The sequence below is a fragment of the Tachypleus tridentatus genome, chromosome 8, assembly GCF_004210375.1.
Source record: "Tachypleus tridentatus isolate NWPU-2018 chromosome 8, ASM421037v1, whole genome shotgun sequence".
NCBI lineage: Eukaryota > Metazoa > Arthropoda > Merostomata > Xiphosura > Limulidae > Tachypleus > Tachypleus tridentatus.
Genome location: NC_134832.1, coordinates 91,389,519 through 91,461,607, shown reverse-complemented (window position 1 = coordinate 91,461,607; position 72,089 = coordinate 91,389,519). Strand labels below are relative to the sequence as shown.

Below are 72,089 nucleotides of genomic sequence, written 5' to 3'. Positions count from 1 at the left end.
TCTCTCGCGTTGATCTGATACAATAAATCGTCTAAAGCAGAGGTTCCCAAACTTTTTAGAACTGCGGAACTTCACATCAGAAAAAAAAAGAAACCATTCCGGAGCCTTAATAAATATAAAATACAGTAAAAATAGAAGCAATCGGTCACTAGCACCGGATAAAGTTCAATTCAAGCTTTTAGAATATAAATTTATTAAAGAAAAAATTACTTTTACTTACTTGTTCAAACATTTCTGCTTGCAAAATTTATATCAGTAAAAGTACAGTGTATTTATTTATTAGTGGCTCGGACGGGCTTGCTTTTGTTTTCAAGGTAGTTCAATATTTGGAGTTATGGTTATTACCTGTAACCCAAATCATCTTCCATATTTAGCCTGTTTCTAAATTTGGTCTTTGTAGCTCTATACAGTTAAAATGTTTGTTACAAAGATGTGTTGTTGGCAAACGCATAAAAAAATTTTAAAGCTCTGTTACTTATTTCAAGGTGATCCATGGCCATTTGATTCCAAAATTGTGTAATTTGTTCCTGCTGAAATTTTGTTCTTAGGGTGTAATCGGTTGAAATTTCTATAAGCTGTTCTTTCTCTTTCAAAGGAAAATCGTTGGTATTTGCAGAGTCAACAAAGTGATTTTGAATCCACAGTAATTTTTCTAAATGAGAAGGGAAGTACATCCCAATAGTTGTAAACATCTCAGATATCTGCTACAAGACTGAAACATTTGCATCTTCACTTAAGGAAATTTTGTTCATAAATACAAAAAAAACACTGAGATTTTCAAAGCAATCAAGTTCTTCCATATGTATACATTCACCCCAAAGCGCTTCCATTTTCCTCAGAGTTTTAAAGTACGTTTCCTTGGTACCCTGCACTGTATCATTCACTTCGTTTAAATAGGCAAATGCATCCGAAAGGTAAGCTACTTTCTGTATCCAGAATTTGTGCTTTACTTTGTATGGAAGTTCAAAATAGCATTCAGGTAAAAAGAAACCTATCTCCTCACGCAGTTAGCAAAACCGAGCAAGCACTTTTCCCCGATAAAATCATCGGACTTCATTATGAAGTAGCAAATGTTTGTGCAAATTTCCCCTATCCTCACAGAGTAAACTGAAAATCTTCACATTGAGTGGTCTTGATTTTATAAAATTAAGTTTTATAAAATTTTATAACTTTTATAATTTTTATAAAATTAATCACCCAGTGCCTCTTTTAAGCCTTCTGGCATTCGTTTCATTGCAAGTGCATGACAATGAAGGCAACAGTGGATGCTTTGGATGTCCGTTTTTTTTCTTTATGCATGTCACTGCACCTGAACATTTTCAATATCATAGCTGCAGTCCCATCAATGCACATATTTAGCAAAGCTGCCATTGGATCTCATGTTCTTTCATAAATAAATTGATCGTTTTAAATATTTCTTCTCCTGTTGTTTAAGTAGGCAAAGGCTTGCAAGTTAGCATGTTTTCTTCAAAACTAGCTTCGTGAACACAGTGAACAAAAACAAGTAACATCGCATAACCTGTGACATCTGTTGATTCATCCATCTGAAGAGCAAAACTTGGACTCCCTTTTACTCGCCTCATTACCTCCGTTAAGCAATTTGCTGACATATCCTTGATTCTTCGAGAAACCAAGTTGTCAGAAAGGGGCACAGAGTTGATGTTTTTAAGAAATACTTCATCAATCGTGCACTCTACCAAATCTTTTGTGCGTGGTTTTATCAAATCTTTTGCTATTGTATGAGCTTCACCTGCTTTTGTAATACGGTAACTAACACAATATGAAGCAATAAGAGCACATTTGTTGTCCTGAAAAACAAATGAACGAAATATAGCTTTTCTTGCATTTAATTGCAAACACTTTCTTTTGAAATACTCGGAAGTTGGATTTCTTAATTGGGAGTGTTTGGTTTCTAGACGCCGGTTTAACTTTGCTGGATGCAAATTACTCTTACTCAACAGTGTTCCACATTCAGCACACAACCCACTAAGTCCATCTTCATTATCTGCCCATGTAAAACTATATTCAATAAAATTTTCATCATACTTTCTTTTCTTTCTTGTTTCAGTACTTCTTGCATCATCCTGCGTTGAAGTGCTTGCACACAACGATAACGCCGATGAATTCGTCTTAGGCCTAGGAAGATTTTTACTCGTATCAGATTTATTACTCATATTCAGCCACTTAACCATTATAAGGGTGACTTATTATTAATTTGTCTAAAAACATATTCTTATATCTTTGGCACTTGAAAAGTATTTTCACGAACACAAAATAGTTTCTCAATGAAAACTCGTTCAAGTACTTGAGTTTATCATCATACAATGACATGCCTACCTGAGATCAATGTTGCCATAACGAAGTCAGAAATAAAGTTTTGTGGAAAAAAGGCTAGGCTGCTAGAATAATATGTTTTTCTAAAGCAAAAGGGTAACTTATTATTTTTTACATCTTTTTCTGTTTTTCAACAGAAACTTGTAAACCAAATAACAAAATATTAAGCCAGATCTGACGTGCGTCTAATTCTCAAAAGAAATGAAACGAAATGAAGCATGATGTAACAGAGCTCATTGGTACCAAGTTTGTCAAATTAAACTACAACAAATCTAACCTAACCTAACAATTACCAATTATAATTGTCATAAATATAATTATACTTCATATAAATATACTTTGAAAATGAAACAATTGATACTGCATCTAACTGCATCACAATGTTTCAAATTTGGACAAGTTTCAACTATGACGTCATGTTTAATTTTGTTTCATTTCATTCGAGATTTAGCCGCTAATCCAGATCTGCCTATTAAAAGACAGCTGACATCACTACCCAGAACTGACCGAAGTTTCATACGAAAAGTACTAGGCTTTCTTGAATCTCCAATGACGCATGCAATTTTAAGATGGTACCATATCTACTAGCAGCCAGTAGTGCCACGGTCGAAGTTAATTGAGATAGTACTAACACTTTTACCACGAGAACTTTCCCTGCGCTAAATAAAATCGTCTGGCGTTAGGCAGAATACAATATTGAAAGGCCTAATACGTGATAAACGTGTCATATTAAAGATATATTTTACTTTTTACTTTTTGTACAGCGTATTCTGATTCAATGTTATAGGTTTTAGGGAGAAATATTAACAATCTAAATTTCCTTACGGAACGTGAAACTAACATAAATAATTTTATCATTCTTTTATACATAAAACGTATTTATGACGTACATATAATAATGTGTCTGACGTATAAAGAAAACATGTAACAAAGGTGGTGAAGTTCTACCTATAAGAATACATTAGCGTGACATTTACAATTTTGTTCACATTAATAATACTTAGAGTAATTATGCGTTTGGTACTTTTCACTAACAATATAAAAATGTCACTTTTCCTACGAACTGTTCCCCAAATGACGAAAGTATTCTGTATTATGACCTTAAAAAAACAGCAACACTTCTAAACTTTTTTATTGCCTTACAGGTTATACCTTACTCACTTTCTACTTATGAAGTTACTTCATTAAATGTTGCCATATCGTTTATCATAAGTCAAAGATGTGTTCTGTTCTGTGTTTTCAGCATAAAACCAGCTTTGTATTTTATTCCCACAAGCTGCTTCATGTAGATTTTATGTCGTTGTTTTTTTAATCCGCATGGTCATTACTGCAGTACTAATAGAGGTTGTTTCGAAGTGTTATTTCAATATGTTTGTTATATATGCAAATAAAGTTAGAAATAAATGATGACACAAAGGCCAGCTATGTCCGACGTCTGAGTTAACAACAGAAAATATTTTTAAAATCTTTCAAACTTACATTCTTTCAGTGGCAAAGTTGGAGTACCCAACATGGTTAAATGTAGCAAAGTCACACAAAACCACACACAGGCCAAAACTCACTTATCGCTAAAGCATACAAAGTTCCGAGAACCACAAGCACAAAACAGTGCAAACATCCCTACGTTATCAAAAAGATTTTTAAACGGATCAATTCTAGATATATTAAGACAATAGTTTTGATAAAATTTGAATAAAAATATTTATTAAGCACTCTAGAATAATTTATGATACATGATGAATATAGTTAAGCATCAGTCACAGTTAAATATAATTAACTCAATGTATATAGTACGTCCACCTAACACTAGGCAAATCAACAACCACAACAGCATACAGCTATATATACTAATAATTTTATTTAAACAATGGATTATTATGTGTTGATTTAAAATTATAAGTACACTTACAAAAAATAAAAACGTGTCACCTCATATTTCGCCATTACATGTGAAATATGCTTCACAGATAAATACAAACAAATACATTAATTGTTTGTTTAAAACATTCTTCAAACCTTAATTCAGCAACAAAAGATTTTGAATCATCTCCATTTATCACAACTGCCTAAATAATTTCATCATCATTATGTGTCTTCTTCTTCAGGAAGTGTTGCTGTCACAGTTCTCCACTTGTACCTGTTCTGTGATTATTCTCACTAGGTGTTCATGTTTTTCTATCTCAGTCCACTCTTTAATATTTGTTATCCACTTTGTTCTTGGTTTACCCCTATAACTTTTCCCTTTTATTTGGCCTTTTAGTAGAACTTGCTGGATGCTGTCTTGTCTCATAACATGACCAAAATATGCTACTTTCGTCGTTTCCACATTTAGTACAACATAACTTTTCACACTGGCTAATTGTAGCTGGTAAATATCTTGTAAATATTACAGAATTTTGCAAAAAACGTTTTTAAATTTAGAGTTGTCCCATCAGACGAATTGTATGAAACATAGGTAGATTCACTTGTAAATTTTAAGAATATTTGAATAGTCAACACAAAAATATTAGATTTACAGTCAAGAACTGACAGATAACAGTTCTCTTTTTTTAGACACTAAGACTGTCAATTTAGGTAAACGTTTTGACACTAATTGCTGTCATAAGCCAACCTTCACATGTCAGTATTTTCGTTTTAACAGATTTTTTTTTTACATTTAGATTTTAAAAAGAATATAATTTATAATATAATTCTTTTAGCCTATAACGTAGTCATTTATTTTTCTCTTTTCGCAAAGAAATACAAAATAAAACGGTTGTTAGCTTTCCTATGCAATTAACTGATAGTGTTATTAAGAATTATTTAAAATGTTTGTACGTTCCTAAAACTAGTAAAGAAGCTGAAAAATAAGGAAATAGTTTATTGTATTTTACCATTTACTGGTAACCATTCACTAGAATTAAAGAAAAAGATTAAATCCATTTTGAAGAATAACATTTACCCACATATTAAGTTTAGAATTCTGTTTAAACCATTGTTCATTTAAGTCTTTATTTTGAATATGAAGAAAAGATTCTAGTTACGCATCTATCACGCTATATGTGAATTTACATATCCAAAGTATAACATTGGCTACATGGGCATAACAATATATTATTTGCGCTTGCGCATTAAACACATTAGCAGAATGCTGTAAGGACTAAGCCGTCCATTTTTCGCCATTGTTTACAGGACTGCAACATGAATATCGTATCTGAACGAAATGCATAAGTTACATATTATAATTTATTTTAAACAAGCCTCCAATTTATTATGTCACATATTTTTCGTATTACAATTTCAAATAACTACAAATCTTCACTTGAATTTAGAATTTTATGATATTTGCCAACAACATTAATACACACAATTTTCTTTCTTAACACAAATATATTTTAAAATACAAACAACAATACAGTTTATGATAATGGTTATTACAAATAATTATCACAAATAATGATTTATATACAGAGGTTTTACAAAGTTATAAACAATACTTAGTCTTCTATCTGGTCTGGAAATTAATATTTTGTCGACGGTTCACGAATTAATTCTATGTTGAATCGATACGGTTCACTTAATGGGTAAGCTATTTCTTGCTGCTTACAAGTGAGTTTTCACAGACAAAGATATTTTATGTTCTCGTAGAAATTTTAAGGTCCTAAGTTAATTCACTGAAAAAGCAATTTGTATTGTTAGAAATCTATAAGCGTTCCTGGTCAAGTATCTGCACTTTCCCAATTAATAAGCGTTAATCATAATTATAGCTTCCGAGGCTTGCAGTATACCAGCTGCAGCCAACCAATAATATTCTCCTGTCTCTCAGCGCATCGATTTATAAATTTTTAGGGTGATGTTCTCGAAAATTCATTTGGTAACAATGCAAAACATATGTTGTTGATTCTTACACTCGAGAATCTTCTACAAATTTAAAGAGTAGTCAGAATTTTTAAAACGCATATTTAACACTATAAGTTACGTGCATTTTTAAATATATATTTAAATGTGACAGACATCGATAGCAATATATATATATATATATATTAGTAAATCTGTTAAGCATAAAAAACTATGTGGATTCACAAAATATGTCCTGAATTAAACGTTCATCAGAATTCCCATACTACTAATGTGTGTTCTCCTCCTGAGTAAATTAATACATGTTCACTATGTTGTATCTTACCACGCTCTATTCACTTTATTTCACTAAGATCTATTATATTTTCATTCATTGTTTCATTTCTTATATCACACTGTCAATTTTTCCAATTTGATACATAGTTCATGCATTCCATGTAGCTAGCTATTAATGAGATTTGGCCTCTGGTTATCCACCTTATACCATCAAATGACTGCATTTGATTTGGGCAACCATGATCTTTATGAGATGTACTTTCCGTAATACTAGACTCTTCTTCCCTGTCTCGCTTAATAAGATGTTTGATCGGAGAGGGCCCAACTTATCTTCTATTTCCACCACTACTTTTACGTCAGGATCATATTTGGTGAGGCCCAATCCCTTCCAAGGTAATTAATCACTTGTTATTTTCTTTCAGGAGTGTACCCTGTATGTGTTATCCATCCTGCTGTCGCGCCATATGAACCATTGTTTATTTAACGTTTAATTTCCTAAGACTTGTATCATTTGATTTTGTGGTATTTTGTCCATTTTCCACTCAGTGATGCTTTGGATTGCTGTTGTGTATGGACAGTGCGGACACTGACGCAAATGCCTACTCAGTAAATCCAAGACATTTTCTGCTGGGTTCAAATCCGGGATCATTTTGACCCGAAAGGAAGATCAACCTCACTTTTCTTCAGAAAATGAGCCACATGTGGTCAAGAACTGTCTTGCTCAAAAACATAATGAGGCCCAACTTCGATTCAGAAAAGTGTAATTCCAATGTATCTGAGAACTGAAATTCCCTTCAATAAGTTGAGGCATTGTTCGATGACTAACAGAGATACTGGCCTATACCACCTATCCATTGCTATACACATAAATTAGTGTGCCCCTCCTTTAACCTCCTTTACATCCTTTGTCTTCTGTTGTTTCAGAAACATTGGAATCATTCATCTTCAGTAAGAACGACCATCGACTACCATTGCAACGTCCATCGAAGTTAGGTATGGCACCACTGGACGCTGTTTTCTCGGTGATAGGCAGTAAGGATCACATCTGTGTAAGGATGGTAGAATTAGGTGCCAACATCTTGTAAACGACAGTGGAGGGTTCTGGCAGTTACGAATTTCTTGTATATCTCAATGGTGACAATAACTGCCTGGGTATAAGTCTGTAATCAGTAATACAGATGATCTGCTTTAATCCATCGGTCTTGATGATGGTAAATAAAGTGATATATTTATTATCTTGAGCGTTATGCTAAGCTTCCAGTATCGTCATAAAGCTGGAATGAACACCCAGTTATCGAATGACTGATATTCAGTACTTTGGCTATGGTTCTGATACTCTGATCAGCTTGAAACATAACATCAGTCTCACCTCTTTGTGACTGATTCACTCATCTATGAATTACGTTTGTTTTTTGATACGTTTTTAACGACACAGGTCTTGTTTGTTTGTTATGGAATTTCGCACAAAGCTACTCGAGGGCTATCTGTGCTAGCCGTCCCTAATTTAGCAGTGTAAGACTAGAGGGAAGGCAGCTAGTCATCACCACCCACCACCAACTCTTGGCCTACTCTTTTACCAACGAATAGTGGGATTGACCGTCACATTATAACGCCCCCACGAATGAAAGGCGAGCATGTTTAACGCGACCGGGATGCAAACCCGCGACCCTCAGATTACGAGTCGCACGCCTTAACACGCTTGGCCATGCCGAGCCACGACACAGGTCATACCTTGAAACGTGATCATTGGGATGGTTGTGTTGGCTTATTTGTGAACAATAGACAAAAAGAAGATTGGTATACTTCATTTACCTCACCAAAACCAATGAAGCAAAACCGTGAACACTGCTTGTTTAATTTCATTGTCTCGTGAGTGATGAAAACTAGAAACACTTATATTATGCAAGTAGTGATTACACGAAAGAACAGTATTTTAGTAACTAATATATACAACACTATGAACACAGCTCTATACTAACATGTAACATCTGCAAACAACTATAGTTATTCCAAACTCGAACAACGTGACTTATCTCCCACTTGTCATGCTACATTCCAGCCTGCTATGTTAAAAAAAACAACTGAAAATCCTCTTAGTCAAAATCCGAGTTAAGAATCTGGCACCAAGTTTTATAAAAAAGCTAAAAGATTAAACTCGCTCATCATACAATTCTCTAAAATCGCAGCGACACCTGCCTCCTGGTAGAAATACGTTTCTCCATACAATATGTTACAGTATATGATACACAATCACTTGCATTTTAAACACACAACTACTATACGCTATCGAAGGTCTTCCTATAGTTCTAATCTATTTTTCCTATCTTAACATTGTTCCAAGTACAATTGCAAACTACAACCACTCTGTATCATTTGTGGCACTGTCCAAGTATGAGACTTGGTGTCTAAAAGTGAAAGTAGGTTTTCTTGGGTAATCCCGTTTTTCCTTACAACTAAAACAATGACATTCGACTTATAGATACCTGTCATATTGTACAAGGGCCGTGTGCAGTCATTACCTAATTTGTTAACCATGCCTAGTCTGGTTTTGTTTTTCTTTTCCTCTTAACAACGTGGAATTTTTTCCACTAGTTACTTAAATAATTCAATTCCAATCGAGAGCATGAGAAGGAGGATTGTCAATTCTCGAATACACCGAGTAAGTAATTAAACACCTGAACACCTAGCAGAAAAGAATATCCAAACGTTATAGTAGATATTAACGAATTCAAATGTCTAATAGAAAGTGTGTTTGTTTTTCTTATAGCAAAGCCACCTCGGGCTATCTGCTCAGCCCACCGAGGGTAATCGAACCCCTGATTTTAGCGTTGTAAATCCGGAGACATACCGCTGTACTAGCGGGAGGCCTAATAGAAAGAAGTGATAATTTAATAATTAAACTTTGGTTTCTATAGGCTGACGAGAAACTTTACAGTTGTGAAAGTGATACTTTTAGCCTTAGAAGTTAAATATAAAATTAAACTTATCGTTGTGCTCTTTTATTCTATACATCTGTGGGCTTATAACGCTAAAGATCTCATGTCGATATCCGTTTTGGGTGGAGCAGAAATAGTTCATTGTATAATTTTGTACTTAACAGCAAAAGGAAACCTAAGATATGCATGCATATAATATATGACTAAGAAGTCAATTGGCAAGCAAATAATCAGAAATATAGACATAGAGTTACTCGAGGGTCACATGTACTAGAAACCTTTGATTTGAAAATGATAGACCAGAGAGAAGACAACTAGTCAACACCACCTACTGCCAACTTTTGAAGTACTCTGATCGAATAGTGGGTTCTGATCATCACTCTTATAGCTTACACAGAATCTCAATAAGTAGAGTGTTTTTTTTTTCTTTAGTGGCAATGGGTTCAAGCCGTGAAACATTAAATACACAATGCAATATATTAACATTTATGCTTATCTCGCTCTATTAGTTTGAAATTAGATTTCGTAGGCCTATTCTGTGATATATTTGACGTCATTCAAGGTCATTTCTTTGAAACTTTATTTGTATGCATAATGTACCCGAAATGTCAATTTGACAAAGGTATGGAGGAAATATTTTGGACATGAGATTATCAAAATCGTTTCTCAAAAGCAACAGTATTATGTATAAATGCATCCCTTCTATGACATAAAAGAATAAACATCGGAACATTTGTTGTGCAAACGCATGTTTAAAATGCAAAGTCAGGATTTTGAATAAGCATATTTTAAACTCTTGAAGTCCTAAAAATCCCTCAATAAGTAGTTAACAAAACAGACCTTAAGATAGCACACAAACAATAATGTGTTTTATGTTTTTTTGTGAATTTTGCACAAAGCTAATCGATGGCTATCTGTGCTAGCCGTCCCTAATTTAGCAGTGTAAGACTAGAGGGAAGACATCTAGTCATCCCACCCACCGCCAACTCTTGGGCTATTCTTTTACCAACAAATAGTGGGATTGACCGTCACATTATAACGCTCCCACGGCTGAAAGGGTGAGCATGTTTAATGCAACCGGGATTCGAACCCGCGATCCTCGGATTACGAGTCGAACGCCTTAACCCACTTGGCCATGCCGGGCCCCACAAACAATAATAATTCAGTTCAATAAACGTTTATCGTAATACTATTGCCAGGTTATGTGCCACAGGAATCCCAGATGAACGTCATCCTTCAGACAAGATGATAGGAAATATGTGTTCGTGGCTGCGCCCTACACGCTCATGTAAGTATAGATGCCATGTGCTCAGTCTAAAAGAGCAACAAGCATTGAGAATGAAGTCACCTTATTGGTACCTGCTACATTCTGATAACACTTTAAACCCAGTTATTGGTTGCCAATCCCCATTTCGTTATACTTTGTGGTTTTTACCTCATCTGCATTTATGCCTATACTGCTGGAGTCTCTTAGAAACTACCTGCATATGAATAATGAATTAAAGAATAGTGCTTTATATAAGTACAATACAATGATATAAAAACAAAATATTACACGATTGAGCAGGGTGAAGAATGAAACAGTCATGTAATAACCCAATAACATACAGTAGTAATTAGCCTCCATTTTACTGTCTATAGGATACCATCTCACGCTGATTGGCTGCCTCAGTGGAGTTGGAAGAGTGGTGAGGTCATATTCAAGGAAGCGTTGCTTGGCCGACATATAATATATATATATATATATGCAAGTTTGTTTGTATTTTTACATTCAGACAAAATCTTTCAATAGTGTCACGATCACCATTTCTACGTTATAATGTTATTGAAAGGTTTTATTGGTTATTATTGTTCAGAATGTAATAAATCATTTGAGAATTCAAATAAACATCGTTTTTCAGAGTACTGAAACATTTGTTATAGTAATGAAAGTCTGAAAGGTCAGTCTATTGCCTGTTCTGATTGTAACATGCTTTACAAATCTGTAGAATGTTACAATCGATACAAATAAAAAAAAATGGTAAACAAACAAAATATTCATACAATAAATTTTACTAGTACAAGAATTGTGTTATAATTATTGACAGAAAGAAACGTAATCCTGAATCACAGCTTTGTGGTGAATACATTTGTGCAGAATGGAATTCCTTACAATCAAGAACCATACGTGTTTGACGCATATTACGATTACCAAGTGAGAAGTAGCTTATCTTATTATATTGGTAGTCAATGGTAACGGAGACACAGATTAGGAGACATTTTAAGCAACCTATTTCGTTCTGCTATACACTTTCTGAAAAAAGAAGGAGCATTAGCCTTGGAAAAACAGGAAGTTAAATAAGGTATAATCTGAAGTCACGCAAGGAAAACCTTTTGTCAATACTGAAAAGGACGAACGCTACAAGAAGCTCAGAACCTGACTAGAGAAGTTCTACATAATAACAAGAAGAAATATGAAGGTCCAGTGTTCAGAATATTTAATGGTAAGTGAGGAAGAAGATCAACACCAGACTTTTTTGACAAACAGTCATGACTCTCCTATCACAAGAGAAGTCTTATCACTGTAGAAAGTCTGAGTTAGGCTTATTTTCTCTTTCTTCCACAGAAAAAGTGATCAGTGATTTGAATATTATTTTTTGTCTTCAGTGACCGACACAGGCCCTGTCGAATATTCTGTATTTGGAAGAAGAGATTAATATTTAGATCCAGCCCAATCATAAGTCTACGTAAAGGTAAAGATTGTCAAGCCTGATGGTACTGACATAAAAAAGGATGAAGATTTCTCTGTTACTTCATACTCTGTTTCCTTAAATAAATGCCCACTTGAATGATAAACTATTTTTTTTTTGCCTCACAACCTTTACGCATATAAGACCTACACAGATACATTACAAAGTTATAATGATGAAGCTAAGAAAAGTCATTCGACATCACTTATGTGAATAAAACAACATAGCAAACAATTTTGACAATTTCAATTTTAATGATGGCTAGAATGACAAAATCAGAGACCGGTGGTAGTCAAACAGTCAACATGGTTGGTTGTTTACATTTGGGTATCTTTTTACAGAATACGTTCTTGCCTAATGATGTAAGTTTAAACTCAGACTCATACAAAGTAAAGATTTGTTTTGTATTATGTCAATCTACGTCAGAAAAGTAAAAACCAGCCTGTCGGTCGTTCTGTCACATGCTAAAGCATTTTGAAATCCGGGCTTTAACATTGTAAGTCCGCAGACGTACCGCTATGCCACGAAGGGGCAAATAGAATTTTGAATTGAATTTGAATTTCGCACAAAGCTATTCGAAAGCTATCTGCGCTAGCCGTGCATAACTTAGCAGTGTAAGACTAGAGGGAAGGCAGCTAGTCATCACCACCCACCGCCACCTCTTAGGCTACTCTTTTAACAACGAATATTGGAGTGGGGCGTCACATTATAACACCTCCACGGCTGAAAGGGCAAGCATGTTTGGTGCGACAGGAATTCGAACCCGCGACCCTCGGATTACAAATCGAACGCCTTAACACGCTTGGCCATGCTGGGCCTGGGGCAAAGAGAATTGTCAAACGGGGATTTACAATAAAAAAGCATAACAATGGCCATATACATCTGTGTGTGGACAATATTGCGCATATTATGGTTATTATTAGTGTTGACATGTTTTAGAATGAAAACTCCGATCTAAATTTGGATCGCATAACGATAGTAATGATATGTTTGTTCATAATTTTACTGTAAAACATTTTCACGTAAATACATCCTTAATATATGTGTCTGTTTATGCAGATCAGATTGCAAAATCTTTATTGTGAGAAAAATAAATTAAAAAGAATCATTATCTTCAGACTTTTTATTCTAATAATATTAGTAAATTAATAAAACTTTGTTAAGATTTGTTTTGAACTCGAGGTACTATTACGTAATTGCTCAATATGGCAGTAACAATATTCTCCTGGTGACAACGTTTAAAACTTTGTAATATAATCATCTTTCATGGCTTCATAGCAACGCATCCCTGACGAAACACCCTATAGTGGCAAAACTTGATACTATGATCTCGTAATCTTTGATGACGTCACACACATGGTATCTTCTGGCGGCAAGAATTGAAACTGTTAACTTTGATGACGTCACATCTTCTCCACTTTTCCTGAGGCAAACAAGCAGCGTAAATCTGCATCCTTTGCAGAGTAAAATGAGTTGCTGAATACTCACAATGGAGCAGGACTCGGAAAGAGGTACTAATGTGATAAAGTAGTCACATAAATCTCAGATGGACACAGAACAAGGCAGTATTGTGAGAAATTAATAATGCACAGTCAAGTTGGAAGAACGATACAGTAATATAAGCAACTTATAATACACAATCGACTAAGAAGCTCATGTAGGCAGTAATGTGACAAATTAGTAATACTCTATTGAGTAGCGATAGAACAATACAGTAACGTGTAAAATAATCAATACACAATTGAGTAAGACGAAGTATGAATCAGTGGTATTAAAAACAATAATACACAAATAAACATGAAAAAGTATGTGGCATGAAAATGAGAAATAATAACACACATATGAAGCCGAACAAAGCAGTAACGCAAAAAACCAGTAACACACAATTGACCAGGATAATGAACAAAAGAATAAAACGAAAAACAATAACACACAGTTGAGTGGGAAAAAATTGGAACAATAATGTGAAAAATCATTCATACGCAGTGAAATAGGACTTTGGACATTAAGGTGTCGAATGCTATGAAAACGAGTATCGCTACACAATTAAATGAAACTGTTTTATAAGTTGTTGTTTTTTAAAACTTTTGAGGAGTTAAGTACATTATCCTACTTGGATTATTACCTAGTGCAAGCACAAATACTACAAAATTAAGAATATAATTCAATAATGATCCTGGCTGAAGCACAATGTTCATTTAAACACAACTTGGTCAATAGTACAATACTTTTTTGCGCTTTGTTTAAATATAATCTATGCAGTAGTGAAATGATTCAACTTAATCGATTTAAGATATAATCTATGCATTAAAAGTTGCTAATAGAAATATGAATATCAGGGCTGAACTGGGACCAGTAAATATGTGTCGCAACATTTCATCACTGTGCAACCAATGACGTACCTCACTAGAGTGTTACTGTGTTACCAGCATTGAGCCTTTTTCTGTAGTATGTTTTCCTAAGAGGTTTCCTCTCTGCAATGGTAAGGGTTGTATCAGGATATCTGGTAATTTAAAAATCATAAATAAATTAGACTATGGTAGTACTTCTGATAATGTGTGTGTGTGTGAGAGAGAGAGAGTGAATAAAAAGTGATATACAGTTTGAATTACAATTATTTATTATTGCAAAACAATGACACTGTGTAATAATAAATGCTCGTGATTTCAAAGGTATATCATTTTTATTAATTAAGTGCCAAAGTATGCATGAGTAAACCAATTAATGCATATATATGTACACACACACATACATATATAGCTGTTGTTGGGTTTTTTTTATCACTGGAATCTTAGAATCATTCCATACTTTTTTTTTTTAATCTGAGATTAAATATTAACTTACTATGTTCATAACCCTTGGGACTATTAATACTTGAAACTGCTTTAAAGGCTATGCAACTAAGCACGAAATCTGGGCTTCTATGGCTCCCGGCTGTATTGAACGAATTTTACTATTTAAAGTACGCTTATAAATGTAACCTCCAGTTCGTTCCTCATAAATATAAAATGAAGAGTGGGATCGATACCTGCCTGGAGCTTTTCTATATACACGTAATAAGTATAGCAAGTTATGTAACTCAAATATTTTAAACTATTTAATAAATTAAGATATTATAAGTTTACAAACTACACATTACACTAAATGCAAACCTATATAGGTTATATGTTTATGTCTGACGTTTATCTGGTAATGCTTGTTCATTTGGCAGTAGTATAGTTATTTTCAAGCATTATTTTTCAGTTACACCAAATGACGAATGTGATATAGTTTTAGATCAAATAATTTGTGAAATAACTTGATAGGCCTACCAGTCAAATTTAGCACAATTATTTCAATAAAAATAAAATATAGCTCTTTGGTTATTACTATATTCTTTACTTCATCATGATGCTAAATTATTGTTGATTTCATGTTACAGTTTTTAACATTAATAATTTGATTTATTAATGTTATTTATTTTCTAATCTACTGTGTTAACTTGCAAAAAATTGCATTTAAGGCCATATATAAAAACTAGTGTGTGTCACGTTAGTCTTGATTTCTTGAAATATGAGTCTTAAAAGCCAAAGTGTGCTTATCCAGATAAAATAGTTCGATTACTATATACCAATTACGATTTTAGTAACGGGGGTCTAAGGGGACCATAAAAGAATATACTGATACCTTATAAGTGTAGTGAGTGTTGATATAATAAGCCTAAAGTAAATAGGTGGTGTGGGATAACCTAGTCTTGAGCCAAATGTATAAAATTTCATCATGAGGTAAAAATATCGACTCTAATTTAAACTTAAATAGTTTTAAGCTATTTTCCCTTTTATCACGAATGTTTTTAAATAAAAGAACAAACCTCTTTAATCAATACAGACTCTAAATAAAGAAAACAAAAAATAATTTTTTCGAGTTTTCTTGTCAAAATGCTTTATTTTATATTTTCAGTACCTAGACTAACAATATCAAGTTACAATTTTGTTGCTAAGCAACATGACGTAAAAGCATTTGTTGGAGCGTGGTGTCACTAAAATACATCGGCTCTTTTATATATTATAAGTTGTTAATCTAACTGATGTTTACAAATAATTATCCTATGAATACAAACTCATTTCATAAATGATCTTAATTTTCATTTACTCACAAAGGAAGTTAGCAGCGTTTGACTGTCTTGACTGCACTTTTCTATCTTTTTTGTTGAAACTTGATTTCGGAAAAATTGATTTATTTCAGTTATCTACGAAATGTAAATTTAGGGTGTACCGTGTGGAAGAGATTGTAATACTTGCCCTGTTATTTTTGAGGTTTTATATGCTAATAATGATAATTTTCAGCAGGATAGTAAATTACTAATTTCATTAACTCGTTAAAACAGTGGTTCTCAAACTGAGCACAGCAGGATTTTTCAAAATTTTCGAAGGAAACACAGCAATATCGACATCTGTCGGACGCCCGCGTGAACTACTAGCTCGAGTTAGTTCACAGTTTTAACATTAGGTCGCGCTACAATCCTATCGGTGACGTTCTGGAATGTTTGAGATGTTTTTGTTTACTTGTACTTTAAGCTAAGCCAGTAACTTCTTGAGCTTTCTCTTGTTTTAGAGTTTTTGTCTTTTTTTGTTTTTTCTTCGAGTCCGTCAGTATTCGAAATAAGTGAAGGGTGTTGTGATCATGTGTCTGCATGGTCTAGCGAAGTTCAGTGAATTTATTTATTTTATTTAGCTTGTGCATAAAAATTGAAAGATTTTTGAACATTAATAAGAAGTGTGGGAGAGAAAAAAAAGATAGAAAACCACAGACTAGTGGCAAAGTTGTGAAGAAACAAAAATATCGGAAATATGAAGATAGTTATCTAGATTTTGGTTTTACTTCGGTAGATTTCAGTCACGAAGAGTGTCTGCAGTGTGTATTATGTTTAAAAGTTTTGACTCCAGAGTACATGCTTCCAAATAGACTAAAACACCACTTAGAGACTAATCATCTTAACATGGCTAATAAATCCCGTGATTATTTTACCAGGAAGATAAAATAATTGAAGGAACAAAAAGATACATTTTTGAAATAAGCATCAATACCAACCAATACTTTGCTAGCATCGTAAAAGGTGACATATAGAGTAGTGAAATGTTAAAAGCCTCACACCATCGCGGAAGAACTGACTTTACCGGCTGCAGTAGATATGGTAGACATTATGGTTCGTGAATCTGTAAGAAGACTGGTTTCAAAAGTACCTTTATCGAACAATACAATCAGTCGTTTGTTTGTTTGCTTTGTTTGCATTGAATTTCGCGCAAAGCTACTCGAGGGCTATCTGCGATAACCGTCCCTAATTTAGCAGTGTAAGGCTAGAGAGAAGGCAGCTAGTCATCACCACCCACCACCAACTGTTGGGTCAATCTTTTACCAACGAATAGTGGGATTGACCGTCACATTATAACACTCCCATGGCTGAAAAAGTAAGCATGTTTGATGCGACCGGAATTCGATCCCGCGACCCTTGGATTACGAGTCGAACGCCTTAACACGCTTGGCCATGCCGGGCCCTCAATCAGTCGTAGAATCCAACACATCGCCGAAGACCTCAACGATCAGCTAATTGAAAAAATGAAAAAGAAAAAATTCAGGTTACAGCTAGATGAGGCGACGGATAGTAACAAGGATGCTCATTTGATTTGCTACACACGGTTCGTGGATGGTGACAAAATTGTGGAAGACCTTCTCTTTTGTAAAAGTATCATTGCAGGTATCAAGTATCAAGATTTGTTTGAGATCCTTGACACTATTATGTGTGAAAACAACTTGGACTGAACTAAATGTGTTGGCGTCTATACCAATAGTGGTCGCTCTGTGTCTGGTTGTTATGGAAGATTGCAGGTACTTAGAGAGAGCCAAGCTCTTATTGCACTTTAAACCCACTGCACAATCCACAAGGAAATCCTTGCGTCAAAGCACCCCAGTCCTCCACTGAACCTAGTCCTGGAAAGTATGTTGATAACGGTGAACTTTGTAAAAGCTTGGCCGCAGAAAGCGGCGAGGTTTTTAAAAACTGTGTGAGGATATGGGATATGAGCACACATTTTTGTTGTACTACTATAGCTCGCGATGGCTCTTCCGTGGAAAGTCACTGTCCCGTGTGTTCGAATTACGACAGGAACTCTATTCTTATCTCATAGAAGAACACGAATGCGCTAAAAACTTCTTGGATTTTTTTACTTTAGGTCAAAATTAGCATACCTGTGTGATCTCTTCGAAAAATTGGATGCGTTGAATCTCTCTTTGCAGGGAAGCAACGTGCATTTTCCGAAACTCGCAGAGAAGGTTTCATCCTTCAGAAAAAGTTATCACTATGGAGAAGAAAAATGAATGAAGATGGTGGCAAAGACTGTTTTCCCCTGTTGCAATAGTTGTTGTTTTTTTACATCCAATGGAGTTGATTTGACCCACGAAATAAAATCTGTTTATGAGGAGCACCTAATACAGCTCAGTGACTGGTTTGAAATTACTTTATTAGAAGATATGGAAGTTTGCATGGATCCAAGACCCATTCAAGGCTAAGACCCCATCTGAAGTTACCTTTGCAGAAGAAGAAAATTATATTGAGGGGTCTCGCGACAAGACTATAAAAACAGAATTTGGCAGCATGGTACTAACTGAGTTTTGGATATCAGTAAAATATGAATACCTGCTCTTAAGTGCTAAAGCTTAGCGAATCCTAATTCCATTTCTGACGTCATGAATCTGCGAAGCTGGGTTTTCAGCGGTTGCTGTGATAAAAAGTAAGTACTACTCGAAAATCAATGTGAAACAGGAAATAAGGATGGCCGTGTCCAATTTGATTCAAGGTTTGAGAAGGTGTGCAGTGCCCAACGGGCGCATACATCCAGTTAGTAATTGGGGTTATTCACAAATGAAATAAAAGTTTGTTTTTTTACTTTCAATTTACGTGTATTATTATTTCAAATGGCTGCTAAGTTCTTTGGACCAAACTATTTAATAAACGGAACTGTTAGGTTTTTCTTTTTGCCCAGGGGCGCCGTGAAAAAAAATACTAATACACTAAGGGCGCCGTGATCTGAGAAAGTTTGGAATACACTGTTGTATGATGAAGAGAACATAATGTGACATAAAACTTAATATTTTCACTGTAGTGAACTTTTAATAAGTTCAAGGTTGATAAATATTTCACGAAAGATAAGTGTCTTCAACAGAAAGCGTTAAATAAACTCATGATTAGTGGATTATAGGGTAAAATAAACCAAATACTTTAAATATGAGAGTTTTGGGTCAGGCAAATTGGTTAAGTTAATACTTGATAAGAAATATGATGGTTATTTTCTATAAATATCATCTGTGGCAGTTTCTATTGATAGCTCATATAATTATATTTAAACAGATGTTTTTGGAGAAAGAATTATATTACCAAAATAAAATATTTATTCAGCACGATAAGTCTTAGAAAGGAAAATAAGAAAATATTCTCAGCTCATTTACAGAGGTTTCGCTGAATGATTATCTTATAGTAACTCTTCTTTGTTTAAAGCGTTTAAGACCAAGTATATTTTACTTCAACTAGAGATAGCCTGCCTGTGGAAATATGTAATCAGTATGAAGTTGAATATAAAATATAATAAATATAGGTATTATTCAAGTGTAAAGTAGTTGAGATCATTTTTAGAATGTGTGTGTTTTCTTATAGCAAACACATCGGACTATCTGCCTTGTCCACCAAAGAGAATCGACTCTCTAATTTTAGCGTTGTAAATCCGAAGACCTACCACTGTCCCACCGGAGGGCCCATTTTTAGAAAGCTAGAATAACTGAATGTTTCTGATAAACATCAGTTTGATATGAGTAAACCTGTTAATTCATATATGTATTGTATATATGTATTCTTGTTTTTCCAATGGAATCTTAAAACAATTCCATACTTTTTTTAAGTATGAGATTTAATATTAATATGCCCCATTCGTAACCCTAGACACCATTAATATTTGAAACTGCTTTCAAGACTATGCGACTATAGAGAAAACCTGTCGAGACCATTTCTAGAGATCCCCCGCTCGTACAGTGGTAAGTCTACGAATTTACAACGCTAAAATCAGGGGTTCGATTCCCCTCGGTGGTCTAAGCAGATAGCCCGATGTGGCTTTCACATAAGAAAACACACACACACCATTTTTAGAAAGATACATTGAGGTGAATATTTCTGATGAGCATTAATTAATTTCATAAGAGTAAGTACATAAATTAATATTTAACTTAACGTGATCACGAAAATACAAACAAACAGGGAAAATAGTTCTGTATGGTACACAGGTTAAAAATAGAAAATAATGAAGCGTATTATAAGTAAAGTTGTTAGTGCTTTTTGTGCTTAAGAAGTTGCTCAACAATCAAACTGTGTTTATTCTGTTAAATTGCAAGAAGTTTTGTTTGCTTATTTTCTTAATTAGGCGAAAAGATACATTAAACGTATCTGTGCTAATTAGCCAATGTGGGCTACCCTTTTACCAATGAATAGTCTGATTGATCATTACATATAATGCCCCAAGGCTGAAAGGAAAAGCATGTTCGATAGACGGAAATTCGAACCACCAGCTTGTTAGTCGACCGCCCTAACCTCCCGTAGAAAGATTACAACGGAAAAGACTAGTTACTACTGTTTGTTAACTCCTGTCGAGAGAATGATGAATTATAAATACCATATTAACTTTTGTCAGGAGGATAATTAACTTAGTCCAAAGAAACCAGATGGTGTTGATTATAGGAAATAAATTAGGTCTAGTCAGCAGAATTTGAGAGAACATTTTACTTGTCTGTGTAGGATCATAAATCCTTTTATATAAAAAGCTTAAGTTAATTTATTGTTATCTGTAATTCTGATTAAATTTCGTACAAGAGACTGCTATGTTAGATATTTAGGGTGAGAAAACTAATTGCCATTGCAACAAAAAATAGTTACAGACAAAAATTGATTGAAGTCTGATAAAATGAGTAAGTTCATGGAATATAAAAAAATATTGTAAAACACTAGAAGTACGAATTAATTTTTAGATACACTTTGTTTTCGGTATTGAGTACTCATTTGATAAAAGAGGCCCAGCATGGCCAGGTGGGTTAGAGCGTTCGACTCGTAATCCAAGGGTCACGGGTTCGAATCTCCGTCGCACCAAACATGCCCGCTCTAACAGCCCTTTCAAGTTGTTTTAATGTTACGGTCAATCCCACTATTCGTTGGTAAAAGAATAGTCCAAGAGTTGGCGGTGGGTGGTGATGACTAGTTGCCTTCCCTCTAGTCTTACAGTGCTAAATTAGGGACGGCTAGCGCAGATAGCCCCCGTGTAGATTTGCGTGAAATTCAAAATAAACCAAACCAGCACCAGCCATTAGTATCTTAGCACGCTTCCAATACAGAAGATTCATCACGTAGTATAATACGCGATATAGGATAACATTAAACATTTATCTCACTACCTATAGTATGCAGAAAAGCTGTTCTTTGTATACGTGTAATTTTATAAAGATTTAAATTTACTCTACACAAGAAGCACAGGTAATGGTTTCATCCAAAAAGATTAGCCGTCATAGGCAATGGTTTCATCCGAGAGAAACCAGTAATCACAGCAAGTGGTTTCATACAAGAGTAATTAGCAGTCACAAGTGTTTCTTTTTTCAAAAAAGTAAAAACTCGTTACTACCATATTGGTTATAAGTATTTTTTATGGTCGTTATGTTGTATTAGTTCGTAATTCTAGTTTCGACTTTCTTGTGATTTGGATTGATCACTGAAGTTATTTGTAATAATTCATTTTCACTGATTATAAAGAAAAACAATATTCTTGTAGCGCATTCTTTCCTTGGAGAATTTATTTTTAATTGTTTAGAATGCAACAATAACGACTTATCATATATCATCCTTAATATTTATTACAGGCTGTATTCACTTGTACACAGGTTACAGTTCTGAATCCGTAAATAACCTGGGGCTTTTATTGTAAATTCCAAATGTAAAGATAGGTCAAACTTACGCGAAAACATAGAACCTTAGCTTTGATCAGTAAACATACATGGGATTTAACGAGTACCTGAACAATATTTTTCTTTGCTGAATGACTATTTAAGTTAATAAACTACAAACATTGAATATATACGATTATTCGCAAACTTCTCTTGCTTATTAGTAAAATATATACTGCACTCACTAACTGGCACCCTGCCTTTAAATAATTGCTTACCCGTACTTATAATTAATGTTTATCGAATTTACTAGATCTTACCCTCGTTCACTAATATTAAAATGAAAAGATTGAAAAGTTAGCTTACAATGATAAAGATTACTGAAAATTACCAACTATACGATGTTGTTTTATTTGTTCAAAGCCACACAATGGGTTATACGTACTTTTCTCACCACATGGAATCGAACCACAGATTTTAACATTGCAATTGTAAACTTAATGCTAACTTAATCGGGGTCCTTTTAAGAAAGAGAATAAAAAATAAATTCACACATAATAGTACTTAAAATTAATTTCTGATCACAGCAAGCTATTTAGTCACCTTAAAATAGTATGTTTTAGTCCAGTATCGAATACAGCTAATATAATATACTATCCTTAGTCTTTTACTATTAGATAATAGGATTCATTGTCTAATAAACTGGATATCCTCACTGTTAGCATTATTTTTGGTCATTGTTCAAATAATATTTCAAGAGGTTTTGTTAAAGAAATTTATAATAGTTCTAAGTCCACACAAAACTAAAGATAAAAAACAGTCCTTACAAAAATAAAAATATTATATACATTAAACATTAAAACCAATACTGTTAAAGAAAGAATAGAATAGAAATTATTTATACAACAGATACAAACTAATATTTTATTTTATCAGTATAAGTAAAACATATCTTCCCTAAAAACGCATTGAGACCATGGAAAACCCAGTAAGCAATTTCCACAGTGTAATTTTCGAGTAATTCTAGATTTCAAAAAGTCAGTTACTTTTTAATTATATAATCGGATAACAGAATAACACAGAAAAGAAAAAATAACGTTTATGTAAGTAATATGTAATACATTAAATGAAGAACAAAATTGTATAACAAATAGTAAAATACATTTACTGGAATTAAAATACCCAAATTAAATACAATAAAAACAACAAGTTACCTTAATATACTACGAAGTGTGTGTAACACAGATCATCTGCTTTAGCTAACTCCCTTCACTTTCCAGTTACATATGAGGTTTGTTTGTTTTAGGGCAAAGCCACATTATTTAAACTCTAAAAGACTAGCGAAACTGTATAAACAATGACAAGATACGAAAAACGTAAAGAGCCCAACACTGATGGACGAGTGCACCATGTCTATGCCACACAATTCCAACATTTTCAATTTTTATAAAAATATCGTGAGAAACAAATAAACACATGAAAACTCCCAATGTCATTCCTTCAGCCTTGCAAAAAGATATCACTGTAGTATATTTCATGTAAATTGGTTAACATGTTGATGTATACTTCACAAAAACCGCAAAATGAACTTTACATGGTAAAAGATCTAGAAAAAGACGAACATTAAAAAAAACTGTTTACATTTCTATACGGGGCCTGTAAAAAAGTATCTTTGTAACAAATTTATTTTAAATTGGATGAATTACAAAGGACCAATGGTAAAAAAAACAACCCAAAGTTATTCTTTGGGTAACATTTTGAACTCCCCATAATTATTAAAAATGGCAAAACCGACATTTTTGTTTGTTTGTGTGTAATATTTATAAAAGTATCTTTGTATCAAATTATATGCAAATTGGTCAAACTATGGCTCATTAATTGACCAAAAACTTCCAGATCATGCTTTCTTGCAAATTCTGACCCCTTCCCCTACAAAAAAGGCTTAAAACAGTTAAATCCAACTTTTTTTTTTGTATGTCATTGTGGTGGGTCCATGAAAACTTCATTTCTACTAAGGTTAAGATTCGTTGTTACAAATATGACGGGACAGGAGCCCAAAATATACATTTTTTTGAGGTTTGTCTCATTTTTGACACCATAAAATCCTTAGAAAAAGGCCTGAATGATAAACAAGATGAAAACATCTGGACGTAATTGACCCTACCAAATTTCAAGTGTTTGGAAGAAGAAGAAATAATAGGAAAATAGAGACAATAGTGGAACGTTGTGGGATACGTTTTTTGTTGGTTTGTTTTTGTTTTTAATTTATACGTTTGCATTATTCTTGGCTTAAAGGAGTTTTTATTGTCGCATGATGCGCATGGCTTAATTATAAGAACATTCTTGAAAGTTTAGGAAATGATTTAAGCAATATAAACCGTTAATCATCAAAATTAGTGAGTTGATCAATTGATTTACCGAGGTAGGTTAGTTACTAGTTAGTTATAAATCGTCTATTACTTTGTTTTGGGGAATATCAGATTTGTGTTGATGAAAACTACGAAGCCTATGTGTATATAATGTCAACCTACTGGCAAAAGGAAAGGCAACCAGTCAACAGTACCCTTCATTCTACACTAAAATATTTGATTACCACTCATTATTATACAATAATAGCTTAAAGTACAAGAAATATTTCATGGTAATTCACGAATTCAGACCCTATTTCCAGCTCAGAAATTCAGAGCTCTACCACAAGTTAATCCACATCATAGGAAAGCGAGAAAGTGCCGTACGTAAAAAAACAAACTAGTTAGTGACATTTCGTTAGCGTTTATTGTAGTGGTGTAAACTCACGTCTATCAATAAATGTTAGTTAAGAAAATTTACAACCAAAAAAATGGTTTTCGTTGTAAATAAGTAGACTGGACTTTATTATTATTTTTTTTTTATAATTCAAAATAATTCACCCAAAAATAAAACCTTTTACAATAGTATACTCTTCAAAAAAAGAAACGCAAAAGGCAAAATATGAGGCAAATTGTTAACAAGTTTATTCCGGTAGTTCTGTATGACATGTGTGAAACTTTGCACATTCACTGCTGAACATCCAAAGTCTGCAAAGGCGAAGTCCACGCTCACTAGGTGAAGTTTAACGTCACTCAACGTCAATAACGAGTATGCCCCCCGTGAGCATCAATAACTGCTTGGCATTTCCTGCCTATGGAAGCGATGAGATGACGAATCACATCCTGTGGAGTGGCTGTCCACTCAGCCTGCAAAGCTGCTGCAAGCTGAGATAGAGTCTGCGGTTGAGGTTGTCGCCGTCGCAGACGTCGGTCCAACTCGTCCCAAAGATGTTCGATGGGGTTTAAATCTGGTGATCTGGAGGGCCATGGAAGAACGTTGATGTTGTGGTGTCTCAAGAAGACAGTGGTGAGTCGGGCTGTGTGAGGACGGGTGTTGTCGTGTTGAAAAGCGTCGTTGACGTTCACCATGATGGGTTGCACATGGAGCCCAAGAATCTCGTTGACGTATCGTTGAGCCGTAAGATTCCCTCGAATGTGCTAAAGGTCTGTTCTGGCATTGTAGGCGATGGCAGCCCACATCATGATGCTGCTACCACCAAATATGTCAACATCCTGCACACAGTTTGCTGCAAAACGTTCACCTCGGCGACGGTAAACACGGGGCCTTCCATCGTGCCTACGAAGCATAAAACGTGATTCATTGCTGAACCAAACATGCCTCTATCGTCGATGAGGCCGTACCCGTTGTGCCCGAGTCTACTGCAGCCGTGTGACGATGTTGCTGGGTGAGGATGACGCCTCTGACTGGACGTCGAGGAAGGATTCCTGCATCTCGTAGACGGTTGCGTACGGTCTGATCGGAAATCCTACGCAGCCCTGGTATGTTTGAGGCAGTAGACGTCGCAGTGGTGGTCCTATCCCGAAGGTGACGTAACCGGATGTTGCGACCTTGTGCGGGCGTGGTCACACGAGGTCTGCCAGATCGTGGACGGTCACGAGTTGATCCATGTTGTTGGTGACGATTCTATAGCCTTGTGATGGTGCTTGGGTGGACATTCACAGATCTGGCAACATCTGATCGAGATTCGCCTGCTTCCAAGCGACCAATGGCGTTGTTGCGTTGTGCTTCAGTCAGTCTTGACGTAACTGTATTGCGTGTCGGTGGCTTAACACTGAGCTATGGAAACCGAGAACCCGTCACTTTTATAGGGATTTTGCACATGTTGCACTTGCAGAACATGCAGATCTCTCAAACAAATTTATTGGACACGCATGCGTTTTGGCGAAAAATACGATGTTTTCCTCCGTTTTCAAAGTGCACAACTTTTGTTGTCATTTTGGTTTGACAATCAGTGCCTTAACACGTGTAACATCACATACTCTGAGCTTGTAACGTTATTACATATATTTCTCTTTTAAATAACAAAAATATCCCTTTTGCGTTTCTTATTTTGAAGAGTATAATAACAAGAATTAAACAAAAACACAACAACGAAGTCACAACAATTATGACAATAGGAAACCAATCAAAAAACGTTAAATTTTAGAAGGTTGTGATTTTTCGTGAAGTCATTTATCCTTTATTTAATGTGTTTTGTGTGTTTTTCTTAGAGCAAAGCCACATCGGGCTATCTGCTCAGCCCACCGAGAGGAATCGAACCCCTGATTTTAGCGTTGTAAATCCGGAGACATACCGCTGTACTAGCGGGGAGCAATCTTTAATTAATCAAAAAGTATATTATTAATTCCTCACAATATTGAATAAACTTGGATTTAAGTGCCCACTTAAATGTTAAATGTAGCGTAATTAAAGTGATCTCTGTGTCGAGTGTAAAATTAAACGTTTGTCTCGTATGTACGTAAAATGTGTGTGATGATTGGTTGTTTTTGAATTTCGGGCAAGAATACACGAGAGCTATCTGTAATAGCCGTCCCTAATTTAGCAATATAAGACTAGATGGAAAGCAGTTAGTCATCACCGCCCACTCCTGGGTTACTCTTTTACTAACGAATAACGAGACTGACTGAACCCTACTTATAACGTCCCCACGGCTGAAAGAATGGGCACATTTGGTGTTACGAGGATTCGGGCCCATGATCTTCAAGTTACAAGTCGAACGTTTAAATCACCTGGCCGTGCATGACCATCTCTCTCTGTATCCAGCATAATACAAAACATTTAAAGTAGGTACAATGAATATGTGTACTATTTGTTTAGTTTTCTTTTTTCCGCTATTGCTATCGAATAATGTTACAAACAGATTCGACCAAAGTAAAAACTACATAATAAAATTGATGAATGAGCCCCTTCCACAATAAACTTCGATGTAAGAAAAAAACATTAAATATATTAATGGTAGTTAAGGGTTCCTTTAACGGCATGAAAAAGGACTTCTTCATTTACAATAGAAATATAATAGTAAACGTTTTACATGCTACGAACAGATAAATGACGCACATATTTGTCGTTTTTGTCAGGAGGCCTCAAGACTTAAATTAAATAATGGTCCTTTTGAGAAATCCTTCGAACAGGCCAAATATTAATATTATGATATAAGATATATATCTATGAACACAGACATTATCGATTATGAATTATGGCTGACAACAAGGTATGGCAAAGAAAGAATTAGTTTGAATATTAGTCTCAGTAGAATGTTAATTTTTGTATATATATATATATACATAATGTTAAAGAAAAAATCATGTTTTATCTAGATTTAATCTTCTATGAGTTCATGTCAATTTCATTATTTACAGTAGATAAGTGGAACTCCAGTTCAAAAGACAGTAAACTTTAATGTATTGCTATCGAATATTCGTTTAAATGCGTGAGAAATAATTTTATTAGTTTTATGTTAAGCACAAAGTAGCACGCTAGAGATACCTGCGTTATGCATATGGCAGGGATCAATGCCGGAATTTTAACGTTATAAACTTTGAAGCTTGCCGGTGAACCACAGATACGCTTGAGAAATAATAATAAATCCTACTTAATACAAACTCTATAAATGATTAAGTAATAAATGTTTCTGAAGTGAAAGTTATACAAACGGCAACTGGGAGTTACTGAAGTCCATGAACTAAACAAAATAAAATGCAAGAACAATAACAATCATTACACTCGTACGCGTTTTATCCATTTAGATTCAGATTTAAAACATTGTGAATACACAGATGTATACACTTTATAGCCCTTAAAACTTCTGAAAATTGCATTAACAACAATGAACACATATAAACAATTTAAATGTAGCTATAAACATATATATATATATATTTATTAGAGATTGAACTTCTGTTTATTTACAGTTAATATATATATATATGTATTCACACATCTCAAGGCATTTTTTTGTAACAGCAAGCAAAAGCAAAATTAGTGAACATGATTTTATTAAATATTTTAAACGAATATTTTAATGAAAAAATACATACAAAACGTGTACAAATATTAAGGATATTGTTTTAATTATGCTTTTTGCCTCACTTTTTTCAATAAAAAAGTGTCGAATGTCAGAATATTTGATAATTACTTTATTGAAAGCGATGAAATCTAAGCAAATTGTAGCTTTTGTCCCTAAATGTGATAAAAAGACTGGAAAATAAGTAGTGTAGAAATAATGTCAAAAATTGTAGCCTCGTTCATAAGACGTTGTATTATATTTCTGAGATAATCATGACAGTTTTCAGACACCTCGTTATGTCTGTCCTGTTCATCTTTATCTGTATCTTGCTCTCATTGTCATCGTATTTAAATAAGTAGCTGTACCGCTGAAAAACAATAATTGTTTATACAATAGTATAACTATACGATATTCTTTAATAGTTTAAAAATCGAGATTATTTATGTAAGTAAATGGGAAGCTTTATAAATTTCTTTATATTATTCAAAAATTAAATTAGGAGCAAATAAGTAGGGAAGACATCACTACATGCTTGATGGAGGAGCGAGTGCAGATTGTAATACGTTTTACAAAGAAAAATATTTTTGGGAAATGGGCCTATCATCTCTCAACGCACTCATACAGCAGTATTCATGTATTAAGGTTTTGTATGTGTGTGAATTTCTTCTTTTGTTTATAACACGTAGATTTCCCGAAGTGTTACCCTGTTGAATTCTAATACTTCGTGATGACGAGAAACCTACTTGAAGTAAAAATGTATCTCAGGAAAACTGGTATGGGTGCTGACACTTTTACTACAATAAAACAGAGAACAACATTTTGACCTTCTTAAGACTTATTCAGGTTAAAAGAAAATGAGCTAAGAAGGTCGAAACGTTGTTTTCCACTTTATTTTGGTAAAAGTGTTAATACCCATACCAGCCGTCCTGAGATACAGTTCTACTACTTGTTCCAGAGACCCCCGTTATAAAACTATCGCTAAATGTGATGTCTGTTACAAAATAAGTTGATGAATTTGTCATATTTGATCAGACCATTTGGTTCAAAGTGTCATTTAAACTAGAGATGTTTAGTAGAATAAATATAACCAACTTAGGTTTAACCTCACAGTCATTGAAACGCCACGCACGGGCATTAGATTCACACTGAACACTATGTGCCTCACATCTTTCGTGAAAGGTCTTGGTGGGTCACTTAACTGTTTTAATTAAAATGTGTACTTTCGTGTTGGAAATTACCTTAGATATGGTCAGTCTCATTTTAAGTTAATGTGATGATGACTTTGAGTATTTTGGGACATTAAATATATTAACAATTTGTAGTCGTTGACGTGTGCCTGAGTTAAAAACATTGCACATTCTCACTTGCTACATGTGTGTTTTACAGAGCGTTGAAAAAAACGCAAAGCTAACTCCATCTAAGAAAAACAGCCCTAGTGAACTCAAAAAAAAAAAAAAAAAGATATACATGAAGAACACGAAACGCTAAGTTCGGAAATGGTTCCTAATAGAACGACACTTCACGATTTAACTTATATTACCCATATTAATTTTCAATAAATAACTTAAATACGTGAATCACAACATTAATTAGAATGAAGTTGATTTATTTGTAATATATATTTTAACCGCTAATATGTGCGGTAAAAATAAAAATGAAAAACAAAATATGTCAACTTATTTCTAAATAATATTTGATTCAAACTTTTTCAAACATAACTTTTTTCATTTTCTTAAATTCTCTAGTAAATTATTTCTTTATGTCAGTTAAATGTTTTTGTTTTTTCCTCCCCTTATGTTGCTTTAAAATAAAATAATTACTACAAAATTAATTTTCTCGATATTTGAACAAAGATCTTCTATTATCCAAACATCATTAAATTCTTAGAGCATTTAAATAAGAAAAGTGAAATAAAAATATAATAGCACAAGATGTCAACAAAAATTCTGAACATGTTCGTAACCTGTTGATTTTATTACCTATAATTTCAAAATATCATGACTTAATTAATTTACAGCAATATTATATTGAAACAATCAGCCAAATTGGAAATTTATAAATTTGCTATTATATTAATGTCGTCGTAAAATATTGCGTCTTACGTTTCAAAATTACACATGAACTACAACTGTAGTACCTACTAATAAAATAAAGAAAAGGTGGTTTGGTGAACAAAGGTATTTGTGGACTTTTTTCTCCTGCGACAAACAACTGTAGCATTAATTACACTTATTTATCTCTGACTCTCCACATTTACAAACTTACTTTTTAATTACATAAAATACGTAAAACTACAGTGGACTGGTTGTTACCTAAAAATATATACATTCCGAACATAACGACAATATCTAACTACGGTGAACAATCACGTAAGACATATACATATATTTTTTTTTTTATAAACAGATAATGTTACGGAATGCCGTTATGTTCACACCACAAGTTTTATTTGAATCATATAGATCCCTGTAATGCATGTATATAATGAAATGTCAATCCATGTTCCCGTTTTGCTTGAAGAATTTAGGCTTAAAACCCATTGGCATGTTTCATGTGAAATTAAAATATATCCTTATTCATATTTTATATATGTTGTTATTTATAATGATATTAATTATTTACTTCCTTCATTGATAGCAAATGTAAGAAATAACTTAGCTTAAAGATCAATAAAGTAATTTTTTTACAACGTTATGAGTTATGAAGTAACTTTAATTATTATTTGGGATTTTATTAAATAAATATTTCCTTGAGATTGTTTTTCCAGCAGCTCACTTCATAGGGTTGAAAGAATATAAAAGTGTCTGACAGGGTCTTTCTAAAGTTAATGAAAGAAAATGGTTACTTTGTAAACAATCATAATAATTTAACACAGTTGTAATTTGGACAGCATTTATACACAAATAAACCACAAAACATTAATTCCAAACAGTTTAACTTTTGTTGAGAGTCTTTTAAAGAAGCATTATGAATTCTTTCTTACAGATTTCGCATTTGCATTGAAACAACGAACTGATTCGGTTATAGCTTTTTAACGCCAACAGTTTGATTTACAAATTTTGCTTTGAAAAACGGCTTTACGTAATTAAACAGTATTTACGATATAAACTGGTCAAAATATTCCCTCGTTTGCGTGGAATATGTTCCGTATACGAAAAAAAGCCGAGAGTATGTTGACTAGTCATCAAATCTCCCTTCATAAGCTACGCAGGAAACAACAAGAGGTTTATAACCTGACGTTGACATACAATGAAATAATTACTGAGGAAAGAAAGCTAGAGAGTGAAAGTTCGATTTGTGATGAACTAGGCCGTTCTATCCTTCCAAATATTAGATTTCTCTGGTGTCACACCACACTGCCAAATCTTTAATCCTTGAGCAGCTTTGTGGCTCTCTGGTTGGCGGCTGTGATCCGTGACTCATTGGATGTTGCCTAAAGTTTGATATACAATAAAAATGATCATTATTTCACCAACTACAGAGTTATTTGTTTGCTTCTGTACACGACACGCAATTGGTTTGTCATGAAATGCAGTGAAAGTGGAAAAGGAAAGTTCATTTACTGAAGGATAGAGATAATACTAAATGATCATGCAGGTTTGGACATTCAGATTACGAAGAAAATAAATTATAACCATATCTCAAACAATCAGTTTATATATGTTAAGTTAAATTAAACTTTATACTGAAAACGTATAATTTTAAAATAAGGTAGAACGGAGAATTTAGAAAAAGCAAATAACGTTTTCAGCACAAACTAGATTAGCTACCAGTGGTATAATTACAAATACAAACGGATTTTTCTCCCAAAACAAATAATTTGGTACAATTATTATGATAAAACTACGTGTTTTAAAATAATGATTTCATAAACTAGAAATAAACTTACAAATAATTCATATATAGGGGAAAGGTGAAGTAAGACAGTCACATTAAATAAGAATACAATTCTTCGCGATCAAAATGGAAAAGGTTTTAACATCCAATTTGTTTCACTATAGACATTTCCAATCAAAAACAATGGTGGGACATAGAATTTTAGAAATTGAAAAAACAATCTTGAAATTGGGACCCGTTTTACATATCAGGTTGGATAAAACAACTCATCAAGATGGGATAAAGTCGATCCCATCTGACTCATAAGAACAGCGATCTAAAATAAAATTCTAAATTTGACAACTACAATTAAATCACTTGAATGTTCCCGCCATGAAAAAAGTTGTGCAATTTTAAGAAATGGTGCAAACGCAAACTAACGTGGCAGGGGTTAAGTTTAGAGAGAGAGAAATCAGAAGAGTTCTCTCTCTAACTGGGGTGTTCAGGAACGTTGTAGTTCCTCTTCGTCCCCTCGCATGAGAAAATTTTAAAATATCCGTGGAATTTTTACTTTATTTTTAGTATTTCGAAAATGGAGTGGGGTATTTGTGAGTGAGAGAAAGAACGGGAGAACTGGACGAGTGCGGCGAAAGTGAAGATAAATGGTGCAAAAGAACGCATGGGGCAATATAGTATATTGCAGTGAAAGCCTAATGCGGTGGGAGACGCCACTGGTGTGGAACAAATCAATCGCACATTAAAAACATCAGAGAAGGCAAAGTGTGTGTATGTTTTTTGTTTCTTTTTTATAGTGTATTCGGCTTTCTATAATTCGTTATTATTTGAAATTATCAAAGTAAAATTCCCTGAAATATCTGCTTCGTAACCATAAAAGTTCAACTGAGGTCACACCAATCATTCACATTCGCACTTGTAACCCTGTGTTTTTGTGTACAGAATCTCATTACGAATAATTACATATAATTCAATACAGATGCCAGTATGCCATAAATGATGATCTAAAGGGGTAGTTGTCTTTGTTTTTTTTGTTTTTTTAATTTCGCACAAAGCTACTCGAGGGCTATCTGTGCTAGCCGTCCCTAATTTAGCAGTGTAAGATTAGAGGGAAGGCAGCTAGTCAACACCACCCACTGCCAATTCTTGGGCTAGTCTTTTACCAACGACCGTAACTTTATAACGCTCCCATGGCTGAAAGGGCGAGCATGTTTGGTGCGACCGGGATTCGAACCCGCGACCCTTTGATTACGAGTCGAACGCGTTAACCCACCTGGCCATGCCGAGCCAGGTAGTTGTCTTAATGAAAGGGACCGTCTTACCTCATTTTCTCATACATAATTAACTATAGTTTATTTAAAGTAACAGCATAAATATCTATTAGACAATCGTTATTTAAAGCTTTGCCTTGTGTTATATCTTTAAATTAAATTTATTTAGCAAAATAATTGATCAATTAAAATAAGTACAATAAAACAGATTGAGAAGTCCTTTAATGTGATTTGCGTCTTTAAGTTTAGTATTACAGAACCTAATAAATGTAAATATTTTAAAGTGGTATCAGAAAGATCATAATATGATTTCAAGTACATTTAAATGCGGGGAGGTCTCAGTATTTACAAACATTAAAGAAAATTACAACAAAATGTTTGTTTAACGAAGGTTATTCATCACCTTTTGGTTGATTCTGTCCAATTGTCTATTCTGAGATTCAATTTCACTTCCCATATCGATGGCCATGTTACGCAGGTTTCCGACCATTGTGTTAACCTGTTGCATGTTTTCTTCCATTTCTTCTTCATGGACATCGTTAGTAATCCTGTAAAGTATATATACCTTATGGTTACATCAAAAAACACAGTTTACGTTATGTCTTATAATCGTAACACTTGAATAATATTAGTTTTCTTTGTCTAGAAAATATCAGATCATTTTATTGCAAACATAACAGAAATTTTACTATTCAGTATCAGGACATTTATGCTGTATCTATAACACGAGCTTAGCTTTCTTCCTTTTATATATCAGGCTATATATCTTCAATAACAAGTTCAGCCTCCTCTGTTAAATAAGGTAATATAATAACACACACTTAGCCTCTTTTCTTGTATAATATCAACACATTTTACTCCACAAGTGACAATAGCTTAACTTTTTTTTATTACAACATTTGGACATCTTAACATAGAAATAATACAAGCTTATGGCCATTTTTCCATCGTATTTGGAAATTTGCTATAACAATGATAAGATTAGCTCCATCTCTCGTATGATATCAGGTCGGGACTTCCATTGGTGAGAATAACAAACTCAGCTCCTTTACTTCTATTATATGTCAGTTTACAGTCCTATGCATACTGTGTGGAATTGGTTTGTTTTTCTCATAATTCATCCCACAATTTTGGATCTAGCAGAACCAGACTAGCATGTTCCCAGAAGATCAACCAAGCATAATGGAGTTATGGAGCAGGTTTTCACGGACTTTGAATCCAAATTTGGCGTCAGATGTTGTGTGCCTATCTCCGATTTGTGATCTCGAGGGTGCTATGTTTGAAACCATGTTCATATCCCAACTAAGAGTTGTTTAGGTACTACAGACTGAAATCCTAACAGTGTTTTGGAGTAGGGACACTCTTTGGGGCTAGCTATAGAAGTAACTGGAGATAATGAAGTAATTCGATCAGCACACTTAGCTCTTTATGAATTATGAGGAGACTTCGAAACAGTGCTGTTTTATGTCAATAATAACTCAACTGCCTCTGTTATATGTTACATATTACTTTTACACAGACATAAATTTGCTCTTTCTCTCTTGTAATATCAAGTTCAACGATGAGTAAAACAAGAAGGTATCTTTCTTTTTAACGTAGTCAGTGGAGCCCCTCACTAACGACTTCAAAAATGCCTCTACAAAAAGGTCGTTAATGAGAGGGAGTCGTTAGTGAGGGGTGGATACCCAATTCGTTATCAAGATTTAAATTATGTACGTTTTTATAATAGGCAAAGTGTTCAAATACTGACTGGATATACAATCGTAAACTAAAGAAATTACTAGCACTATGACCAATAACAAGTGTCCGAACTTTCTCTCCAGACATCCTACAACAAATCATTACTGAAACACTTTCTATCGAAACTTTTACACCGGATGTCGATTCTCCCTTCTTGACCATTGATTTCGTTGGAAGTGATCTGTATTGTATCCCAGTCTCATCAGCGTTAAATATGTCATTAGGGGAATAGCCTTCACAGATGGATGGGAGACGATTAGTCCAATCTTCAACTGCTTCTTGAGAAACTTCAGCACTTTCGCCACAGAGAATAGCTGCTTTGATATTATGCCTTTTTACAAATCTATCTTACCATCCATTGCTAGCAGAGAAGCCTTCATCGCCAAGCTGAGACGCCAATATTAATGCTTTTTCTTGAATTAGTTTCCCGGTAATTGGTAGATTCCTGGATCTTGTATTCACAAACCACTGCCACACCTTCTCATCCAACTCGTCGTATAGGAATCTTCTCTTGTTCTGCTTTTTTTCTGGATTTTCGCCTGTTTCCCACTTTTTCAAAATGTTTTCTTTCTCTTTAAAGATTGTCTGAATTTGGGTTTTACCAACTCCAAGATCCGTGGCGATTTTTATTGCAGTTTCCCCTTTGTCGTGTCGTTTAATGACGGAAACTCTTTCTTCTAAGTTAAGCAACTTTCTCTTCGACATTCTGGTGAAAAATGAGTCTGTGTTATGAGGAATCTTCATATTATGCACACTAATCCTGTCTGTTAAATAATCCGATTTAGTGTTCCTAATTCATTATGTACTATAGAATAAGCGCACTGAGCGCATTGAGAATAAGATTAATTTACCAATGAAAATTAATCTTCTTTTCGATTCGACGCACTGGAAATAGATTTATTGTTGAAGTAGATTACGTAATACTGTTTAACTACAGAATAATTAAACTCATTTGTAATATGCCATAAATGAGAAGGCAGACCGTTATGTAACTTCACAGAATATGCCACATAATAATGTCACTTAGTCGTTAGTGAGAGGTAAAATAATCAAAATTGTTCAATTTGGTAGGTCGTTAGTCGCGTTTGAGGGGAAGTCGTCCACGAGGGGTCAATTTAATGCAAACAGGGTACCGTCAAAAATTTTCCGGTCGTATGACAGGGGAAGTCGTTAGTAAGGGGGTCGTTAGTGAGGGGCTCCACTGTATCACAAAACTGTATTGTAATAACAAACAAGTTAGTGTCTTTTCTTGTTTAACATCATTACATCTTACTGTAACAATACACAGTTAAGTGTTTTCTATCCTTCGAATAACATTGTTCCTTTTTCTTTTCTTAACGTAACAACAACATAAACTTAGTGCCTTCTCTGTCTCTCTCGTATAACATAATACAATACTAGAACATCTTACAACAACGATAACAAACACATAGCTCCCTTTCTCTTTTAATTTTAGGACTTGTGATCGTAAGAACAAAATAATGTACGTTTTTAATATAAAGTACTTAAAAATGTAAAGTTTTGGCCAGTCTTTTCTCACTTACGTTACACTTAAATGAAACACTTTACTGAATCAGTAGGAGACGTAATAACTTTAGGGGACTATTTAATTACAAAACTAGTAAAGTGCGTGATCATTGTGCAGTAATCAGTGTAGCATGTTACCGTCTCTATCAGCACGCTTCCTGAGACAACGTTTTAAAGAGAAATTAATACTTAATAAAGCAGTAGCAGAAAATAAATTTACATAACGTACGTGCTTTATTTCAGCATAAAAACAGTTCAGGTATCATAAACGCAGTTTTGTCAAGGAATGTTTACGTATGAACTGAAAATGAAAAAATAACACAGAACAAGTCGTAATTATGCGTGCAACTAAAAGAAACAAAAACTCAGAAAATGTTTGCTCGTGTACTTAGTTTGATATCCTTTGCTGTAATAAGTCCATTCATTCTCTGTGAAAACAAACGAGTTTCATGTTATCTGCTAACACGCTCTTCAGATTCAGAAACATTTATATTACACGTGCCTCCATGAAAGTTCACCTTATCAACCGAGAACAAAGTTAACGATTTCTCATTTCAAGTCCTAACTTTATTTCTTATATCTTCAAGGTTTTTTTTTTCTCACTATCAGTTGTTTAATATATATCTTATATCATCAGACTTTTGTTCACTGCTACAAACGCAAGGAATATCGTTGATGAAAAACGACAAACAATAAACATCATGATAAAGGAACACAGTAATGATATGTGATTGCAGTCAAGTAAACCGAGTTAATCACTTTCTACAGGAACAACATGCATTTGCTATACACTGACGTGTCGTCTCGGATCAAAACCATAACACCATGTTAGACATGTTTTGTGTCTATGTGTGTTTGACGTTCAATGCAACCGCAGTAAATTTTGTTAGAAGTATTTGTTATTATTCTTTCAGAGGAAGAGCTTTCTTTCAAAGAGATTGTTGAATGGTCTAAATTCAAATAACACAACAGGTGAAAGAAAGGGGTTTCCATGAAAATAAAAAGTTTGCACAACAGAAATTTTGGGACAGCATCCACGTCTTGAAGACTATTGTTGGGAAAGAAAACCCTCCGACTCAAGGTACCATTGTGACGAAGCTGTTAACTTCTCTTCGTACTGTTACCAAAACTAGACTTTTAAACTGGCAAACTGCAAGTTACAACTTAAAATGAACGACTACTTTCATAGGACAAATTGCCAATGAAACTGGAATCACAGCTGTACTATTCTTACACGTATAGTTACGTCTCCCTATGCAGCTTCCATGAACTTTTACATAGTTGCTGTTACAAACTGACATCTATGTACAGTGAAAATTATATGAAAAGTGTCAAAATCTTTGGTCAGAAACTAAACATGTTGTCGTTAACAGAGCTTTATTAAAATAGAAATTAAGTATTGAGTAAAATCGCGTAATTATGACTCAAATTAAGCACAATCGAGGATAAATAAGAGTTAAAAGGGTGTTTTTAACCTTCAATAGATGGTTCTTGTAATGTAGTTGAAATTACACTTTTTGTAAAAAAAACAAAATTCAAAAAATAATATTCATAAAATCCCCGATTTTTTCCTCACACATTTTCAGTACCACTGGGTCATTGTTAGATCAGAAACTTGTACAGTTTTAAAAAATAATACAATTAACATTTTTATCTAAGACGTCACTCGAATATACCTCACAAAATTATCTTCAACCACTAAACATTTTCAATAAAGTTTTCAAGTAAAACATACTTTGACTTGGCCTTGTAGTTAGGGCACTCAGCTCGCAATCTGAGAGCTGTAGGGGTGTTGTTATAAATACAATCAATTCTACTATTTGTGGAAAAAGAGTAGCCAAACAACTGACGGTGGGTAGTGTTACGTATTATAATTCATCTCGGACGAGCTTCCGATTTATTATTTTAAGTATTACGATTTCAAATAACCTGAAATTTGAATTTAGAAGTGAATTTAAATGTCGATAAGTATCAAGTTTATATTTGCCAACAAGATTGATACACACATATTGATGCACACAGTGTTCGTTGTTAACACAAATATATTTTAATATACAAATAACACTACAATTTATAATAACGGTAATTATAAAATAATTATTACAAATGATGATTTATATGCAAATGATTTACAAACAATACTGAGTCTTCTATCTGGTCTAGAACTGAAGGCTTTATCAACGTTTCATGAAGAGCGAATTAATTCTATGTTAATACATAGTAAACTTCTATGGACGGGAAGCAAGCTAGCTTTTTCAAACGTGAGATTTTTCACAATGCAAATTCATAATGCCCACGTAAATATACTGACATCAAAAGTTAATTCACTGAAGTTAATCGGTTTGTGATGTTCGAAACGTATAAACTTTCAGTGTCAAAGTATCTGTAGTTTTCCGATTAATAAGTGCTTATCACAGTTATAACCTCCAAGATTTATAGTTTATAATACACTAAGTGTAGCAAAGCAACAACAATATAAAAACTGTCACTTGGCACTCGATTTGTAAACCTTAGGCGAGGTTCTCGAAAGTTCAACTGGCAACAATATTTTACTTACACACATAGTACATTATTGATTCATACACTTGAAAATATTCTAAAAATGTAGAAAATATGTTGGAATTTCGCAACACCGAATTTAAAACTATAAAATACACGCATTTCTAAATGTCTTTGACGATCTTAGGTTCAATAAAAACTAAAATAAGACAGAAGGCTGCTCACTTTAAAAATAGAACTACGAAGTTAAGCAAAATAAATTAAGTATTATAGTATTAAAGTAAGATCGTCTGAGAAAAACATTATTCTTGTTAAAGTTCATTTATTTCATTAATGAATTCCTAGATACGTTTTAATTATTATATGACGATCTAAGTCGACGTAATAACCATAAATTATTTGCCTATAGAATATCCTGAAACTAACGTAACTGAAATATCTGGGTCAAATATGGTAACTATTTGTGATAGAAATAATTCACAATAATCAATTACCACAGATGGGAACACTTTAAATAAACAAGTACAAAATCCAAGACATACTTTGCAATGTAACCTCCCATTGGTCCAGCTCCATTCCTATCGTCCATGACTCTTGCTGGCTGGTTTCCCACTATCTTCCCATCTTCATTACCCTTCCACGTGCTTGGGTCTTCCTTAAACTCTTTGGATCTGGAAAATTAAGAAGAAAAATATAGAGAAGAAAAATTTATCTTTTACGCTTTGAAGAAAAGTCTTCTGGACCATTTTAAACGTATTACATAGATATTTTATCTTTCTTTGTGAAATAATGCTTAGGAATTAATCTCAATAGAATAGACTTATTTATAATTTTTCTAGTGAAAACAGTTGTGTTTTAATTCAATTAAAACATTTTATATTAAAAATACATACTTTCAACATATGTATACATTTTGTGGCTTGAACAGAACAACTTACCAATATTTAGATTGCAAATAATCTTTATTAACTTTTCCTAACTTATACTAATAAAAATAATACAAAATTATTCCAGTCTGCTATATTCGTTACTGAGGCCAATAGAATAAAACTGACAGATTAGTTTGATCACTGAACACTTAAATCGTAGTACGTTTAACACTCCTACGAAAAGATGTTTCTAGTCCTGATTTCTCCAAGCCCGTTCCCCTGGCTGTGGTTTCGCTAGATAGTAGATAGGGACAGTGGGAATCTCGTTAATCCATTCATTAATGGATTTAAATGGCAATTTCATTTAAATACAAAATTATTAGCCTAATATTAATAACCTGTCAAGTTGCTCTGGGGCCTATTAGGCCCCACTTTTCGTAGGAGTGTTAAAGGAGGGATCCGCTCACTCAGGTATTTGAGTATTATTAATCACTTACTTGGTAGAAATTAATAAAATCCCTATAAGCGGAGCGCTTTCGAAAAGTGATCCTTTCTTCTTCAGGGGCAAACTGTTATTCGCTTACCTAATTTTTAATTTGTTGACATTATTCTAGAATTGCTTATGAAACCTTCGGGTTTTATATCGAATATCCAAAAACGTTAATTACTGCCAAATAAGTTAGTTTAGAAATTGAAAATTGTATAGTTACTTTATGATTATTGTAAAATTGATAGACAAATAAAACATATACTATAACACAACATTTAAAAGTCTTTCGCTACGGGATCAGTACCAGGAAGTGACCTCGTAACCATTTTGTGCTTGTTACAGTTTTTAAATTATAACATTTCATACAGGAGGCGTATCTCGGCGAAATTTTGCATATTATCAGTAAATATTGCAGGACGTTTCTACTTAAAATATTAATTTTTAAAGAACTTTAAGTAATGATTTGCTAGTGCATTTTTCCTTTTTAAATGTTGACTATCCAACGTACAACGCAATTATGATTTTAGACAAAAAAAAACGCTCTTATCCATCAGAAAATTAACACATTTCACATGCAAAATCCTATATACTCTCCAATTAATTTTCAAACGTATTTTTATGAAAACAATTGTACGTTATCTATTATTTGTACTATTGTATCTCTGTCTGGAATTAGTCGATTCGACCAACCTCATAAACATTAAAAATAAATTAGTAAATAGATGTAAATGTCGCTTTTTTCTTTCTAGTATGACTACAGATTGTTGGTCTAAATAGCTTAGATTTTATAACATTATACATAAATATATATTGTTATAAACAAAAACAAGTCCCTCAAAAAAAATAAAAAGGGTACACTAATCAAAAGGATTCCCAGGGTACAAGCTAAATCTTGGATATATAATAGACCCTAAATTTTAGAAGTGACTACGACTGTGGTCGAGATACGCCGTCCAACAGTATTAACCTCTGTTCGCCAGTCTCACATGAAGAATAATCAAATAAAAATAATTCAAAAAAACAGAAGAAGGTTTTAGAAAAGCGAGATGTGGGTGCTCAAGCCCACAACGTCCCACATCTATATCGCCCTTCATTCGGAATGTGACTGCTCTCTAAAGTAAAGAAGGAAAACATAAAATAAATAATAAAGAAAACTAATAAAGTATCAACACTGGGAGTGGAAAGTAAGTAAGTTAAATAAACTGACCTCCCGAAGTGGGCATTTCAACATTTATTATGGTGGCAAGGCACTAATTAGTAGCCCACTAGTATAAAAAGTCCCAACCAATATCTAAACTAATTAGTATAACTCCTAATTACCACCCAATTAACACCACTGTAATCGTCAATTTTAAGACTCTAAACAAGCCTATATATGCGATAAGGTGTCCATCCGCGTAAAGAAGTGCCAACTTGTTTAAATGATCTTATTAATAACTAAATATAGTTATCAGAAACTTTCAGTAAAATTTCCTTGATTATTATTTTTTATATTTATTTAATGCATTCTTATATTTATCACAGAATGTTTTAATAATTTTATTCAGAGTTTTTTATGAAATCCACTAAATATTAATTTTTGCATGAATACTGTAATTTATTACAAAGTTTAAAAAATCTGAATAATTGTCAAGTTAAAATGCTTACAATAGAAGAGTATGGTACATTACAATTAAAAGAGGGTAAACCATATATTGGAAAAACAAAATATTTTCTTTCATCAAAAATATTTAGACTAACAGCAATATCAATTAATTTCTAAATATAAATAACGTGCCTCTATATCAGATATTGAAGTATTTCCAGTTACTAATTCTATCAGATTAATAGTGTTAATAACATTATTTATTTCGGAATTGTTTATACTAATTAAATCACAATAATCTTACAAATGTAAGTTAAAGCAAAAATATCTGGGTTTATGTAATTTTCTAATAAACCTGGCCTGGCATGGACAAGCGCGTAAGGCGTGCGACTCGTAATCTGAGGGTCGCGGGTTCGCGCCCGCGTCGCGCTAAACATGCTCGCCCTCCCAGCTGTGGGGGCGTATAATGTGAGGGTCAATCCCACTATTCGTTGGTAAAAGAGTAGCCCAAGAGTTAGCGGTGGGTGGTGATGACTAGCTGCTTTCCCTCTAGTCTTACACTGCTAAATTAGGGACGGCTAGCACAGATAGCCCTCGAGTAGCTTTGTGCGAAATTCTAAAAACAAACAATTCTAATAAACCTATTTTCATAAAAATAAAGATATAATTTTGTAGTACGAGTAGGATAGTTAGCTCCCATTGGAACTCCTATTATTTGCTTAAACAGCTAGTTATTGAAAAATATATAATTATTACAAATGAAGAAACTTAACATGTCTTTTATATTTTGGAAGCAAAATTTTCTTTCTTTCAGTACGATGAAAGGATAACAGAACTGTTCTATTAATGAATTTATAACAAAAATTAAATATTTTATCCATTGTGGTATACAGTGTGATGAAGTCAATATTTGAGTATTCTTTACTTTTTCACGATTTCTTAAATATTCTAAAATGGGTTGAATATTCTTTTTAATTATCTAAAACGTATGTTTCTTATTATTAATACTTATGTTTTTAATTTGTTCAAATAAAATATTAAGTAATTTATTCAATAAAATAGCCGGTGTTTAATAATTGTTCTTACTGAATTAGAAATAAATCTACATTTAATAGGAGATTTATGAAGTTTAGGAATAGCATAGAGAAAATATAATTTAAGTAATAATTTCGCTTAGGATAAAGTTTTTTAAAAGCTTTAATGAAGTTATTAAATACTGTATCTTTATATTGCTTAATGTATTTCAGAGATTGTGTACTATTGATTTGTTTTGTCATAATTAATGTATAAAACTTTTTACAAATGAAACGAAAATTACAGCTAGCTTTATCAACGAGAACTATAACATATTTTTTATTATAATTCTTGAATCTTACTTTTTAATTAATGCAAAGACAAATTTATATGGCATTTTTTTAAATTTTATGTGGAATAATTTTAATTTTAAGTACATAAAACTTCTATTTAAAAATCATCTAGGTGGATAAGATGTGATGCAGTTAACTTTTAAAATTTATTCATCAATATTATTTGCAATAGATTTAACAATATTTTGCTTATAAACACATTCATGAGTACAAATTTACCACCGGACTGTAACCAACGTAGCAACTGAGAGATACACCTCTATAGAAATGACTGAGCTCCCAACCAACAAGTATTCCATAGTAATTGTCAAACTTATAGTTATCTTTAATTTAAAACTGTTGGTTAAAAGGAGAGCAACTAGTCACTAGTGCTCACCACTTATCATGCTACTATTGTTAACTGAATAACAGATTTGACTGTCACAGTAATAAATCAAGTAATATGTGAGGTGCCCCCCAGTGGCACAGCAGTATGCCTGCAAATTCATATTGCTAGAAACCATGTTTCTATTCCAGTCGTAGGCAGAACCCAATTAACCAATTGTGTAGCTTTATGTAGAAATCTATTAAATATCACAGATCTGAAGAATAAAACGGTACGAATGTCTTTTATAGTAATAGTGTAAACGCTCTCTGTGTAGCTTTGTACTTAAATAATCAAACACTTATTACAAAACTGAAGTTGAGTTTTATCATAATTCAAACATATGACACCCAGTTCGTTTGAAAATTCGAAACTTGAACCACACTATCAAACGGAACAGACAGAAAACTTGAACAACCCTACGAAAGCTCTACAGATTAAAACAAACCGTTGTTATTTGGCAATAAAGATCTTTGTCATCACATAGCCCAGCTTAATTGAGTTTATCTATATCTTCTTGTTTTTGCACATATGTTTATATTTATCAAAGCAGATATTTTACGTAGTTTTTGTATCATTGTGTATTTACTTCCAGTGCTGGAACATTATATACTTACTTGTTCCATAACAATATAAACGTATTTGTTGCAGGAACAATACATAATCGCAAATATACAATATTGTTTCACGAATATTACAAACTTACTTCTTACCGGAACATTAAAAACTTACTTGTTGCAAGGACATACAATAATACCACAACATTTCTCCATTCCTGTTAAGTTTTTTTCAGCTTCTTTCATGTCAGCATTGATCTTGTCCATGTCTTCTTCGATGCGATCCAGTTGTTCTAGATGACAGATGACATTTAAAATTTCACGTGTTAATTAAACACATAAACACTTTGTATTCTATATTGGCGTTGATATACGACACTGACACAACAAATACTTTAAACATCGATAATGAAGAAAATAAGTATAATCAATCTCTACATGTATCAAGTTTACGACTCCTAGACTTTTAAAACTATAGCTGAGTTTTACTTTACTTATTTACGTAAACTGTACTGTTTGGACTTCTTTTGATACTGTTTCTCTGAAATTTAAGTTCAGAATAACGTCAGTCAATAGAAGTTTAGAAAGTAAGTATATTTTAAGTTCAGTTTTAGATGTTGTTGTTCATTAAAAACTAAATTACAAACTATTAGTAGAATTTGATGTATATATTATATAGGAATAAAGTATTATAATATACTCTAAATAATTGCATCTGCAGTTTATTTATAAAGATATTTTAATATATTCAAGGTATTCATATAAATCCATTACCTTTATTACTTATATTAAATCTTGAATGAGTATCACACAATTCACAAGTATATGTGTGTGTTTCTCTGGAACTGAAATATATTTCTAACAAAAAAAAACAACACTCTACTGGCAATCTTTCAAGTCATGTCCTTTATAATAATAGTTGTGCCATTTATGTAATTATAAGTAAAATTTTAAAGCTTTATTTAACATTTAATTTTTATAACAATAATTTTATACAATGAATGGTTTTCACAACCGACAAGAAGTATAATAGATACGCAATATATTAAACATTTTAGCTCCATAAGAATACATAGATCATTATATTATACAGAGTATGCCACATAATTTATCCATACTGCTTAACTTCTTTTCTTGCAACATGCAGTCAAAAACGTCTATACGGACATACCCACCAATTATTCAAATTGTTAATTAACCTTTTTCCAACTAAAGTGATTATTTGCATAATATATCACTGAAACAAGTAAGTAATAATACATTTTGCTTTTCTTCGTTACGTCATTACATTAAGTTCTAATGTAATAGTAGTATTCAACAAGTTTTAATTGTATTGTTTAACCAAAAAATCGAATTAAATAGTATTAGATATATTTTTTAAAAATTAATGCTTTATATATATCTAAATCAGTGGTTCTCAACAGGTTCTACTTTGACCCTAGGAATTAGGGAGGATCCTCCGAATCAACTTTGAACATTTTTCCAACTTGAATGTTGAGTTGAACGACAGATTTACTGATCTCCAACAACTAAACTTTCCTTATGGAAAATTCAGACACGTCTTTTTAACTGCGAAAATAATGAGTGTCTGTCTATAGACTTTGATCAGATCGACGAGTTGATAGACTTACAAAACAATGACAGCGTGAATCCGATCCATGCCTCAAAAAACAACTGATGTGGTTGGATCCCCCAGTCAGTGTCAAATATAAGAAATAGCTACGGAAGCCCAGCAAGTACTTCTACCATCTCTGACCAAATACTTGGTTGATTGTGCTTTTAGTGCTGTTACGGATATTTTGACAAAAAGAAGAGAACGTATCAGCACTTGTGAACGTGGCGATATTGGAATAAAATTAATGAGTGTTCTATTCCTCGATTTTCTCATTTAGTTCCTCAGCGTGAGGCTCATGGTTCTCATTAAAGTTGTACAATTCGAATGGAAGTCTGATATTAAGTTACAATTCTAAAATCAAAGTTGTTTTTTCTTTATTTTTAGTCAAATAATCACCCTTACTTGATTTATTAGACAATAAGTGTTTTGTTTTGTAGACTAACTGAATTTCATTAAATACCATTGTAAAAAATAAAGTATAATGATGCAAATAATTTATTACTTTCGTGATTATTTAAAGATGGAGAGGAATTTGAAGAGCCTAGGATCACTAATGAAGGAATGCGATGTGAACTTTGAGGAACATCTATCTAAATCTAACAATTCTACCACAATATGATAACACTGAAAAAAGTGATTTTTTATTACAATAAAACGCAGATATTTCTGAAACAAATAAAAGGCTATTTTTAGAACTTGTAATGTTAAATAAAGTACCATATTTCGAATTATTTGCTCAAACTTGTGTTTTACTAATATTATGTAGATGTTAGTGAAGTTTAAATTTGAATTTTAAAATTGTAAAATCAGATTGAACAAGATAAAACACTAACTGGATGTACTTATTAATTACACGGCATAAAATATTTATAAAAACAACAAATGTATAAAGTTTGTTTTTATAATTAACACTAGTTTTTCAGATTATGTTATCATAAATTATTCATTTTTCTCAGTTATTTTTATTTTGACAGAATTGGAACTCTGCGTTAACATTTAATTATATTATTAATACTGACACAAGTTTAAAAACTTATTACTGTCTTTATCAACAATTATTAGACAAAGTCAGTTTTAATTATTAACCTAAATGTTTAATGAATTCTACATCAAACATTTAATTTATATGTACTAAAGTTTACATGATAGGCACTCTTAAATAAAAAATAAAACGTATATAGTGATGTTATCTTACCTCCCTGGTCATCTAAAGCCACGAGAGTTCGAATCCCTGCCTCTTTACTCTAACAATAGAAGTGATAGACAGGAAAGAAAAATACATATTTTCATATCAGAGCAAGACAATTAATTCTTCCGGACAACGCTCAAAATGCATGTCAAAAAAAGAAAAAAAAAAGAGAGAGAGAGATGAGTTCTTTTAGATTGGGTAATTAATAGAAAGATAGATACAGCAGAGATGGAGAAAAGAAATGTATTTGCAGTTTTACAACAGAAGAACATTTCCTCGCTTTCACAGTATTATTGCAGTATTAAATATGTGAAAGGCTGTACTCAGTTGAGAAGAGCTGGTTTTTGTTCTTGAAAAAGCTAGAAAATGAAGAAAAAAAATTGGGCTGGAAAAGAGAAACTTCAAACACCGTGGATCAAGCAGAATTTGTCATTGGATCACTGAAAGAAGATTTATTCAAAGCAAAAGTGGAAAAAAGGGCTCATTGATACATACAATCATGCCCAGTGTCCATTGATAGATGGCGCTTACCTCCTTGCTCATCCAGCGCCACCAAAGTACGAATGCCTGCATCTTTGCTCTAAAAGTGTACATCAAAATTATTTTTATTAAATGATAAAGTACATCAGAGAAACTTTAATATTAGGTTAAAGCAATATAAATTGAATTTTAAACCATTAAGTTAATGCTTCAGTAGATATTTTGAAACAATAAGAATTTGAATTTTGCTTCAAAGAATGAAACCTACGCTGTTATTAAAGGATAAATTAACTCAAATAAAAGAGTTTATAATTGAAGTTTAAACAATCAAATATACCACGCATGATGACTGACAGTTCAGCAATCTTATACTGTAAACTTATGAGATCATTTATATCATAAGTGTACTGTGGCACAGTCACTTTAAAGTAAGAATATGATATTGTTCATGGCACGAGGGAACTATTGTACAGTGAGCTTAAAGTAGCTATAGTGGTATTATTTATGTGACAAGGGTACTGTGGCACTGCAAACTTGAAGTAATTAATATGATATTATTTACGAGAACATAGTGAGCTTAGAGTAAGTACTGTGGCATCAATCTCATAAGTATGGGTACTAGTGTATTGTAAACTTAAAGTAAGCACGGTCATACGTTTTATCTGAACATGGATACTAGAGTACTGTGAACGTGAGATCCAGTGCCATGGCAATAAGAGCACGAGACTAAAAATTACCGGTTTAAATGTTGCTTTAAGTAGCTTCATAATTTTACTTTTTTATAATTTTGGTGACCCTATAGACTTAAGATTGAGTACAATAGTCCTATTTTGAGAGTATGAACTTTTGAACATACCATAGATACCATAGCTGTTTCGTGAAAACGAGATATGATACTTTAGAATATGATATATAAACCTTTTGGAGTTCATTTAACTACATGGGCTGCGCAACACAAGTGTTTGAAGACAATAAACACGGAATGTGAAATAAAAGTTTTAGTTCTTCTAGCATAAAAGCAGCAAATGGAAAACATCCCTACAGCAAGAATGCTAAGAGTCGCTCGCTCTCTCATTCATATGAGATTTTTCTCTTCAAATTTTTCCTACTACTGAATTTTCAGTCTATGCACACGTTGTTAGTAAAAAAAAAATTCTACAAGATATCATTGATTTTTTAGCTTTTTAACACATCCTTGTACTGTCTGTCGTATCCACCACGCGAGAGTCGGATTTTAGTGTTATAAATGTGTACGTTATCCATGTCCCATTTGGTGACGTAAAGATTAGAATGTTTTCTTTCATTAGTTAAGAATTTCGCTTTTAATGACATATTCTCTGTAAACCCAGCGATATCAAACGCAATTCGTCCAACCTGGGAGAGTTACGTTAGTTCTAAATCCACATACCAAGCCTACAATGCAAAACAATTTCTATAAGAAAAGTATAAATAAAAGTATAACAGCATTCATATAACATTACTAGAATTACTAAAGGTTTGTTGTTCATTTTCTGATAAATAATTGCCTTTCGAAAATAGTTAGAGACAAAATAGAGGGCTGAGAACATTTTTAAGATCATGGACTTTATAGGCTTTTCGATATTACAAAATAAAACAAAAATACATCATTGAATTTGTTTTTCTAGTGTTTTCATCTACATATATTAACAAATTAGTTTGAGGCAAATACTGTTACCTATGTTGTTTTAAATACTATTTCCTTCTTGAAAAAACAAATTGAAATGAATTTTTAATAGATTACTACATTTCATAAATTTAATCTTCATACTCAAATATTTAAAACTAATATAAGACAAGCATTCATATCTTCAGGCTGGAATGAAACTAGTTTAAAACTTAAAATTGAGTTTAATGTTATACTCACTCAACATCCAGTCGTGTATAAGACGTAGTAACATTTATTTAGATATATTATTTCCTTAAAGTTGCAGAATGTATGAAAACAAAAACAAGAAAAAAGCTTACTTCCTCACATAATGCCATCATACGCCTGGTAGCTTCCAGAGTCTAAAAAAAATATGTATATATATATATGTATATATTAATTTATATCATGAAGTCTGCATCTACATTACTCGGAAAGTTGTGGAAAATCAAGAGAGCAGCAGATTCAGAAAAATTATAATAAGATTTCTTGTTATATAATTTTCTAATTACAAATTCCATTTATACGTATAAAAGTAACAACAGCAAAAACTCATTTGATTCTACAAAGGCTAGATAAGCACATTATATCAAAATTAATTTGAATATGCAAATCAGCTAGTCGTCATGACACCACAGCCATTGTGACGTCGCCCTCCAACAGCATCTATGAAGTCCATATTTTATTTTGCATTACTTAGGTAGTGTGTAATTCCAACAAAAACTTATTACTATTGAGAATGGTACGTAACAGTTTTTTTTCTTTTCTCAAAATATTCATACATTTCCATAACGTTATATTAAGATCGGGGATTTAGAATTATCATACTGTGAGTCGCGGGTTCGAATCACCGTCGCACCAAACATGCTCACCCCTTCGGCCGTGGGGGGCGTTATTATGTGACGGTTAATCCCACTATTCGTTGGTAAAAGAGTAGCCCAAGAGTTGGCGGTGGGTGGTGATGACTAGCTGCTTTCCCTCTATACTTACACTGGTAAATTAGGAACGGCTAGCGCAAATATCCCTCGTGTAGCTTCGTGCGAAATTCAAAACAAACCAAACAAAGCACGTGCATGATTTTCAATTCTAGTAAAAATTAATTATTATTTCAATAAAGTGTCATTTAACATTCTATACTTTAGGATAATGATTCATAGAAAAGTGTTTTCAATATAAAGACAGCTTTCGTAAGTAGATATAAAATATTGTGATTTCACAGAATTTTAATATCTTTTATCGGTACACTTTCACGTGCGCTGGATGCACATGAAAGAGAAACAAATGAAACCTTACCAGAATATGAGGAAAAAATCTTATTAATTTTCTTCATCTTTCTTGGTATGTACAACTTAGGTTATTGTAGCTGTTTGTATGTAAGCACAAAGCAACACAATAGACTCTCTGTGCTCTGCCCACCACAGGTATCGAAACCAATATTTTAGCGGTGTGAGTCCGCAGACACATATATTATAGTACCTGTTAGAATCTTTATGATATTTTAGTGCGTTGTAGTGGATTTTATCTGTACACTAACACGTGTAAAAACAAACACCTTTTTAACAGTATTGCACCTGCTTTTAGTAAACTTTGAAAATAATATGCGGTAAAACAAATTATTGGATAATTTAACTTAGCCCTAATTTTTGATTTTACATACTACCTGCCATTCGAAAGGAAACCAAAGAAAGTAATTCCTCTGGTTTGTTTACAAATCATTGCCTGGATAGAAAGACTTAAAGCAATGTTTAAAGCTGTTACTCAACATTTTTTATAAGGTTTTAATTAAAAAAAGTATAAACTTTTATATTTTTATAAAATCAGAACCGTTTCTGTAAATTAAATACTGCGTACATCTTGGCCAAGGTTACATGTATTTATATTAATAGTTTTAACCCTCAAATACAAAATACGAATACCTGAATATAAAACTATTCTGCATTCACTCGCGTACGGGAAACAAAACAAAAGGAAAAGACTTCGAAAAACAAAAAATGGTTGAATAGGTCCAAAAGATACCCATTGTGGACAATTTACTTGCATGGTAATTGTATTTATAATGTTAGCATAAAGAAGATACGGCTAGTGTTCTCCACAATACTTAGAAAAAAATCGAAATCCTTATAATACCCACATTGTCCTAATCTGTATGCTTAACAAACTATGGAACTCGTACATGCACAACGGTTCAGGCAGTCTTTTTGTCCCTCATCTTCAGATCTTGAGAACTAAATTAAAAGACATATCAGCTTTTTTTCTTTAAGATGCAGTACAATAACAGATATTTAGACACATCCGATGTCTATGCAATTTAGTTTTCATTATTATTCCCAAACACGTAAGGTGTCTTAGTAGATTGAATGTCAACACATTTACAATAGAAAGTAAATCTATAAATAATTAAGAACATGCTTTTATTTAACGCTAACTTATCATTCTTTATCCTCAAATCAAAACAAAACAATGTTTAATAGTAAGTTTTCTAAAATCGTTACATATTTATTATTTAGGGTTATCTTTGTATAGCTGTCAATGATTTTTGAACTGATACAGCAACTACTGCCAGTTTTGGGTTGTTTCCTTCTTTGATAAAATAGTGAGAAATCTTACGTCTTTCTTAAAGCGTAACTACGGCCCCGACATGTGAATCAAACATTTGCGGCAATCTATCGCGAACCAAGAATCCTCGAATTCACGGTGTGAATAAGATTACCGCTGCAACAATCGTGCCCCCCGGACAAACAGATCGTTAGAGAGAAAGCCGATTTACAAACAAGTGTATGAAATACCGTTGTTCTCGCTAGCTTTTTATCTTACTTTGACTTCATGAAGTGTGTTTATCCACGAAGTTCTCCAACAGTTTTAGAGTTACCTAGGGCCAAACTTAGCAAGCAGACTTAGGGAAGTATATATGACATTGTCTCTCTACAAAGTCACCCGGTCATGAAGAAGAGGAGTAGGCTTTCACAGACGCTCAACCCGAATGTGATCTTCACCCTAGGGATCCTGGGTATACCATATTAAAAGCTGTCTTCATAAACTCACTCACAAACTAGCGAAAACAAGTGTGACATATATTCATGTACAACAAGGAACTGTCTTAACAATATTTTGTTTCCGAGTACGAATAGTCCTTGGAGTAGCTTTAGAAGTAACTGTGGATAATGAAGCAGCTTACCGATACATTAAAAAGGAAGTATCTGTGCACGGGTTTCTACTAATAAAAACACTACACGACCTGAAAAAAGTTCAAGACCTGTGATAAACTGAGTTCGACAGAAAGTTGGCTTGTACGCAGTGATTTTTTTTTTTTTTGAATATGAATTCGGAAATAAACTACAACTTGATATTGGATTTGCAAAAAAACTGGTACTGAAGATAGATTCAGTGTCCAGTATGTATCCGAAATTCGAGGAAGGTCCATTAAATATGACAAGCAGTAACCAAAATCATGTCAGGGGCACATCACACTCTTGTTTACAAAAGATAGATAACGCTGATGATAGTATTGTTTGATCAGCTGTTCGTATTGAAGAGGCATGCTGGTTACGCTCAGACTTAAGCAAACTTTTTAAGTGCCATATAGAATTGTCAGTGCATCTGCTAAAGTAATAAAAAATCACAAACTTCACTTTCAATTATTATTTTTCAAAAACGAGCATGAACAAACAATCGTCTGTTTTTTTTACTTATTTTTCATATTTATAACACTTTTTCCTTAAATTTGATTGGATATTATCGCAATATTTTCTCACTTATGTTTGAGGTTTTACTTCTAATATACGCTTAATCATATATATACGAATGGAAGATTTTGCAGAATACAGTATCGGAGTCTGTCAGCTGGAAATAGACCTACACCTAAATATAGATCCATCACATGAAAAAACAAATATTGACTACAATGTACTTATATATTCACTATAACACTAACACTATGACACTAACATCGTAAAAGTCTTTTTTATAACAATATAGCATAAAACTATTGAAACAATTCTATATCAAGAAAGATCAAACAACCACCAGTCCTCGTTCACTTCGGCTAACATTTCAAAGTTAGACACATTATCGTCTGCCAGCTATGGTTCAAATATATACGGTGCGATTGATACATTATGTCCATCTTCCTCTTCACCTGCTGTCGCCATGATTGTTTACCTTGTGTGACGTAGGTTTGCCCACCCAGTTTGCAACGTGATGCTTCTGCTAGTTTTTTCAAAGCTAGTCAACAACGACCAAATATGTTTTGGAGACATCTAAGTTTGAGTGTTTCGTGAATTTTTTGACCATATTATTTTTAATGCGGTACGATAGACACATTCAAACATAGAAAATGTCTTCTTTGTTTTTTTTTCTTTTTAAAATTTGACCTTTCATGCTTAATTAAACATATAAACAAACATACGAAAGGGCCGAATGCGACCTAATGGTTAGCACGATTGTAGTGACGAAAAATTTGTGCTTCGCACTTTGGAGCGGTGTCTGTGTTAAAAGAGTGACGGTTAAATCTAACTTTTCGATGTGACAAGAGTACCCTAAATATTGGCGTTGAATGGTTGTTGGCAAGCTGTTTTTTTCTCTACTGTATCAAAACAAAATTAAATGGACTAGCAAGGACAGTTCTAAAGTAGCTTTGAGCGAAATTAAACAAAAACAAATTTGAAAACAGCTTTTAGTTTTAGAAGACAACAGACAGGATCACAAACAAAAGTTGCAACGGATTTCAAAAGTTACCAAAAACTCTAGCGCTTTCGAGTAGTTCATTATCCTGAAGAAAAGTAGTGATCTATTCAAAAGCGCTTGAGTTTTGAGTCTTTTGTAAGCCCCCGCTAGTACATCGGTATGTCTCCGGATTTACAACGCTAAAATCAGGGGTCGATTCCCCTCGGTTGGCTGAGCAGATAGCCTTTGTGACTTTGCTAAAAGAAAAACACACACATTAATATTTAAAGGGCCTGGCATGGCCTAGCGCGTTAAGGCGTGCGCTTCGTAATCTGAGGGTCGCGGGTTCACGCCCGAGTCGCGCCAAAACATGCTCACCCTTTCGGCCGTGGGGGGCTTTATTATGTGACGGTTAATCCCACTATTCGTTGGTAAAAGAGTAGCCCAAGAGTTGGCGGTGGGTGGTGATGACTAGCTGCTTTCCCTCTATACTTACACTGCTAAATTAGGGACGGCTAGCACAGATAGCCCTCGAGTTGCTTTGTGCGAAATTCCAAAACAAACAAACAAACTTTTGAAAACCATGAAATTTATAAAAGAATGACTATGTAAATAATCGAGAAGAAACTAGAAATATAGCAACTGCTTATTAACCAACATTAAATACTAGATACAATCAATCATTGAAACCTTTGATAGCTAGTGATACCATAATATGAGAATTAACGAAGACAAAGTATGTTTCACAAATATTATTCTCTTGTGTCACTGATATGAATTACTGCTTTATAAATCAAAAAAAAATTTAACTTCTGATTCCTCTTTTACCCTTCAAAAGCTTGTTGTTCAAATAAATAATGTTTATTTTCTAAATTCCGTACAATGAAAGAACGATAGGCCTTGGCCACTCTAAAGAAAAGTTGTGTGTTTTCTGTTGAAACAAAGCCATATCGAGCTCTCTGCTGAGTCCGCCGAGGGGAATCGAACCCCTGATTTTAGGCTGTAAATCCGTAGACTTATTGCTATACCCGCTGGGGAAAATAAATCTTCAAGAACAATAAAACCCAAATTGAAGTTTATTATAAAAGCACGAATATAGAATTTCTTTACTTTTATTTCATACATCACATGTTTAATATCTTTCATTTATTTTACATGTCTCGTGTAATCAAAAAGGCAAAATTGTATTTCACTTATTAGTGCTATTCGGAATACATTTATTAACCACTTGAATTTGTAAGAATATTTTTAGATGAATGATTCTTTCATAATCCCGCTCTGGATTGTATTATACTTTGTTTTCTATAGTATTTTCTTTTGTTCCGTAGCGGTGAAGTTCATTTCACCATTTCGAGATTGTTATTTATAGTACTTAGCCTTCATGAGGGAAAACGGTTCTGCAGGAAGTAACCCACTTTATAGTTGCTCTGGAAAATCATGTATTTCGGAAACGTTCTTGTATCTATAAAGATTTCTGAGATATTCTTAAAGTAATAGAGTTTAATATATCTGGTTATGAAAGCAAACTAAATAATACTGTAGACAGAAATAAAAGAAACGGTGAGTGACTTTTAACACGGTAATGGTTGTCTGGGGCGGACGAGGCGAGGGCAGAAAGTATGAACTTCGCAAACAAATTATCGAGAGGTATTCATAAATGTTATAAGAGAGACGGAAGGTTCAGAGAAAGATACTCGGAAAGAAGTGATTGCCATGTTGCAGGCCTCACAAGTTGAAATAGAAGGAGGATCAGCACTAGAAACAATAACACTATATGAGGTGAGTGACAGGAAGTTTAAATTCACTGTCCTGGTTTTCAACGTAATAAAATACTTCTTATGTGTAAACAAAAAAAGTCTTTGAAATATATAATTTATAAGTGATACGAGGGAACGCTTACAAATGTAAGTTCTTGCATAAAATGTTAATTGAAACATACTGATGCAAATTACTGAAGAAAGACTTAAAGCAGTTCTTAATTTAATATCACATAAATATGGATAAGACACTTTATGTGGAACCGCTGCAAAATATATACCATTTTTTCAGAATGTCAAAGGTTATTTATCATCTTTTTTTTTTCCTTGGTGGAGTTCAAAATGCTTCGCATAGAAAACTTTTTATATAAAACACAAATTATTTATATAACAACACTTACTCATTGCTGTAAGGCAAATGCAACACGCTAGAAGTTAATTAGGATATTCGAACACCCAGATATGAGTAAACTTGATTTAGGCCTGTTTCAACAACTGTTTACCTGTATATTGTGCAACTTAACATCTGCTTGTTCTCACTCTTGATGTATACAATGAGTTAAGTTCAATCGAATATTTCCTGAAAGCTGTGGCTAATCCGCATGCGCATTTCTCCATTATGGAAAGGACAATAAAAACTAATTAGCTTGAAGCTCATGAATGTTTAGCAGTCGAGAAACAAATTGGAGGAAAGTCACCTTTATAAACAAGATGAAAAGCGCAGAACTTTTTTTGCTATTACTTTAAGCTGAAGAAACATGTAAGGAAACTAATTAATATTAAAGGTGGAACTCAGACATTTTGAAGCAACGTTATGTTGTGAGATTTTAGCATTTCAAACGTTGCAGTTTAAAAAGTGAACTCGGTAGATAACATAGGTGTCACTTTAACAATTTATATGTATGGATTTTTATTTATTATTCAGACAGTTTAGAGCATGGCGCATAAGCCTATAAGACCAGAGAGCAAAAATGTAATTATTTGCTTAGTGAAAAAAAATGTTTCATTTAAAGAAAATGTGATTCAGCATGCAATAATATATTGATGTGTTGTTATTTCTACAGAATTTTATTTTTTCTCTGAATGTTAAAGTTAAAACAATATATTTCTGTTTCATATGATAATTTTCAGGTAAAAAGAAAGCACCTAACTACTTAAAACTTTAAAATCGACGGAAGAGAAATCAAAATCGCCAATAGAAAATCGGAACTAAATGAAAATAAAGACATGCTTTTCCTTCTTAAGTCCGTTTTTGACAGTTAAGAAAAGTAAGAAATGTAAATTCCGGACACAGTTAAGATCCTAAGTTGTAGTTACATTTTGCTAGTGTGTGTATTTTAATAAAAACGATTTAGATATACTTTAGGTAAATGAGTTTGGGAAATAACTCAAACAAACCGCTTCGGTTCAGTATCGATAAACTTAGATAAATAGATTGGTAAACGCTCAATTTCTATTTTGTACAACGTATCTCTACATGCTGATACAAAATTTTTATTATTTCATATATTCTCAGAACTTATAATATTTGAGGTTAAAATGTATCTATGTTGTCATGACATTATGCCACTTGATTTTATATTAGAAAAACAAACCTGAAGGAGAAAAGCATCATATTCTTTTGATTTTTCGAGGCATAGAATGGCGCGTTTCCAACTGCTCGTGCCATACAACCAAACACGCTACATCACGCACTTCCAAAAAAATTATTGGGCGAGATTATGAAATGAAACCGTCGATACAAAACTAAGCTCACACTTGCTAGTTCTTCTGCTGCTAATATTACAACAGAATATTGAAGTATCATAATTTTCCTATATTTTTACATAACAGAAGCAGTTATAAACATCTTTTTTAATATGAGTTATTCTAATACTGTTTGAACTATGTTTTCAAAGAAAATAATACATTTTATCTTATTTCTGAAGAAAAAAATCATAGATTAAACCAGAGTTAAAGAAATCAATAGGATGAACGAAGATTATTATTATAGTTTTGTTTTAAAGACATTGGCGAAGTAATTAAATTTCTCCCTAAATATTAAATGTTAAATAACATATTTGTCTGAGTATCAGACAACGCCCAACATGTCACTTTGTTAAACAAGGAACGAGATTTTGTTTTACGTTTAATATGGATTTAAATTCTGCTAATGCCTTTTTAAACATTTAAAATATAAACGATCGATAAACATTTACATGTAACTGGAACATTTTATGAAGTAATCAAATGATCGATGGCAACTGAACCACTTCATACTGTGTGAATGAGAGAGGGTGGAGGGTAGGGGGTATCTGCGTTTCAGAATTTAAGGTGAAAACTTTTTTCAAAGGTTCGTGATTACTGCAGTCAGTTTGTAGATTTTTATCTTAATTTTCCTCATAACACAGAAACATTATATTTGTTTTGCTACGAGTGTTTGTGTTTTCTTATAGTTTTGTTTGTTTGTTTTGAATTTCGCGCAAACTTTCACGAGAGCTATCTGCGCTTGCCGTCCTTAACTTAGCAGTATAAGACTATAGGGAAGGCAGCTAGTCATCACCACCCACTGTCAACTCTTAGGCTACTCTTTCACAAACGAATAGTGGTATTGACCATCACATTATAACGCCCCTAGAGCTGAAAGGGCGAGCTTGTTTGGTGTAACTGAGATTCGAACCTGTGACCCTCAAATTATGATCTATATCGTTAACTACCTGGCCATACCAGGATATTTTCTTATAGCAAAGCTTCATTGGGCTATCTGTTGACATAATGGTATGTCTCAGGACTTATACTGATAAAAACCGGGTTTAGATACCCGTGGTGGTAAGAGCACAAATGAGCCTTTATGTAGTTCTGTGCATAACAACAAAACAAACAAATAAACTGTTGTGTCTACATTGGGGAATCAAACCCATTGATCTTAGTATTGTAAATCCGAAGACTAACAGGGGATATTTTGTTACGAAGCGTTATAATATTCAGAATTCTGTTCCATAACGATGATACAGTTCCACATACGTGAATTTGTAACGTCAAAACAGTATTGCGTGATTTGTGTTATTCAAAGTACTTGGAATCCATGGTGGTTATCACCCGAAATACAAATACTAAAATGAAAGGCACACATCATAATCTAGAATCAAAAGTTAGTATAAACTAGGTTGGATGAAACTTTGCTAAAATGGATGATTTTGGGGGTTTTTTTCGTAACCACAAACCACAATTTTTGTACTTTGAAAACTATTTTATTCGGTACCGACCTTAAATATTTTTTCATGCAAACTGTATTTATACTCTTGAACTCCTAACATGAGTAAATCATATTGTGCGTGCTATTGGGAGCGAAAAAAATCTTAGATTTGGTAAAATAAATTCTTTATTATTTATTTATTAACTAACTGTTATTTCGGTGAAACATTACAGCTGCTTTGTAGCAAGAAGTATGAACATTAATGTTAATAACTAATAGCGATAATACACAAAAATTGCTAGAGAAAAAATTTATAAAAATCAAACTTCATCTTAAGTTTTTTCGTTTTTTGTCTTTGTTTTTTACGTCTCACAGATCACCTTTAGTGTTTTCAACCCTTTTTCATATTCAAACTTGACTCTTCTTCTGTTGGCGTTCTTTTCACATTTGACTGGTGATTTTTGTAAGCAGCGATTTCATAAGTAACTTGTTTCGCTGTTTAGTTAATAAAATCCACGAATGGTTTCGAACGTCGTTTAATTTTAGATTAGCCAGAGAAAACATTAACATACTTCTATTTAACCTCTTTCAAAATATTTGATTAAACGTTTTATGGTATTTTTTTATGTTTAGAAAATATTCGTAAAGTATTTTAAGCTATTTTTATTAAGAGAGTGTTCATTGTTTTCTCCAGTTAATCTTACCTCTGCTGTGCCATCGCTTATGCGATTTTGTAGGACTGCAGATTCGGATAACTCTTCACTGGGAAGCTGTTTCTGCTTCTGAACTTCGGGAAGAGCTGAGGATTGGGATGTTCGTGAGGCACTGACCACCATGTTTATTCTAATATTTAAATAGATTAAGGGATTTTTGCAGGAACAAACTCCACAAAATTAAAAGCAACTCGCGTTACTTACGACTTCGTGTATGCATTCTAACAATAAATATTTTAAAATTAAGTTGATATTTCGAAATCAGATTTGGAGTTTACTACGTATTCATTAATACGATTCGCAAAGTTCAACTGAACAGTTAGTGTTACTTGTTTGAAGTTTAAGCAAAGTTCCGGTCAATATTCAGGTCGAACAGGAGCGAGGAAGTGCAGTTGTTTCGCTGGTGACACAGAACTGTTAGTGGACTGGAATCTCATCCGGTAGGTGTCACTACAGCCTTCTTTGTATACGTAATAGCTCAACCAATGATAGACGATTACCTCTTTTTTTTTTTTGCTGTGGGCCATATAACTCGTTTTTCATATTGTTCTGACATTCGTGCTCTTTTTAAGACATGGGAACAGAAAGCCGACAAAAATGCATTTTCCAAAATCGGAAAGAAATTGCAAAATTTGAGTTGGTATCAAACCCACAATATTCACGTCTATGAAGTCAGTTTTTCCAGTTTTTCTCCAATATACCCAAACTAATGTCTTTTTAAAACCCGTGTTCTTTCCTTAGTCGTCCAAGATTTTTCCTTATCTCAAGGAAGACTATAGTTATTAAACATGAGCAATCTCATATAAAGTCTACAGTAATAAATTACTTTGTAACTAACCAGTAGTATTTCATCTTGAGCTTGCTGTAAGAAATTAATTACTGTGTATCTAAATAGTAGTATCTTACTATGATTCTGTTTTAAAACAGCGTTGCGCATTAAATTAGCCAGTAGTACCTTATATACAGAATAAAGTATTTGATAAAAAAAATCATTTAACAGGTTATACGTTATTTCAATATAAAACACTGTTCACCTCAGTGCGTGATTTGTAGTTTAATGTAAGAGTATACTGCATTTGTAATAAAATATATATCATTTGCGGTAAATATAAAAAAAAGCTCTCTAGATTTAATAAGTTGCGTCTGGCTCACCCAGTGGCACAGCAGTAAGTCTGCGGACTTGCTACGCTAGAAACCGGATTTCGATATCGGTGGTGGACAGAGCATAGATAGCCCATTCTGTAGTTTTGTGCATTTTTTAAAACAAAATGTATAGGTGAATTGTGATTCACAATGCAGAGTTAAAGAGGTGATTAATCTATATAAAAAAGCTGCACACTAAACACGAAAAAAGCAAAATTTGAAATAATTATTTACTGCTATGATATACATTTACCAAGTATTAAGTCTGAGAATAGTAGTGCTAGCTTAATTATACAGAAAACCACCACATATATTAATATAATACTTAAATGGAGCGTCTGTAAACACTACATAAAACACGTTTTAATAGTTTCTGTTAATACAAAATCGTCCATTAAAACAGTGTAGTCTCAACCGGTAGGTAGTGCAATTACAGTTGCAATGAAACTATATAAACAGTTATTGTAATGTGATAAACGAATTGTAATAGTAAAGCGTATTCCACTAAACATTGATAAATGTTTGATGTTTTCTTGGTTGGTTTATTCTTCGTTATTACAAAAATGTAGAGAGTCGTATTTACAAAAAAAAAACAACAAAAAAACAGTAAAATAGGCCAAAGTAAGACCTACATTTCCTTATACATTAGCCAATGTGACCATAGTAAGATGCATGAAAGGCTAAAGTTACAGTAATCTCTTTTATCTACAACTACATGTTGATATGGAAGCCATTTTTAGTGTATACGAAATATACAGAGCCATAAACATATCTAAAGAGAGAGTTATAGATCCAGATAGTACAAGAAGTTCGTACAGTACTTTAAGAGCTATACAGAAACCATACTGCCGAAGGTAGTGTTTAGTATCAATATATCTGAGCAACAAGTACCAACTGTGAAATATGAACATCTTAAAGGTCATCAGATCATCGTCTAACAAAATACTAATGGTAATATCCCAGAAAACGCTTGTCTGTCAGACTGGGTCATTAATGCCATCATCACTAAGTGTGTATTATAGTAAAAAGGAAATAGAAATCAATAATGCTGAATTTCACAACTGAGGATGGTAAGTCTTTGAAGTTGGACAAGAACACCTTGGCAGTATCTTCAGACATGGAAAATGCTTACAATAGCGTTAAGCTGCACATTCTTCCACATAAAATTCTTAGAATAGACATCACTGTGGCATGTGTAATATGGCTTGTAACTATTATATAAGTAGACGATGCCTCATGAAGAAAAGAAGCTCGCGATCAGATTATATCACAAATAACAGTGGTCTGCCTCAAGGACCACCACTTTCAAAACCTATACTATTGACCTAGTCCACCGTGAGAGTTCAATCAAATGTTTTAACCTTTGTTAATGACATTCTAGTTTACGCCAGAGGCTTTATCCAGAACAAACAATGAGATAACCTTTAACAGAAGTTAAACAGCCACATTACTACCATGTTATCAAAAGCCTAAGCAACATAATAGAAAAACAAAAGTACTTATAAGCAACACTAAGACCTTGCAGTGTAAAAACTGTACATTCTAGAATAGAGTTACTATCCCATTTTCAGTCGGGATAATCTAGCTCCACAATGACTCAGTCAACACCAGCCAAACAAGAGATTGTCTAGAGGGAACCTCTATAGACATTCATGGATATTTGTAGACAAATGCTATACTGCTATCACTGAGGTATTTCGCTACCACCAAATCTCAGACTTTCCCATGTGAAATAAACATTATATTTCATTTGATTCTATATAACTTAACTTGGATGTAAAATACAGAAACTGGGCAAAGAGTGAAGCGGAAAAAGCATGTCAACACTTATTCAGAGTTTTCAGTTTCTCAGAAGGAAAAAAACCCCTTTCATATTCTCCAAGATCCATTCAATTGGACGTCCTCCTCGTTTTGAAAATCTTGGAACCGCTGCTGTTTATTTCATTGGTAGGTATAAAAAAATAAAAAAAACATTTAAATAATAGTAAGGTACTATTGTTGTTGAAAGTTTCTAGTCTGATAGTGGGTTTAAGCTTACTGAAGTAAGGACCATAACTTTTACACTTCCTTTCTCTTAAACAAACCATTTTGTTTGTTTTCTTATAGCAAAGCCACGTCAGGCTATCTGCTGAGCCCACCGAGGGGAATCGAACCCCTGATTTTGCCTTGAAAATCCGAAGACATACCGCTGTACTAGCGGGGGGCCAAACCGCAATCATATCGCATCTGAAAGTTTCAATGTGATGCCGCGAAACAAATATGTATAAGACACGTGACGAATCCACAAGAAAATCGTCACTTTTTGTTATTTAATTTTGTATTGCTTAGGATTTTAATTCATATCTGTGAAGAAATCCATAAAAGGATAGACACATTTAGTAAATATACTAAATACAATTATAAAAACTTTAAATAAAGAATATCTGTAGGGTTCGTTTGCTGGTAAACGCAAAGATACACAATGGGCTATCTGCGCTTTGCTTATTGCGAGGGGGTGTTCATTTTTAGAAATTTCGAGCATTTTGTGATTCTAATGAGATTTTGTAAAAATTATAATCATTTATATCCAAAATATTGAAAGACTGAAGCCGTTTTTACAATTTTGAAACTTGACCCCATCGATACCTAAAAATTAACGCTAAAATAAGGAATTCGATGCCTGTCTGTTGTACAACTTTACACACACAAACACTTTTAAAATTGTTAGTTTGTAGTAAAGCACAAGGCTATCTATAATGTGTTTGTTTGCTTGTTTTTGAATTTCGCGTAAAGTTATACGAGGGCTATCTGCGCTAGCAGTCCCTAATTTAGCAGTGTAAGACTAGAGGGAAGGCAACTAGTTATCACCACCCACCGCTAACTCTTGGGCTACTCTTTTACCAACGAATAGTGGGATTGACCGTTACATTATAATGCCCCCACGGCTGGGAGGGTGAACATTTATGGTGTGACGGGGATACGAATCCGCGACCCTCAGATTACGACTCGAGCACTCTATGATGTGTATACCCGGATTTTAGCATTATAACGTCTCAAACATATTGATGAGCCCCTGGAGGGCATTTTATAAATAAGCTAGGCGTGTGTGTCTGTGTGTTTTCTCATAGCGAAGCCACATTGGGTTATCTGCTGAGCCGTCGGGGGAAATCGACCCCCTGATTTTAGCGTTCTAAATCCGTAGACATACCGCTGTACTAGCGTGAGGCATAAGCTCGTCTCTTTAAAGTTTTGTTCGAAATCCTAGCAGGTCTTATAATTTCCATTCACGTTAAATAAATTTATGCAAAGAATTTCGGAAAAAGTTATTTCAAAATGAAATGTACAGATTGTGTTGTTTTTGAAATTAATCACCTACCAAATAGGTTATTTGGTATTTATATCACGGTTATCGAAATCCGGCTTCTAGCGTTGTAAGTCCGCAGATATGACGCTGCATGAAACTTGAGAGCGTATGGGTTGTGATAACTTCAAGTATCTAAATAAATATTTTGATTTTTTTCATAAGTTTATACACAGAAGATGGCTCATAGTAAATGATTTAAAACACTTTGGTAACATAACAAACAACAGAGAAATTAACTCCACGCTTCTATCGAAAAAAGTACTTCTTGTGTGAGAAACAAAATGCTAGAAAAATTCATTTATTAAAAATCTAGCTTCCCTTATTGTCCCACAAAATCCACCCTAAAAGTATAATATAACTTTTAGAATTTTACTCTTGTTTAACATTGATCAGTGGATATAGAAAATTGGGATTCACACATTGAAAAAAAAACGCTTTAAAATACTCTTGCGGCTCAATTGTTTGAATAATTTCTATAAATTCAATTTAAATTAATAATGGTTATTTATCAAATTTCTACATTAAGTATGTTATTTTGTAAACACGGTTCTAAAGTACTGTACAACGACAAGTAATGTGAGTGTATTGTTAAATACATGAAGTGTGAAACACTGAAACAAAGGTTTTTTTGCGATATTCTCGGTATCTTGCCAGCTGTTAGGTATATTTTTTAGAATGCGACTCTGATAAAACAGATATGTGTGAACTTGTAAAATTTATATCTGAAACGTATATATATATATGTAAAACGTAAACACTGTGTATCAGATTTTGTCTTAATAAAATCGTTTATTTCTGTAACTTTCACAAACAACTGACATGATGTCAAAGGAATCCGCTATTTATTAAATATAAAAATTATATACAAAAGCCTAAAAATCTAGCTTTTCATTTATTCCAAGTTTTACAAAATATATTACTGTGTATTTAGTCAAAATGCTGCATAGCTATTAAAACAAATTCTATTGGACGCTCAATTTTCTGGAGAGACGTATTTTCCATCTAAGTTCTTCAAAGTATATCAGTTCACGTATTTTATGAGTTTTAATATTTAGTCGTTAGGATTTTATAGCGCAGTTAGTGCAGCACATGGAATAACTTTTGCACGAACTGATAAAAAATCGTGGTTTAATTAATGCTACAACGAACTGAAATGGTACAAGCACATAACACAGTTCAAACATTTTGCTGCTGCTACTTCTCTGTATAGAGTTGGCAGTCATACATTACTGAACCATTCTGTAGACAAGTAGCAATCTAATAATATCGTTCTATTATTTTAAATACATCTGTGTGTGACTTAGGTTCCGTGAATTAAAGGAATGTTTATACAGTTTTTGGTTTCACGTTAGAAGCACGTGTTTTTTAAACATTCTTATACATTTCTTAAACTTTTATAATTCAGAATTTTCAGTAACTTGCTTCATAGAGACGTATCGTCCATTACAATAGTGAATTGAATCATCAAGCTCTGGCAAGAAACAGAAGTCATATTCACCTAACAGATTAGTTGGAGTATGAAATATTTTTATTTTAATATTTAGGTAGAAACTTTTACGACCTTAGAATCGCCAATGGCAAATATGTTAGATTTCAACAGTTTAGAATTTAAAGGAACCTAGTGGTTACCTAGATATCTACTTGAAGTGTTTTTCTAATAATATAATGAATTATGTGAAAAACTGCTTGTCCAATGAAACTTTCTGATCATAACAGTAAAGATTTTTGTTCCTTGTACAAATATTGTTGTTCCTGGCGTCGGGTGATATGTCTCCCATACTATTTTTCAGTTAAGTACAAACCTTTATGTGAAGTCTAAATTTGACAAAACTCCCAGGAACGAGACTGAAAACATTTACAGACATGTAATGTAACGGACATTCCTTCCATTGGTGTAGTAACATTAAATCATAACATTATTGCACGAAACATTAAGTATATTTATCCAGCATATTAACTTATGTGAAACATTTTTGTTTTACTAGTCATTTAGAATATCTAACGATCTTGCAGTCTATAACAGTAAATGTTACTGTATATATCATTAACAATAACGTTACTCAATTAATAATTGATAATATGTGTAGCTCTTTTTTTAAATATTTCGAATATAAATATAAATGCCATTAATTGTTATGATAATATATATTGCTGGTGGCTTGAAGTATGCATCTTAAAGCATGTGATAGAACATAAGAGAAAGAAACTGGAATATTCAACCTGAAAGACGCTTTATGCATGTGTATGCTTAAATTGATCGTGTTAGACCGTCACATGTTCGTATACAGCTAATAATAATTTCAATGGGCTTTGTCTAACTCTTTAAATCTAATATTGAGGCTAAATATCACTTCTGTAATGCGCCCAGATTTAAAAGTGCGGAGTGTGATCAACAGTGTTGCGTCTCGAACCATGAAACCTTCGATATGCAACAAGATAGACTAAGCATTAGTTTAGACTAGACCCAGACCACGAGAAGGAGTCAAATTAAGGAGCACATGTCGTTGTTACAATTATGTATTTAACGAAACGTAAAACCAGATATACAACATTTATTAAGCTGTTGTGAGTATTGATAAGTACGGATAAATAAACAGAAATAAAAACAAAGGAAGAAATTTAGATCTTAAATAAAAAAGAAACTTGCGTAAACACATTTTTTTAAAAATTAAAAATGAAGGCACGACTCGATCTGATATGTTTTTAGAGCAAATGGTGTTTAGTCCCATGTTGTGGAATTTATCTGTAACAATATATACAGATGTTAGTAAAGTACGTTCCAGAACATAAAAAAAAATATGTAAATTTTCTAGATTATGCAGAAGCTCGAGTATATTTATTCAAGAAACCGAATGTTTTGCTGAAAATGGACTAAAATATGAGATAGCTAATGGTTTACTTTGTGTTTGACTATAGTTTCTATTTCCATGGCATTTGCGAGAACGAAAGAAGAGTTGTAATGTATAACGTATGCATATATATATACATACACATAAAAAGATATACACACACAAACAAGACAAACTGTTGAAAACTACGCAAAGGAGAGCAAATTTTATTTAATGAAATGTTTCTTGAAAAGACATTACAATGGATAAGTTCCCAAGTAATAAAGAAAATGTTTAAACAGGAATATAAAATTATCAAATATTCTACAAAATAAAGGTTGTAATTCTAAAACCTTTTGCTAGTGAAAATTGTCATTACAATATTTTAATCTTATAGATAAGTATTCCGTACTAAATAAGAATATTATCATGTATCTCACAATAGACAAGTATGTCGTCAGTTATTTCACAGTTGTAATTAAATATGCCACAAGGCATATCACTGTAAGCAAGTAGGAATAAGGTATTTCATTGCAGGTAAGTGTGTCATCAGGTATTTCGCTGATAAAATATATTAGTGTAAGTTATTAAAATTGTTAAATTCACATTTACAGCGATGTATATCAAGATATATTTTGCTACACAAATATACCAACGTGCGTTACCAAATACATTGCACAAAATTATCACTGGGTACTTTGTTTGGGGACTCAAAATGTCATTAAAACGCACGTCACCATAACCGGTCATGGTCCATCTAACTATCGTCTATATTTTTAACCGCTCTGCAAAGTAAGTTTTAGTTGCAAGATATTCCATCGTGAGGTTATCACATAGAATATTCTCCCTGTTAATTCATAATATAGCTAGTGTAAAAGAAGGATAGTTTTCCAACGCCTGTTTGAACAGTTCAGTCACATGAAAACCTTTAAATACGTCACTGATTTTTCTTCTTACGGAATAGGATAATTACACGTTATCAGATGCTTTAGGTAAGCAACAGTGGAACAGGCATATCATGGAAGTAGCATATGTACAAGTGGCTTGTCGCTTTTTGAGAAGAAGATCATTCTTTATTACCTTGAGCACTGCATCTGAATCACCAGATTAAAGCTGTATAAAATAAAACGCTGCAGTTTGGTTATCAGGTCTGAAAATGACTTGTCTAAAGTCTTTTCTGGATGTTCCTTGGGCTCCTGGTTGTTCCAAATTTCATTGTTTTTCAATGCTATTACGTAAAAGGGACACCTCAATTTTGAAACATCTAAACCTCTAAAGTAAATGCATCTTTTTAACCTGAGTGTTCGAATATTTGCTCTGAAAAGGGATTAAATACCTTTCATAAAAGCGATCAATTTTTCGGTGGCACAACTGTTCATCACACTACCTATGTAATATTAAACCACGTCAAAATAAATTATGATACATGACACTCCACTGTGACTTTATATCGGCTGTAGTTATGTCATGGCTTGCCAATTTGCATATTCAAAACCGTTTTACTATATTGTATTCAACCTGCTGCAAACTTTAAACCCTTCTTCTGTTAATTGTTATAAAAATTAGGAATCTCATGGCAAGTCATGTAATTTGATATGCAAATTATTTTTCATTCGGCCTATTTCTTCCCTAATGGTCTAACATAACCTTATTTAAATTGGTACACTGACTGTCGAAACGTCGTCCTCTACACTTGTGTTTCCACAACAGGCAGTTGCCGTACATTCTACAAGGTTTTATCAAGTTTAACTTTATCTGAACAGTTCAATAACAATGGATAGACCTGAAAGAAGATATATTATTGTCTAATTCATGGACAAATAGATACTGGTCAATCATTTTGGATTCCTAAGAATTGTCTACAAGTTACTTTAATTTTGTTTGAAGAATGTGGTACTTGAAAAGCACCATATTGACTTCCTCTTTTAGCTTATGAAGGTAAAGGTTTAGTTTTAATACTTTTCAAATATGCGCATTTGTAGAACAGCTACAGGTTTTCACGTATATAACGTCCACCTTGAGCATTTCTGACCTACTTCTGTGTATTAGTCCTATACGTTCAAGATGTATATGTGGTTCTGCTAACTGGATATTTTAGATACTTCCTACAGACAATACAGGTACAAATTAATTTCTGAATTTTGTAGCTGGTGACGTTGTTGTGCTTAAACTTATGAATGCCTGGAAGTTAAATTTTCCTAACTTTCTTTTCTCTTGAGACAGTTAATAAGTCACATAAGTAGTACTGACTTTATACGATAAAGATATTACTGTTTTTGTGTGTAAAATGTCATTACAATTTAGAACAGATAACAAATTTTCAAGCCTTTTTGTGTCATCTAGAAACAATGTCCAATGTTCTGTGCACTCGTCCTTTGACTTATTGTTTTGTTTGATAAATAAGATTGAGTTTATTTTTCAAAATTAACATTGTATTAGTTTCTGTTCTTCAACTTAAACAAATAGTATTCTTAGATATTTCAGGTATTTTGATAGACGTTTTCTAATTTTGATTTGATAGGTTATAAAACTTGGAAATGTATTTTTCCATAGGAAGGGCTTAGGCATTAGAGTAGTCAATATGGTGACGTATAGGGCATACAGTTTATCTGAGATAGTAGATATACTTTTAGAAAAGTGGGTCACTGAAAATCCTGGAGTTACGAAAAGCTAGAAGACAAACTTTCTGAGACGATTCACTATTCTTCCACCTAGAAGAAGGGATCAAATGCTCATCCCAACATAGGGATCTATAGGTGCCAACTATACACTGTTTTATTAAAGCTAATGATGTCTCAGCCTGTGATAGGATGAAATTTTACTATAACAGATCTCTGTTCTAGTATTCAAACATACCTCTAGAGAAGACCTCAGTTGCTTACTTAAACATTACAAAAAAGTTACTGTTTTGAACAAGTAGACTCAAAGACAGCAATAAAATTATTGATATTGCCAATATCCTTGTGAATAAATCTGAAAAGGTACTGCTTAGCAAATTAATGTGCTACCAATTGGATGTTAGATATCTACAACCTAATTAAGACAGTATCAGTGACAATTAAGTTCAAAGTGGTGATTTTTAGCAGGTAACATAATAGGAAGAAGTCTGCACCACCAGTTTCAATGGCTGTACTTCAGCTAGTCTGCTCTCCTGAGATGCTTGTTTTATGGTAAGCTCATGTCTCACTGAGGACTACACACATACTGGTATCATGATATAACCACATTAGGTACCATTGATGAACAAGACTCCTCAGAGACTTCTATGATGTTTTCTCCACAGTACATGATGCTAATGTATCTATCCAGAAGACATTCTTGAAAGGAGGAACAAAGCACATGATTTGATTGTGATATATTAGGACACTGTAGGATGAACAGCTTTGAACGACTCGTATCGTTTTCAAAGCTACATAGCGAAACTACGTGTTCTACCTATCTGCTCAGGAGATGCAGAAGTTGTATAAGCAAGATATGAATGCCACTACTTCTGCTATGGAAAAACTAACGGTTTAACCAATGACTTTAAGAGGATGCAATGCTCATCTTACATCAAAAGTTTTGGTAGTAAATCCAGTATATTTGATTACTGACTTGGCAAGCAATGAGAAAATATCTGTACAGCTACGATTGTTTCTGTTGCATCATGTCCAAGAACTATAGCTGTTAAAGGATCTGATGTTATTGGTAGATGGTTGTGCAAGCAATACTGATTTAAATAATAACAGTAACTCGGTGAACTACTAGTTGAAAATACCAATGTTTTTGTGTGATTAAATGATCATTTGGATTGGAACTGGTGACTCATTATCATATAGATACAGATTATGGTCATCCAATAAACAACCTCCACAAAGCTTCCATGAAACACTAGGGATATAATTAGACCTGAGACACAATGTACAGTAAAGAATGCCCCCCAATGGCACAGTGGTATGTCTGTGGACTTACACCATTAAAAACCGGTTTTCGATACCCGCAGTCGGCAGAGCACAGATAGCCCATTGTGTAGTTTTGTGCTTACTTCTAAACAAACAGTGGAGAATAGAATTATAGAACATTTGGAAATTGTTTGTTCGTCATCAGCAGTGACTGTAAAATTGAAGAGGACACACCAAGATTTTATGTTGGTCTCAAATTGATGAAGACAGTGACATGCATTAATATCTTTCGGCTCTGACAAATAGACAAATGTGTGTGGATGTACATGGAGGTATCTGTTTATTTGGCACTTTATGTACTTCCCATTCCAAATGTGTGACGAAAACAGACATAAGCATCACTTCATTTGACCTGAATAATGCACATGCTGCTTTGAAGCAACTAATGGATCTAACAGTGACAGGGCTGCAGTGGGAGAGATGCTTGATTTATGTCAATAAGGTTTGGTTTTATAGGTTTTGCACCAGACTAGAAATGCTTTCTCTGATAACATCGCTTTCAGATGGTCAGTCTTTAAGAATAGAAGTAGCCTAGAGACTAAAACATTTCTTATTTTTACTTGAGAAATCAATAATATTAACAGCTTTTTCGCCTTGATGTGGATGACGTTATTGTTTTTGTGTACATAATGCTGTACGCTCTCAATCTAGAAGAAAAGTATCTCTAGAACAGATAGAGAATAATAACGTCTATTTCTATCATCTTTAAGTGTTATCTGACGTTTTGTGAACTTGTCTTTTGAATAAGTGTTTAATTTGATATAAGCATCTGGTCTACTTTTTCAACTCTGTCAAAGTTTTGATTCTAACTGAGTGATACGTATCATGGCTGTTCTTCTCATATGTAAATACTGCCTAAATGGTAACTCATTAAACCATCTACAATACAAAGAGGTGGTAATTGTCCTTCTGTTCTTGTTTGCAGCAGTTATATATTCCCTGCTTCGAGACTACGTAGGATGTTCACAATAGTAACTGGAAGACGTACACAGATCGATAGAAATTTAATTCATAAGGCTATTATATATGTCAGACTCCATC

At 33.2% G+C, this 72,089-nt stretch overlaps 1 protein-coding gene across 2 annotated transcripts; it reads right to left on the bottom strand.

Annotated features, from left to right (window-relative positions):
- Positions 1–30,027: 30,027 nt before the first annotated feature.
- LOC143222930 (synaptosomal-associated protein 25-like) lies at positions 30,028–60,202 on the bottom strand. Of its 2 annotated transcripts, none has more exons than XM_076450152.1 (7): positions 59,785–60,202; positions 49,807–49,848; positions 47,872–47,920; positions 44,712–44,829; positions 39,847–39,975; positions 33,942–34,086; positions 30,028–31,869 (listed from the first exon to the last, which is right to left on the bottom strand). In XM_076450152.1, the coding sequence occupies exons 1-7, from the start codon at positions 59,914–59,916 to the stop codon at positions 31,804–31,806; spliced, it is 681 nt and encodes a 226-aa protein (XP_076306267.1). In that variant the 5' UTR covers positions 59,917–60,202; the 3' UTR covers positions 30,028–31,803. The 2 variants fall into 2 exon arrangements, with proteins under 2 accessions (XP_076306267.1, XP_076306266.1); XM_076450151.1 differs by lacking the exon at positions 47,872–47,920 and adding an exon at positions 47,347–47,395.
- Positions 60,203–72,089: the final 11,887 nt, after the last annotated feature.

Excerpts from the sequence above, each read along its gene's own strand:
- LOC143222930 (XM_076450152.1), bottom strand. The coding sequence starts at position 59,916 with ATGGTGGTCAGTGCCTCACGAACATCCCAATCCTCAGCTCTTCCCGAA. Across the intron at positions 44,830-47,871 it reads GGCGCTGGATGAGCAAGGAG|AACAACTGGATCGCATCGAA; the intron begins GTAAGCGCCATC and ends TCTGTCATCTAG. Across the intron at positions 39,976-44,711 it reads ATTGTATGTCCTTGCAACAA|ATCCAAAGAGTTTAAGGAAG; the intron begins GTAAGTTTTTAA and ends TTAATTTTCCAG.